The following is a 72,089-nucleotide window of genomic DNA, read 5'->3' on the forward strand; positions in this document are numbered from 1 at the left end:
TCCAGGGGCGATGCCCTAGTCATCACGGTGAACGAGGCCAAGTACCCGGACGTCTTGAAGGCGATGATGAGTGACGTCAAGCTCGGTGAACGTGCGTCGAATAAGACGTACCTGGATGGGCGAGATGATCCTCGAGCTGAAGCGGGGCGTTTCGCAAAAGGGCACCGCCTACAAGAAGTTGGCGGAGGAAGTCCTAGTCGAGACGGTCAAGGTGAGGGCACTCACGACGGAGGTGAATCTAAGGGTTAAAGACCTGGACGAGATCACCGAAGTCGAAGAGCTCGTCACGGCACTGCGGCGACAGTGTGAAGTGAAGACGCCCACCGCAGCCGTTCGGCTACGGAAAGGTCCGTCAGGGACGCAGGTAGCATTGTTTTGGCTATCTGCAGTGGATGCCTCCAAGGTAATCAAGTTAGGGAGCGTCAAGGTGGGATGGTCGGTGTGCCCTGTGGGCATATACGAGCAACCCGAAGTTTGCTTCATGTGCCTGGAACCGGGGCACAAGCAATGGGACTGCAAAGGCCCTGACAGAAGCAATCTCTGCCGACGTTGCGGATTGGGAGGGACATAAGGCACAATGCTGCACGAACCCCCTCAATTGTTTGATTTGTTCCAGCAAAGCTGTGAACAGCCAGCACCCATGGAGGGTTCGATGTTCCCGGCGCTTAAGCGTGCTGCAAAATCACAGTGCAGGTAACGCAGCTGGCTTGCACGACTTCGCCCGAGTGTTTGGTGTGCGCAGGTTTAAAGGAAACGGCGGAACACGTGTTGTTCGTGTGCTCACGTTTTCGCGCAATGCGTGACCACATGCTTGTCACATGTGGTCTGGACACTACCCCGGACAACCTAGTTCGGAGGATGTGTAAAGATGAAGTTGGCTGGAACGCCGTTTTATCGGCTATCGCCCAAATCGTCTCGGAGCTACACAGAAGGGATCGGAGTCGGCTTCATGGGTCATACCGGTGGTCATGCTCTGTGGTCGAACTCGATCCTTTTATCGAACAAGTGGCCACGCGAAGAACAACATGGTATCGTCGCTTTCGCGGCATCGGTCAACCGGGCGGGTTCCGAGCCCGAGGACGGAAAGGGGTCCTCGTCAAGGCTGGGGCAGGCGTAGGCACCGCGTCGGCAAGTCCCTCTGTGTGCTGGCGAATAGGCCCCATCGCAGAAAGGTCAATTTGGGGTGCACGCGGCATCATCATTCTTGATACCAGTCGTGCAGAGGGAAGCAGGCGCGAAGTCGACCCTTCCCACCTTCCGAGGACATAGGGCGTGGTAAGGCCACCTGGAAAGCCGGCAACGCGCTGGCACGATACCATGGTGTTCTTCTAAAAAAGTGAGTTACGATGTTCGGTGCTGCAAGGACACGCAGCTAACCTCGAGGGTGCCTTGAGCACTGGCCCCCCTTTGAAGCATTACTTCTGGTTGTACCGAAGGGACTATGGGCTTGGCGGCAATGGAAACGGTTTAGCGGGTCGGGGATGTAGTCCTGCCTCCCTCGTTTGCTGTTGGAGGTGATCCCTAACCCCGCACTTCCTGGACAACCCAGGATGTCTGTTGAGCAGATTCCCCCTCCATTTCTTAGGAAGAAGAAAAACATATACACACACACGGCGCCAATGAAAATCCACATAGTTGGCGTTTCCTTCGGGAGATGACCAGTTCACTGGTTCCAAGCCAGCCCAAGCGGAATCTTCCTAATGGATGTGGCGGAGGTTTGACAGTGGGCTCTGTTGAATCTCTACAAAAGTTCACAAGTGTATAAGCAGCTCTGTACAAGCGACCCGTGCCGTCATCCAAAGCGCTTTAGCCCATCAACAGGAGTGCCAACCGGTACATTAGGATCGATACCAGTAAGGTCCTAATTACGATATACATACTGGTCACGGCTTATGACAACGGACAGAACCTGGATAGTAGATTGGAAACGACGACATTGGACTAACGGTCGTGCTGTTCTACTCCCTGCGTAAGGAAGGGTGACACCGGCTTAAAATGGCGAGTGGGCTAACAGTACGGCCGCCTCCGTCCCGGTAAAAAAAACTAGCGGTCCACCAAATATGTTCAATATTCGTGCACCAATCTGATTGGTGAATACTAGGCTCGGTTGAGATTTTCCCGATTGCGCGATAGGTTCTGAACACGGCCATATTAGTGAGCCCGTGTCAACCCTACATGGACCTCACTGCTTGTAAAGACAATACATGGATCATAAGCGATTACGTACGATGGGTGGAGATAACAGTTTGGAGGGGGACCCTATAGAATGAGTAATTCGACATACCACGCAGGAGCAGCGAACCCGTTCTCCAATAGTGGGTTGGTGAGATCACCACTACCGGTGGCAGTAGTGCTACAGCAACAACAGCAGTAGAAGCAAGGCCAGATCAGAGTGTGTTAAACGAGCCCTCACAAAATCCGCAAAAAATAGCAGCGAAGAAATTGGTGGAGGAGCCACAAAATTTCATAGATGAGAAGAACAACGTCCATAAGGAGATTAAGGACATGGTTCACAAGATCCGGAACGCACTAATATCGGCTGCCAATGAATTCGATACAGAAGCACTGAGGGCCGATGAAGCGGTTACCGTAGTAACCCAGAATGAGAAAAGAAATAGACAGTCGAAGCGAATGAAGGCTAGAATAATGGAGCAGTACAAGAAAGAAAGGCCTCCGCTGCGTCAGAAGCCGCCTAAGAGAGAAGCCGTACTCGTCACGGCCAAAGACGCTACGACGTATGCAGCGCTCCTGAAGAAGGTTTGAGAGGATCCGGAGCTGAGGGACTTGGGCGAGAACGTAGTAAAGATCAGGCGACACAAACCGAAGAGATGCTCTTCAAGCTAAAGACGGACCCTACGGTTGACAGCTCGATTAAGCAAGAGCGCATTGCAAAATCGCTGGGCGCAAAGGCGGAGGTTAATTCCGGTAATAATATGCAGAGATCTAGACGAGATCACGTCGTAAGAGTAACTCAAGGATGCACTTAAGTCACAGTGTAATCTGGGTAAGGTGCAACTGACTATCCGAATAAGGAAAGCACACGGAGGCACATAAAGCGATGATTTGTCTGCCAGTAGCCGCTGCTAACAAAACTCTGGAGGTAGGCAAACTGACTGTTGGATGGTCAAAATGCCCATTGAAAGCCACCCCGCAAATTAATAAACAAACGGAGAGATGTTTCAAATGTTTGGGCTTCGGACACCGGGCAGGAGCTTGTAATGGTCCGGACAGATCCAACAAGTGTTGGAAATGTGGAGAAACAGGTCATTTTAGAAAAGACTGGTCGCAAAGACCCAAGTGCAAGCTTTGCACACCACAGGACGGGAATGACCATAAGACGGATGGCTACAAATGCCCTGCATATAAGAAGGCGATCGCAGGCCAGCACCCAAGCAGCATGCGCAACATCTTTCAAATAGGTGTTTGTTCCTAATAAATTGCATTGAAGACACTGGCAATACATCGAGTCACATTAAAGCCACTTCCCAGTTACAGAAAATCACAATGTTTCATTTCCGTTTAAGTGGCGTCGCAATATTCTACCCATCTGACTTCTGGGTGGTTTAAAATTCGATGTGTTTCATATCAGAAACAAAACATATAAGTTGCAGAATTAATAACACTTCGGTTCATTGCTGTTACGACAATGTTTCTGATATGTTGCAAAGCACTTTGAGCTCAGCTGAGCAGTATTTTATTTTTGACAGTCCCCTGCATGTTCCGTATAAGGTACAATGAAGTTACAAATGACTTTGTTGTTTATGTAGTGCGCTTGTAGCAGAATCTCCAAATAGAATTGTTGGTCTGATGGTTATAGCAGAAGGTTGCAAATCTCATGGTTCATGGTTCGATCCCCGGTTGGTTTTTGTGTTTTTATTTTCATTATAGCCGCAAGATGTTGCAAATAGGCTCCACCTCTTGCGCATTTTGTGTCACAAAGGAGTTCCAAATACGACGCGTTGTGCATAAGTCAGACCTTTAGTAAGTCACACCACAGTTGTTGTTACTCACTGAGAAACAAGAGGTGTTGCTTAAGCAGTAGTGGATATAATTCAGATTAATCTCTGCGAATCACTGCGATACCGCACAACAACTGTTATGGCAGTCAACAACAGAAACAATGTGTGACGTAGCGATAACCTGATAACGGCAACTAGGTGGCTGATAGAATGGAAATGGCTGCAATACAAGTTATATGCAGATTTCCTAACCAATAAGTGGTAGAGAGTTCATGTGAAGGCTTCGTGAGTGCCAAAATCAACGGCGTCTTTGTATGTAGCTGCTAAGCACCTCCACGATGGACCGTGAAACGGTTCAGCCATATAATGGATCAGTTAACTGACAAGCTGATCGGACGAAGGCCAGTAGTCATAGCAGGTGACTTTAATGCCTGAGCTGTGGGGCAGGGAGCTCTAGCGAAGTAGATGTACGATTGTGCAATGAAGGCACCGGAAAGTAAGTGAAGACTACACCCATAGCGACCATTCGGCGATAGGTTACCGTATCGACCAACGCAACGAAACAATGGTGAAACGCGGAGAAGGATGACCAGCGAGAGGAAGTGGAAGATTAAAGCCTTCAATAATGACCTTTTCGTCTACGCACTTGGATCAGACAATAGTACCGAGATCGTAAATGCAGTAGTCGAGCTAGCAAGGAGAATGGTAACGGCTTGTGATGCAGCAATGCCGCGTAAACTGGAGCCGAGGAGCAATCGGCGTCCAGCTTACTGATGGAACTAGGGACTCAGTACGCTTCGTGCTGCTTGTTTTAGAGCCAGGCGGCAAGCACAAAGAGCGAGGACGGACCCAGAGAGAGAGATGGTGTTCCGGGAAGCTAGGACCGCTTTAAAAAAGGCCATCAAAGTTAGTAAGTCAAACTGTTACAAGGTGTTGTATCGAGAAGCAGACGCCAACCCATGGGAGGATGCTTATAGAGTCGTGATGGCGAAGATGAAGGGTCCGTCGACGCCAGCCGAAAAGTGTCCGGCCACGTTGAAGGAGATCGTGGATGGTCTTTTCCCGAAAAACGACCCGAATACGTGACCACCAATACCGTACGGAGAAGCAGAAGAAACAAACACTGAGTATCAACAAGTATCCAATGAGGCAGTGCTGTGCACCATCACCATCAACACCTTTTAACACCCTGATATAGACACGCTTATTCTTCTGCATTCCACACTCTCCTCAACCATCATAGTAGCACAAAGCTGTTTATTGTGACATGCCTATTGAAATGATCGGATTTGCTTCTTCCTTCATTCTCCAAAATATAAAAGAGTAGCACGATACCGGACCATCATTTCACTTGCCATCGAAAAGATACTCAACACCATCAATTTGCAGTTGTATTGTCATTAGGCCGTGCACACATATAAAGCTAATCGTGTGAAAACTAATGCAAAGCATAGAACACAATATCTTGTGCAGCGGGGATACACATTTTCGCATGTTCTTCATCAGCACGAGCGTCGTTGCATTTGGTTGTCTTGGATGCTCTTTGTGCAATGATGGTTAGCCATATAGAAAAAGTATCATTGTAAGTTTTCTATGAATGTACAATCCTGACATTGCACAGCCCTGCAATGAGGAGCTTGCAGAAGCGGCGAAGCGAATGCAGGCGAGGAAAGCCCCCGGTCGGATGGAATACCGTCCCAAGTAACACACGCAACATCTTCCTAAAAGCACCTTGTTTCTATTCAGTTTCATTAAAGGCATTGAAAAAACATCAAAGCACGAAAAGGTTGCATCAAGATGCCAAAAATATTCGAATTGTGATCAATGTTTCATTAAAATTGCAATGCAGTACGTGTTTGACATTTGGAAACAAACAAACATAAAATACTGCACTTCATGTTGCAAACACGAAACAAAATCATTAAGTTGCATATTTTTTACCATGTAACTTCAATGCGTCTTTCAAAATTTAATTGTTTGTTTAAATTAAGTTGCAGATAAGTTGAATGTATCTTCATGTTTAATTTAGCATCGTTCAACGTTTTGACAACTCCCATTTTGTCTTGTGATGGTGCAATCAAGGAACAGGAAACCCTAGTACAAAACTTCATAATGGTATGGTTTTTATTGTGAGTCAACATGCAGTCCCTTCGAAGTGTTGAATGGTGCTGTGGTAGAGTGAAGGACTATCAATCACAAGATCCATAAATCGAATCCAGTTTTATATTTTTATTTTATTTTTTTCTTCTGCAGTATTTTGCAACATTATTGCAATTTTACTGCAATCGAAGGATGTTCCCGTAGGCTCCACCTCTTGCGCTTTTTAGATTGCAAGAGAGTTATATTTGATGGCACATACGCAAAGATTGTTTCTTTCCGAATAGTTGCAACACAGTGAAATGTTCAGTAGTGAAACAATTTGTGCTGCGTGGGGTGGAACGTGGCGCTGACAGCTGCGCTCGTGGCATGTCCGGATATGTCAGAACGCTGCTGCAAAAGTGCCTGGACGAAGGCAACTTCCCAGAAATGTGGAAAATCCAGAAGCTGTCGAAGCCAGGAAAGCCTCCGGGTAATCCGGCTTCTTATAGACCCATTTGTCTGTTGGACACACACGGGAAGCTCCTAGAGAGGATTATCCTGAATAGGCTTGCGAAATGTAGGGAGGGCAAGGGAGCGCAAACTGTCGAAGATGCAGTTTGGGTTCCGTAAAGGAGTATTGACGGTGGATGCAATTCGGACAGTGCTCGAGAGCGCTGAGAAGCGAAGAGGAAGATCGAAGAGGAGGATCGATATTGCGCAGTGGTAACAATAGACGTAAAAAGTGCGTTCAATAGTGCCAGCTTCGAAACCATCGTATCAGCGCTGCATAGAATGCGGGTCCTTGGTTACCTGTGCCATATCCTAAAGAGATACTTTCAGAGCAGAGTGTTTGTGTACGACATTAACGAAGGGCGTAAGTCGGTGCGGGTTACAGCGGGCGTTCCTCAAGGCTCCATTCTAGGTCCAACTCTTTGGAACGGGATGTACAATAGAGTCATGAGTCTGCGGTTGCCTAAAAAAGTTAAAATCGTGGGTTTTGCGGACGACGTGTCACTATCGGTGATGGGTGAGACACTTGAAGAAGTAGAGGTGTTGGCGACGGAGACGATAGCAATGATCGAGTGCTGGATGACCGGAGTGAAGCTACAAATAGCTCACCATAAGACGGAGGTGCTATTAGTCAGCAACAGTCAGGCGATTCAGCGGATGGAGATTGTCGTTGATGATCATGCGATTGCATCGAAGCGATTACTGAAACATCTGGGAGTGATGATCGAGGATCGGCTAAATTTCATTATGTCTCGTCATCGATACTGCGGTATGGAGTCCCTGCTTGGGGTAATGCGCTGGGAACCAAGCGAAACCGTAGAAGACTACAAAGTGCCTTCCGGCTGATGATCATACCAGTCGCGAACGCCTACAGAACGATATCGTCGGAGGCAGTATGCGTTATCGCCGGGATGGTCCCTATCTGCATCAGCCTGGCGGAAGATATTGAGTGCTATCAGCGGAAAGAGACGAGAAACGTGAGAAAAATGGAGAGTATTCGTTCAATGGAGAGGTGCCAGCATGAATGGGACAGTACGGACAATGAAAGGTGGACCCACCGACGCATTCCAAATCTGTCAACGTGGATGGACAGGAAGCAAGGCGAAGTAAACTTTCACCTGACACAGTTCCTGTCAGGCCACGGCTGCTTCAGGAAGTATTTACATTGGTTTGGGCATGCTGCCTCGCCATTTCGCCCGGAGTGTGAAAACGTCGAGGAGACGGTGGAGCACGTGACCTTTGAATGCCCCAGGTTTGAGGGAGTTCGAAGGGAAATACACGGTTTAAACCACGAGAACGTGATAGATAAAATGTGCCGAGAGGAAAGCACGTGGAATGCAGTCGACAGGGTAGCTAAAAGGATTTCATCCGAGTTGCAGAAGAAATGAGTCGAGCATCGGTATCTGGAGAACTTCCTTCGTCGGGGATCTCTTCGTCGGCGTAGGCTGGATCCACCGCCGGGGATTAGACCGAGTAGTTCGCAATGAAATACAACCAGTTACGGTCGTCAGGGCACCAGTGAACCGGACGGCCCTGCTCTCCCGGAATCGCTGGACCGACTTTGTCAATCGGCTTGTTGGCGTTGGTATCGGAAGAACCTGCAAGTAACCAAAAGTTCCTTTAAGAGTACGTTTTTCAGTTAAGCAGCTGTGTGAAGCTGATTAAGCGAAAAACATACTCTTAAAGGAACTTTTGGTTACTTGGGTCCTTCGCCGCGGCTCTGTAGGAGTGGGTTAGATTCACCGTTGGGATGAGACCGAGTAGATTGTGAAGAATGTGCTGCTAAAGTCGCCGAGACACCAGTCACTTCAAGGTGAAGGCTTGGGTACACCGGCGATAGCACAAAAGAGTGCTGCTGAACAGCACAACAGGCCGACTTCTCCGAAATAAAACATATTGGTAGTACCGGAGAAGTTTAGACAAAAACACGAAAGTTCGAATGGTAGAATCCATGAAGTAGACAGTTTACCTCGAGGGGAAGCAAGGTAATGAAAAAAGTATAGGAGGGTTCGTCACTCAGTCGAGGGATTTCCTCCCATCACGGTGGAAGCAAGTTCCATAGAAGCAAGCATTACCTAATTGTGGAAGGTAACTTAGCAACCTTATATAGCCTTCACATATACTGTAAAACCTCTTTTTACGCTCCCTCCTTTTACGCTCAAAATTCCAAATAACGCTCCCTTTTTTCACGCCCTATAGGAGCGTAAAACAAGTTTCAAGCGTTTATCTGATGCAAATTTGGATTAGTTTTTAGATGATGTAAGTACTGCGGATGTTCTAGAAACAGAATTTAGGCTTGCGAAGTGGTATTACCTGTTGTCATGATCTACGAACTCCACAGAGTCAAGGTCTGTAAATCAACCTCCGTAACGGAGGCAGTTATTGGAGAATAAACAAGTTGTGTGACCCCTTCTTGGTATATGTTTGTATTCCAAGTAGTTCTTGTTGTTCTCGTAGGCCCCAGGTAGTCTACGAACTTCATAGAATCAAGGTCTGTGGATCAACCTCCGTAATGGAGGCAGTTATTGAAGAATAAACAAGTTGTGTGACCCCTTCTAGGTATATGTTTGTATTCCTTGTAGTTCTTGATGTTGTTATTGATGCCAGGTAGTCTACGAACTCCATAGAGTCAAGGTCTGTTGATCAACCTTCGTAATGAAGACAGTTATTTGAGAATAAACAAGTTCCCGGGCAGAAGCCATAAACAGAATAACAAAACATGATATGGATTTGATTGATATAAGAGATAAAAGAACAGGCAACAATATCAAAAATTTGCACCGAAATATCATTTAAATATCAAGATATGCTATGTATAAGAACAAACTAATGGCACATGATATTGATTACTTCTTACAAATAGCATAACTTGATCTCCTCATGATATTTTAGTGCAAATTATTGATATTGTCGTCTGATCTTTTATCTCTTATATCAATCAAGTCCATATCACATTTTGCTATCTTATCAACATTTGATATTATTGAGCTATTTTCGTCTACTCGGGTTGTGAAACCACTTCTTGGTATATATTTGTATTCCAAGTAGTTCTTTTTGTTCTTGTGGGCTCCAGATAGTCTACGAACTCCATAAAGTCAAGGTCTGTGGATCAACCTTCGTAATGGAGGCAGTTATTGAAGAATAAACAAGTTGTGTGACCCCTTCTAGGTATATAAATATATTCCAAGTAGTTCAAGTTGTTGTCATTAGCTCTAGGCAGTTTTTGAAGAACAAACAAGGTGTGTAACCTCATTTTGACATATTTGCATTCCAAGTAGTTCTTGTTGTCATGGGTTCCAGTTTACAAACTTCATTCATATCACGTACGAAACTGTTTATTCCTGGGCCCAAATGTGAATAAATTGGAACGAGACAACTTCACGCCGGAAACGTACATACTTAGTTTTTATTTTTAAAGCTCTGCAAAAATCCGCACAGCCGTGCGCCAGCAAAATAATAAACTGATATTCCGGCAAACATGATGTTTGTTAGCTGATTTGCGGCAAATTATTTGGTGATTTCCAGCAATTTTGACATGAATCTCGGAAAAAAAAACATGTTTTCTGGAGCACGGCTGTGCGAATCTCGGTAAAAGTTGACCATTTTGCTGAGACCCGGTAAAAAAAATTAAGTGTGTAAGGAAAAAAACGGGCTAATATTGCAAAGACCATGTACCGTATTTATATCAGATTAAAGACCAACTAGTTATTGGTGTAAGCCTAGAAGTATTACTCCATAAATTTCTAGGATGGCCATTAGCATATGCCATGGACACATTTTATTCTATGGACCACAAAGGGGTTGTACCACTTTTGAAACAAGCCAAAAGAGCTCTGGTTACGCGTGTAGATCTTAAGGCCTTTACCAGAGTTTTCTTGGATGACCATGAATCTATGCAATGGACGCATTTAATTCCATGTACCACAAAGAGGTTGTACAACTTTTGAAACAAGCCGAAAGATTTTTGATTACGCTTGTAGATCTTAAGGCCCTTTATATACCACAAAGGGGTTGTACCACTATTGAAACAAGGCGTGGTACGCGTGTAGATCTCAAGGCCTATTCCAGGGTTTTCTAGGATAATCATGAACCTATGCATTGGACGCATTCTATTCTATGTACCACAAAGGGGTTGTACCACTTTGGAAACAAGGCGAAAGATTTCTGGTTACGCGTGTAGATCTTAAAGCCGATTCCAGGGTTCTCTTGGATGACCGTGAACCTATGCAATGGTTGCATTCTATTCAATGTATCACAAAACACAGGTCCAAGCTCCAGGAGGTTCTTGTAAAACTTTAAATACTTGAAAACGATGATGAACGTCTTACTGTGCGTTATCAAGGATCTTCACCACTTATCACTTGTTGATTTCTTTGCGTACCAAGAACATCTTAAGGCCTCAGCACTCAAACAATTGGACGACCAAGATAGCCGAAACAATTTGGACGACCTCAATACCAAATTTGGTAAAAGACACATCTTAAGACTAAAAGTAAGTTAAATATCAAACTTTGCTTTCCTAAAAGATTGCAAACCTTTTTTACGCTCAAAATTCCAAATAACGCTCCCTCTTGTTACGCTCTGATTCAATTTACGTTCACCCGTTTTGGGCGCAGAAAGAAGTTTTGCAGTACTTAGTATATAAGAAGGCAGAACCGCGTTTAATTATTTTTTTTAATCTGCGTAATAACCGTGGAAATCCCGAAAACTGTGCCAAAAAATTTCGCGAAAAATTCAAAATCCGAATGAAAAAACCACGTAAAAAGCGGACTAAGTATGTTACTAGTATTGGTTGGTACTTTGCGATACTGTGAAATGTTTCCAAGAGAAACAATTTTCTTATATTCCGCCAACGTAGTTCGGCTAAATGGTGTTTCTGGTGGTTATGCCGGATATCACACACCCTGCGATCTCAACTGTAGGTGGTACATATTTACTCTTCAGAGTTCCGTACCTGACTCGGCTCTAAACTAAATTTTTCATTCACTGGCTGTCGCTCCATTGTCTGTATTCTATAGCTTACATAGAACGATAGTTCCTCCCTACAATTGTATTTGAGTATTCATATTTCGGTACGTGATACTTTCAATAATCAAATACGCTAACAACTGACAGTGAAAATGAAAAAAAATCTATCTCACCATTCAAGTAATTAATTGACGTTCAATAGAACAGGAGTAACTATTTTGTAGAAGCAAAACCAATATTTATCAATCATGGTTCATTTTTCTGTTCCATTTATAATATTGGTTACGCAGCTTGTAACTGCAACTGATAGACACAAAATAGTCTACAAAAGCCTTCAAAGAGCATCCGACGAGTGTAAACAATATAACGTCCAAGAGGATTGTCTTGCTCGCTGCATAACACTTGTTACACGTGATTGGACAGATTCAGACGGATTATCACCGGTGTATGGTCGTTTCTTCCATCCGAATCCGAACGACACCTGTAGCGACAACCGCACCCAGAGATGCCTCCAGAGTAGCGATACGAAAGTTTCACGGTCATCTAAGTGCACCCGATCATCCGAATCGGTACAGTGCTATTTGGACCAGTACGGGACGGTCAACACAACTGTTCCACAGTCGATACGGTTTACCACCCTACATGATGCGCAGCTCGTTCTCGAGTGCGCTGCCATGTTGGGGTATGCGTCGTTTGAACAGCTGAATGAATTGCTGAACGATGACAATTTCGTCCGCCAGGAAACGCGATGTGTGATGCGCTGTTTCATGATCCGATCGGGGCTTTATAGCGATTCGGCAGGTCTCAACATGGCGCGGTATTACGTTCTGTGTGGAGGATATGAAGATAGTTTCTATGAGCAGGTTGCTGAGTGTTCAGCCCGATTGCGTCAAGAAGTTTCTTGTGACGATAAGTGCACGCTAGCTCAGCGGTTGGCTATCGAATGCATTGGAGTGGACTATGCCACCTCAACGATATTGCAACAGAAGGGCAACTCGTATGACATTATACAGGCATATCAGGGCAGTGAAGTGTATAGTAAGTATCATTGGTTACTCGTGTCAGTTTGTATTTTTGAACACTTTAATTAATATTTCATATTTCTACTTATCTGCTCGCAGATATCGACGCCCAGAATGCCAATTCGAACGTCGCCTTGTCAGCGGTCCAGCAAAACAAAGCCATTAACATCGACAATATTAACTCGGACTTCTATAAATTCGGTGATAAAATAAAATTTGATTGAATTGATTGATTGATTAAATTAGAATTATTGCTGATTTAACTTTCATTATAGTGAATGACCAGTGATGTCATACATCTGTTAACATTGCGTGCCACATTTGGGATATTTATTGTCATCTTGCTGCTTCGTATTGATAAAACACTACCAAACACTACAAGAATAGTTCATAGTGAGCTTTATTATTAATTTCATCATTTATACATCCACAATATATTTTGGATTTCATATGTTATATGACTAATAAGAATACTCTCATGACTAGTAAAGTAAAGCAAATTTCCCACTCGAAATGTGTCTACGGGGGCTGTGGAAACCCCCAGATGTAATCGTTATCATCGCTAACTGATACTGTTACTAATTGCACAGCTCTCTTTTCAACTGACTAATCATAATGATTTGCCTATGAAACGAACCGATTAGATAGAGAGAAGATCTGAATGTCCCCGGGTATTATTACTCAATCATATGCATATCAAATGACTTGGATTTCCATACTTACATCACAAGAATAATGTAAACAGGTATCTAGTTTCGATTGAAAAAGTTCACAATGTTAATGTTTGTCTTGATGAATTTAAATACGGGCGATAAAAATATTCAAAAAAAAATTTTTTTTGTCTCTAATTGATATTTTGAGGAGGCAAAACAAAATTCGGATAATGTGGCGAATTTTTAAACCATTTTTAAACAAATCCGAGGAGCTTTTTTATATGTTTCGGTTAAATTATTTAGATTGCATCTTTAACGAAAAATCGGAAGTTGGCTCTTAGGAATACATTTTTGAATTTATTTGGGAAATGATATACAATCTTGCTAACCAACGGTTTTCGTATACACGCCTCCTATGGAATCAGCTATCAAAATTATCAACAATTGTTTATCCACCTTTAACGAAGTAGTTATTGTTAATATCATTCCCAGCATAATTCTGTACAATCGAATCTGAAATATTTGCATGTAGATGAAAATCACTAAATGTCTGTAAATTCATGTAACATATTTATGCTACTTACATATAACAGTGGATCCATTGTTCGCCATGATATTGGTCGGCCCAGCGTCCAACTTTTGATTGTACCGTTCCCCGATACATTCCACTGCCAGCCGCTGAGCCAGCGTACACCGGTCTTCGCAAGGGGTTGAACTTCGCACCCGATTCGTACATTGCCTCACAGCACGGTAGAACTCATCTTCATACCCACCGCATGCGACGTAGAACCGTTCCATGTTGAGTCCGTCCGTGTCGGAATACATTCCGCTGCGAATCAAATAGCACCGAAAGAGACAGCGTGTTTCCTGCATGTCGAACTTGGAATCGGCAATTGAGCCGAGAATTTGATTGCCCGAATATCCAAGCATGGCGCCGCATTCCCAGATGATCAGCATCTGTTGCAAAGGCGTGGGCGGCACAAATCTGGCAGCCTCCAAATTCACCCGCCCATACTGGTCCATGTAGCACTGGACGGAACCGGCGGCGCGACGACATTTCTCCTGTGGAGCTATGCCAGCATCAATTTCTTGTAAACATCTGAGCGTCCGATTGGTGTTGCACCGATCGGTTGGATCCGGTTCGAAGAAACGGTCATAAACGAGACTCAGTCCAACGGTTTCGTTCCAGTCACGAGTCAGCAACGTGACGCATCGCTCAAGACAAAGGTCCGGTGGACTGTATAAACCACATTCTTCGTTGATCACACTGAGACTTTTTTGAACGATCTTATGATGGTAGCCATGCGAAATTCTTGCTGCGGCTAGTATTGCGGAAAGTATCGCGTAATGTGCCATGCTGTGTGTTTTCATTCAAAACTGAAGGATATCTAACGATTTTATTCATTCTGTTTCAAATGTGTTAAGGTAACGAAGCTTTCTTCGACTTTCGATAGCCATATCAAACAAAAGTCACGCTGTGGCATTGTTGATAATATTTAGGAATTGTATTTAGCGGGAAGTTTCAATAGTGTGTTGTAATCGTTTCCAATTATAATTATCAGGGCTCTTTGAAATGCATTATGGTCTTATTAGCGTCTTGTACATGACACATTTGGTGCGGTGGCGAATCTTTTTCGACCGCAGTTTCTTCTGGAGCCCGTAGTAGGCCCGACTTCCACAGATGATGCGCCTTCGTATTTCACGACTAACGTTGTTGTCAGCCGTTAGCAAGGATCCGAGGTAGACGAATTCCTCGACCACCTCGAAGGTATCCCCGTCTATCGTAACACTGCTTCCCAGGCGGGCCCTGTCGCGCTCGGTTCCGCCCACAAGCATGTACTTTGTCTTTGACGCATTCACCACCAGTCCAACTTTTGTTGCTTCACGTTTCAGGCGGGTGTACAGTTCTGCCACCTTTGCAAATGTTCGGCCGACAATGTCCATGTCATCCGCGAAGCAAATAAATTGACTGGATCTGTTGAAAATCGTACCCCGGCTGTTACACCCGGCTCTCCGCATGACACCTTCTAGCGCAATGTTGAACAACAGGCACGAAAGTCCATCACCTTGTCTTAGTCCCCGGTGCGATTCGAACGAACTGGAGTGTTCACCCGAAATCTTCACACAGTTTTGCACGCCATCCACCGTTGCTTTGATCAGTCTGGTAAGCTTCCCAGGAAAGCTGTTCTCGTCCATAATTTTCCATAGCTCTACGCGGTCTATACTGTCGTATGCCGCCTTGAAATCAACGAACAGCTCACTATGGGGCGGCTCCATACAAAGTGGTGGCCAAACATATTTTTTTGGTTTTTCCGCATTATTTTATAGTATTCTAGTAAGATTAGCATATAATTAATCATATTTATGCATTTTCATCGCATCCGGAAGGTGTAACTAGTATTTAACCCAGTAATGAGCTACGTATTCCTAAACAATAAACTTGAACTTGGTAGGATTTGGGTCACCGTGAACTTTTATATCGTTAATTTGTTGATATTTTTCGGTGAAAACTAAACACACACTTTGCATAATTTTGCATAACGTTTCGGCCTACTGCTTTTCAGCCATCATCAGATCTAAAATTTATTGAAACATAGTTAACAATTTTCATTTAAAAAATACAAAGTACAATTTTCTTCTACCCACTTGCAATTGATCAAACGTTCACCACCAGTGTGGTTTTCAAACTAAAACCCCCCCTAAATTTCTGTATCCCACACGATGCTCTGCGTGACGTCACCCATCTTCTCTTCGTGTTGTATGTGTTCTGAGTGATCGTATTTTGCACACTAGGCCATTGTATGCAGAATTAATTCTACCACATTCACGCTCCATGTTGACGGTTCTGTCGTCACCAATTAGCTTGATATGGAAAGCCTCTGCTATTAGTCTGCTCTCCTGGTTTTCAATCCTCTCTAGAATTTCGGTTTAGCTGAAGTTAAAGTTATGTCCTTCTTCCAGGAAATGTTGTGTTAGACCCGTTTTTGCCTCCTTTTTCTTCATGTTGTTCTGGTGTTCGTTGAGTCTTGTGTCCAGCATTCTGCCTGGCTGTCCCACATAGATTTTCCCATCATCGGTACCGCACGGAATGCCATACACAACATTTTTGGTTTTTCCTTTGGGGATAGGGTCCTTCAGACGGCAAAAAACGGTGTCTTTGATTTTGTTTCGTGGTTTGTGTGCTAGTGTTATGTTCTGTTTGTTGAGTATTTTTGCGAGTTTTTCACTCAAGCAGGCCGGTGGTTTTACTCGCGCCGCCGACGATTCTGAGTCGGCGCGCCGCCGATCATAATTTGGCCACGCCGGTGACTAATCGCAATAAAAAAAATCAATTAACTTAAGTCGAGTCGAGCCAAGCACGAGATTCAGTGTCTCGGCCTAAAAATTGAGATCGAAATACGTATCTGTGAAGAAATACAGCGTGGTAGAGTTAATTGGAATAGTACTAATGGTCTTATGTCTTCAAGTCAAAATTCAAGTCTTATGGAAGTCAAAATTCAATTTCAAATCTACCTCAAGCTATGGTGTCCCTAGGTCAGTGTAGTGACATACATTGTCTTGGATAATTAACAGGTTGGTTGATTAGTTTGAGAGTTTGAATGAGGATTTATCTAGTATAATAATACATAAATTGTTAAACTGATCTTTGGAATGCGTTAAGCCAAGGCCTCATTTAGTCGGGCACCTAAACTTGTAAGTGACTCGCAAAATGGCTTTGTTGTGGAGCCTGGATACATGCCCAAAGCGTCCCCATTCTTGAAGGATCTGGCATTGGTGCAGTTGAGGAATTTAAGTTGCACATTAGTTATTTTGACATTTTTGCCTTTCTCGTATACTAAGTATTCGTAAAGGCTATATGATCACACCAAAACCAAACTTTTGATAAAAGGCTCGGAGATCCATAGTGTTATATACCAATCGACTCAGCTCGACCAATTGAGGTGATGTCTGTTTGTGTGTACGTATGTATGTGTGTGTATGTGTGTATGTGTACAAAGTTTTTTAGACACACATTTTGGAACTCAGCATTACCTGATTTACTCGCAACAAGTTGCATTCGACGGGAATGCGGTCCCATTGTTTGCTATTGAAAATTGACCTAATCGGACATTGCATATCGGAATTATTGAAAAATCATTGTTTTTCCCAAGGGTCCCCCTTGGAAAATAAAATTTCAAAATCGAAAAAAAAATTTTTTTTTCAAGAATGGTGGAAATGCATAGTAATTAATGCAAAAACATGCAAAATGATAGAAAATATGCGATCTATCCCCTAAAGTGCTTTTTTGACCTTTCCTATGTGATTTTTTCACGAGAAAGGCATAATCGCCGCTAGGTGGATTAATCTGGGTTTTTTTTTATTTATTTAAATCAACTTATTTTGGAAAAAAAAATCAACTTATTTAATCAGTTTTCTTTGTTTTAAGATTTGTGCTATTATATATAGTTGGCTTATAAAGCAAACTGATTTAGCAAAATAATTAAATTCCAACTGTTAATGCTTTACCGATTTTTTTGTTCCGACTCCCGAGTAAGTAATTCATATTTTGAAATCAATTTCTGAACATAACTGACAAAACCACTTGCTCAGCATAAGCAAAGCAAATATTACGAGCATCAGTTAAAAACGCTACCCAGACGTAATCCAGCACTGGGGTGTTGTCGTCTCGCTGAATAGTAGTTAATCAAATTATTTAGTTAAAACGTCAGGTATTTCAAACATAACGAAAATTTAATTTAATTTTATTGTCTTGAAATTATTTAACACTGTATTATAAAAGCCTTATTGTGAAATTCCTGGAATTTCGGAGAATATTCGAAGAAGTATCGTTCAAACATTCATTTATGAATTCCTTCGAAAAATACTCCAGAAATTAGTTCGGAAATAAATCAAGAAATTTATTTGATAATTCCTTCAGATATTCCTCCGAAAAGTTCCTTTTAAAAAGAATTAAAAGATTATTTTAGGAATTCTTCCTATTTTGTTGGGTATTCCTTCGGAAATTCCTTACAAAATTTCTCCGAAAATTCCTCAAGAATTTTCATTACGGATTTCTTCAGAAAATCCTTTACGAATTTCTTTCGGAAATTGCTTAAGCAATGCTTCGGTTTTTTTCCACAAATTCCTACAATCTCCTTCGGAGACTCCTTGCGGAATTCCTTTGGATGTTTCCTTAGCAATTACTGTGAAAATTCCTTAAGGAATTCCTTAAAATATTTCATTAGATCTTTTAAGAATTTCTTCGAAAATTTTTTCCTTTGAAATTGTTTCGGCATTTAATTTATGAATCGCAGGAAAAAGTTTTTCTAGATATTCATAAGGAATTAATTCAAATTTTGCCTAAGGATTTTCTTCAGAACTTCTTCCAGCAACTTCTTTAAAAAAATCTTCGGGAATTCTTCCGGTACTTCCTGCAGGAATTTCTTCAAAAATGCCTTCATCTTGCCTAAAGTGTTTGTTGTTTATTTTTGGATTTTTTTTCGAAAATTCAATAAGTAACAACGTCGCAAACAATTTCATTTTCAATAAATTTGATAAAAAAAAATCTGGAGAAATCTCCGAAGGAAATCTTGGAGGTTTCACGAATAATCTTTTAAAGAAGTCCCTGGAGGAATATCCGAATGAATTCCGGGCGGTATTTTTTGTTACTTAATAAATAAAATTCTGGAGGAATTCACAAATAAGTTTTTGGAGGCGTTTTTAAAGAAATTTGTACTGGGTTTAGTGCAGCAATTTCCAAATAAACTTTTGAAGCGATTCCCAAAAGAGAACCTGAATGGATTTTCAAAAATAATTCCTAAAGGAACTTCTAAAAGATTTTTTGAAGGTAAAATACTTCCCTAAAGAATTCCTAAAGGAATTTCCAGAGGAATCGATAAAGGTTTTTTTGAAGGATTTTATGATGGAATTTCCGAAGGAATTCTCAAAGGAAATTACGGAGAAAATCCTAATAGAATTTCAGGGAAAATGCCTACTAGTTTATGTGATGTAATTCCTAGGTTTCTCCAAGAATTCCTTTGGAATTTTTCTCAGTAATTTATTCGCAATTTCCTCCAGAGATTCCTTTGAAGATTCGTCCAGGGATTCCTAAGGAAATGCCCTCAAAAAGTTCTACAAAAACTCCTCCGTAAACGAATTCCAGAAAGTTCTTCGGAAATTCTTTCGGATATTTCTTAAAATTTACTTCGGGATTACGTCAGAATTTCCTCCACGTATTCCTTTGTTTAAGAAAACCTTAGGAAATTCGTTAAGGTTCGTTCTTTTAGAAATTCCTTTGGAAATTTCTTAGGAAATTGCTTTAGGAATTGCTTCATAAAATCCTTAAGGAATTCTGTTGGATATACCTTCCGAAAATCATTCGCAAATTCCTTTTGAAATATCAACGGAAAATATTTTAGAGTTCCTCCAAAATTCCTCCAGGAATTCATTTACAGATTCCTTCGGAAATATGTTTAAATTGGGAAAGTTTTTTGATCACCGTACATGACTCAATCATTATTGATTTATTGGCATTTATCGGTGAGTACAACATCTAAAGCTCAAAGTAAGAGGGAGCGCAACAATGAAGAACAGTATGGATAGGTGTCACAAGCGAGCGACGAGTATGAAGCGAACAGAAATTGAAATTTTAGTAGAGGGCCAGTTGTGAGAACAGCATTGTTGAAATCGCTGTTATTCTGCCTAACGTCCACCCAGGAACGGCTTGGGTAGTAGCATGGTGACTACTCTTACCAAGACAGGCAAAATAACAGCGATTTCAACCTACTATTATGCTGTTCGGCGCATGAGAACAGTTCTAGCGATCGGTGGCTTGTTCGGAGATTCATACGAAAGTCGCGCTACTTTGCTTCACGCCTCATCCCGCAGCTCTTACTTTGCCCAAGATGATCTTATTCGAACCGCATTTCAATTTTGCCATTCCTTTTGCCAATTCTCACTTTCTTCGGAAATTGTTTTAGGAATTCTTTCGAAACTATTTATACTCTTTCGAAACTAATTTTCGAATGAAATCCTGAAATAATATTCTACGGCAGCGGTTCTCAACCTTTTTCTTGAGAGGTACCCCTTCGAACTTTTGCATTAATTGAGGCACCCCCTCTTGAAAGTAGGCTACCAAGTTTCTTAGAAGAATAATTCCGAGCATTTTTGAAGGAGGCTTCCAAGCCTACAAAAAAAGCTTCATAATTTCTTGAAAGTAGGCTTCCGCAGCTCTTGATAATAGGCTTCTAAGCCTCTTGTAGACACGCTTTCTAGTCGCTTAAAAAGATGATTCTTTTGCATCTTGAAAGGAGGCTTCTGAACCTCTTGGAAGAAGAACTACGAGCTTCTTGAAGGTAAGCTTTCGAGTATCTTAAAAAGAGCCGTCCGAGCTTTTTGAAAGAAGGCTTGTGACCTTCTTAAAAGGAGGATTCTTTTGCATCTTGAAAGGACGCTTCTGAGCTTCTTGAAAGTATGCTTCCAAGCTTCTTGAAAGAAGAATTCCGAACTTCTTGAAGGGAGGCTTCCGATTCACTTAAAATAGGCTTTCAGGCCTCTTAAAAGAGGCTTCTGAGCTTCTTGAAAGTAGGCTTCTAGCCCTCTTAAAAGGAGGCTTCCGAGCCTCTTGAAAGGAGCTTCTAAAAGTTTGTTTCCGCACCTCTTGATAAGAGGCTTCTGACTTCTGAGCCCCTTGTAAAGAGGCTTTCGAGCATCTTGAATGGTGGCTTTTGAGCTACTTAAAAGGAGGCTTCCTTTGCATGTTTAAAGGATGCTTTTGAACCTCTTGAAAGTATGCTTCCAACCGTCTTGGAAGAAGAATTCCGAGCTTCTTGAAGGGTTGCATCCGAGGCTCTTGAAAGTAGACTTCCTGACCGCTTGAAACGAGGCCTTCAGGACTCTTGAAAGGAGACTTCCGAGCCTTTTGAAAGAAGGTTTTCGAGCTTCTTGAGAGGAGGCTTTCAAGCCTCTTGAAAGAAGGCTTGCGAGCCACTTTTGAAAAGAACCTTCCGAGCCTCTTGAATGAAGGCTTCCAAGTTTTTTGAAAAAGGCTTCCGACCCTCTTGAAAGGATCCTTCAGAGATTTTTGCTTTTTGCTTCCGGATCTCTTAAAACGAGGCATCCGGGTCTCAAAATCATATATGATGCAGCATAAGATGCTAGAGTGGAGACGATATACGTACATGTTGTATGGGGAAGTACCTATATCGCCTCCACTTTAGCATCTTATTCGGCATTATATACAATCTTGTTGTGACTGGGAAGGCTTCTGAACATCTTGAAAGGAGGCAATCGAGCTGCTCTGAAGAAGGCTTCCGAGATGCGTAGAAGAATGCTTCTTATTCTCTTGCCACAAAGCAACCGAGCTTTTCTGTAAAAAAAGCCTTCATGCCTCTCAAACGGAGGCTTCCTAAACTTTAGATTCGAGATTTTGGTTCAAAACCATGTTTCTAACATATTTGTCAACATTTTGTTTAGATCAGGTAGATTGCAATAAATATTTTTTTAAATTTGCTTTTTGTCCGATTGTTTTTTTTTTTTTTTTTTTCATACGCTGTTCTGGTTTAGGAGGGCAGGGTTCAATTGGCTTTGATTTACTGATCGCCATGCATATTATGTACAATACAAAGATTTGAAATAAAATATACACAATTATTAAAACTTTTTCAATAAGCTCCGATTGGAATTGAAATACGTCCGCCATTATGCATTTTTGCTCCCTAGGGCCAGTGGAGGTACCTCCAGGGGTACATATACCCCAGGGTGAGAACCGCTGTTCTACGGTTTTACCTGTGGTTTTACTAAAGGAATTTCCCAACGAGAACCTTAACGGTTTTTGTAAAAATGCCTTCACGGAGTTTCCGCAGATTTTCTTATAGGGTTTTTCAAAGGAATTTCTAATGAAACTTAAAAAAAATTGTAGTTTCCTCCGGAAATTCCTGCAGGAACTCCACGAAGAACTTTTTTGACATATTTTACCAACTTTTAAGAAAAATATTCAATTTGGTTGGTCATCGTGCCCAAGTCTTATTCAGCCAGAGCTCATTCTAGTTATGTTGATCATACATTGAGATTTGGGCATACAAGGACGCGGGGTGGGGAGGAAACTGTGCAGTGGGGTTGTCAAAAGTGGTCTCTATCGTGAATGCCTGTCCAGGATCTAAGGGTCACAGCAGATGAACGAAGTGAAATTCTCTAAATGTACTAGATACGCAGCCGCTCAAACATTGCCAAAGAATAGTAGTTAGAGTTTTTCTGAAATTTAGATATATTGAGAAATAAATCGACTGGAGTTTATCAAAATCCTGAGTAGCAACCATTGATATGTACAGTCAGTCTAAGCTAAGCTAAGCTAAGCTAAGCTAGAGTTTATCAAAATCCTGAATTGGGAAAACTTTTGAAAAAAAAATATTAACAAATTAGTCCTATGACACCGAATTCTCAATACTGCTCAAGAGATACGAAAAGTGAAGCGAGATTCGTTGTTAAATTTTGATTCAACAAAATCAGAGAATGATAAAATAATTTTAATTTAAATAACATTTTGAGATCAGGTACCTGATATTATATAAGTATACTTATTAGTGTCGCTGGTAATTTACTATGGAATGTGCTGTTTGATGATCGACAAACATAGAATATTTCAATTTTAATCCACTGAAGTCGATTTTTATACGGCCGATTCGTACGGTGTGACGCAAAACCACGTGAATTCAAAAATCCGCGTTAAAATTGATTTTTTTTGCCATTGATTTTTTCATCCACGCCGGTTCACGCCGCCGCCGCCGCCGCCGATAAAAGCCAACGGCGCGCCGCCGTGACGCCGCCGCCGCCGCCGGGGCAAAAGTGACCACTACGCCGCCGCCGCCGATTATATGACCGGCGCACAGGTCTAAATGGCACATGAACAGAGAATTATAAACAAGGTTATCGTGAAACCATTGAAAACTTTTGTAGTCAGTTGGGTAGATCAAGTTTCTATATGGAATGTTAATTTTCGGTTTGTTTTTACCCATTTTCACAAAAATAATAATAAAGTGGGTAACATTTTTAAGACTAAATTTGACATTTAACAGTTCCACATTTAAACCAGTATTTGATTTGCACGATTTTTTTTTGTTTGTGCTCGATAATTGTTATTAACAAAAAAAAATCCATTTTTTTTCGACTTCGTGCCAAAATGACGCTCATTCGCAGCTATGCGCAGCAGGATTCTCGTTCCGCAGATAGTATAGACCCCAAACTAAACTGTGGTGGTGGTCTCTTGAGACTGCTCGGCCCTGCTTGTTAGATATAGTCCAACTTAGAAAAAAAAAATTTTTTAAATAATTACCCATTTTTGACTATTTTTTATCAACCGTGTAAGCTCAACAGCATACCCATTTTAAAGCTTAGACAATTATCTTTCCAACGGTGTATTACTTTCCAAATTTGGACCGTTATTCGCTGAGAAATTTGCATTGTTTGAGATGCATTTTTTTACAATTTTCACAATTTTCCTAAGTTTGATGTCTGTGGCACAATGAGTTTTCATCACAGAGGGCTGAAATTTTGGGAATCTAGGTTTGAATTCAAGATAAAATTTTCAAAACGACTTATCTGCTTTTGTAAACAAAGATTCAAACGACGATTTGATGAATCTGATAGCTCTCCCACGCAAACCAACACCACCATCAAGTAGCGGAAACCTTCACCTACCTATTGGTGGTGTTGGTTTGCGTGGGAGAGCTATCAGATTCGTCAAATCGTCGTTTGAATCTTTGTTTACAAAAGTAGATAAGTCGTTTTGAAAATTTTGTCTTGAATTATCCTTCTTTCAAATGGTATACAAGACACGTCATTCAAAGCAAGTCAATTTTTCGATTTTTGGCCACCACTTTCCCCATAATGGTGCGTTGGGACATGGTATTCACGGCATTTTTGAAGGATTTGCCGTAGAATAAAGATCTGGTCCGTTGTCGAGTGGCCGTCAACGAAGCCGGCTTGATAACTTCCCACGAACGCATTCACTAATGTTTACAGATGACGGAAGATGATTTGGGATATCACTTTGTAGGCGGCATTAAGGATGGTGATCGCTCGAAAGTTCTGACACTCTGTAGGGATTGAGACGGGTATGATAAAATAAATATAAACTGAACAAGAGGGCATATACATTGGACATGAGTGCCAGATGTGTGAGTGACAGATGAGCGGAGTTAGCTAGTAATAGTTAGTTAGTAATGCTTCCGAGATGCTGCGGATCGGGCAGCAGCTGGAGACGGCTGATTCGGATGAAGCCGTCTCCTCCGAAAACATTTTTTTTTTCTGATTTTGATGCAAGATTGATGCTCTGAGCCTGGTAAGTTCTATCCATGACTGCATTACGAGATCAGTGTTTGATTTGAGTTCAGTGTTAGAAAATTTAAACAAAGAGTAGGAAAAAGTAAGCAAAGAGTTGCATATAATGTTGTTAATGATTTTTTACTGATTTTGATGCAAGATTGATTTTCTAGAGCCTGGTAAGTTCTATCCATGACTACATTACGAGATCAGTGTTTGATTTGAGTTCAGTGTTAGAAAATTTAAACAAAAATGGGAAAAAGGAAGCAAAGAGTTGCGTAGAATGTTGCTAATGATTTTTAACTGATTTTGATGCAAGAATGATGTTCTAGAGCCTGGTAAGTTTTATCCATGACTGCTTTCGGAGATCAGTTTTTGTTGTATTACTGATGATTTGTTTCTGATTTAGATACAAGATTGATGATCCACAGCCTGGTAGGCTCTATCCATGACTGCATTCCGAGATCAGTGTTTGTCTTGAGTTCAGTGTTAGAAAATGTAAACAAAGAGTTGGAAAAAGTAAGCAAAGAGTTGGGTAGAATGTTGATATCAATTTTTTTCTGATTATGATGCAAGATTGATGTTCTAGATCCTGGTAAGTGCACCGGTTTTGGCCAACTTGGTGCCTAATTTGGCCAACCCTGAAAAATACATATTTTTCCAAAATAATCGATCAGTTGAAAGCAGCGTTGAAACGTGAGGAATATATCTCTTGTTGGAACTAATAAAACCCTTGCGAATTGTTTTATTTTTGACGTTATTCGCAAAATTGGCCAAATTAGGAACATGGCCAAAACCGGTACAGTTCTCCTATGACTGTATTCTGAGATCAGTGTTTGTCTTGAGCTCAGTGTTAGAAAATGTTAACAAAGAGTAAGTACAAGTAAGCGAAGGGTTGCGTAGAATGTTGTTAATGGTTTGGTTGGAGATTAAAATTACGTGTTTGTGTGTAAATTTTATTTGAAATTTTAAATCGCAGGTTAGTTTTGGAAGCATAATTTGAACACTTTATATAGAGATCGATTTGAAACTATGTAAAACTTATGTGGAATTAATGCACACTCATAGTTGAGCAGAAAAAAAACTCGATGAGTTTATTTGTAAATTTTTTTAATTTGTTGTGAATCTCATGAAGGTCACAGTTCTCCGTGACACTTTGAAGCTCACACTGGAAAAGAAAATCACTATAAAACAAAATAATGATAATAAAACTGTAAGAGAGTAGAACAGGCGGAAGATGTAGCGATTGAGACGGGTATGATAAAATAAATATAAACTGAACAAGAGGGCATATACATTGGACATGAGTGCCAGATGTGTGAGTGACAGATGAGCGGAGTTAGCCTTCAGTTTTGTGATGTATTTCGTGGGAAGAAGTAATGCTTCTGAGCTGCTGCGAATCGGGCAGCAGCTGGAGACGGCTGATTCGGATGAAGCCGCCTCCTCCGAACACGACATTGGCTTGTCGCCTTCCATGTAGATGAGGCATACCCCTTCTTTCCACTCCTCCGGTAGCTGTTCAGTTTCCCAAATTCTGACTCTCAGTTTGTGCAGGCAAGGGGCTAGCTTTTCCAGGCCTATCTTGATGAGATCAGCTCCGATACCATCCTTCCTAGCTGCGTTATTGATCTTTAGCTGTTGGATGTCATCCTTAACTTCACTCAAGGGGAGGTTGACATCCATCTTCCGCTGAATTGACGTAGTCATCTCCTCCGCTGCCTTGACTTTCACTGCCTGTACTCTCAGCGCCATTAAAATGTTCCTCGTAGTGCTGCTTCCACCTTTCGATCACCACACGTTCGTCCGTGAAGATCCTCTCATCCTTATCCCTGCACATTTCGGCTCGCGGCACGAAGCCTTTGCGGGATGCGTTGAGCTTCTGATAGAACTTGCGTGTTTCTTGAGAACGGCACAGCTGTTCCATCTCCTCGCACTCCGCTTCTTCCAGGCGGCGTTTCTTCTCCTGAAAAAGGCGGGTCTGCTGTCTCCGCTTCCGTCTATAACGTTCCACGTTCTGCCGGGTACCTTGCTGCAGCGCGACCGCCCGCGCTGCGTCCTTCTCTTCCAGAATCTGTCTGAACTCTTCGTCGAACCAATCGTTCCGTCGACTTCGTCTCACCTACCCGACGTTGTTCTCCGTTGCGACATTAATGGCTGCTTTGACTGTATTTCAGCAGTCCTCAAGAGGGGCCCCATCGAGCTCACCCTCTTCCGACAACCCTGTCTCGAAATGCTGCGCGTATGCAGTGCCGACATCAGGTTGCTTCAGTCGCTCTAGGTTGTACCGCGGCGATCGTCGGTACCGAACCATCACCAGATAGTGGTCAGAGTCGATGTTAGCGCCACGATATGTCCTGACGTCGATAATGTCGGAGAAGTGCCGTCCATAATCAGAGCGTGGCCGATTTGTGATTCAGTCTGCAGTGGTGATCTCTAGTTGTTCCGATACGGAAGGCTGTGTTGGATGTAGGTGCTGCGAATGGCCATATTCTTGGAGGCGGCGAAATCAATTAGTCGTAGGCCGTTTTCGTTCGTCAGCCGGTGAACGCTGAACTTCCCAATAGTCGGTCTAAACTCCTCCTTTTGGTCAACCTGACCGTTAAAAACTCCTATGATGATTTTGACGTCGTGGCTTGGGAAGCTGTCGTACTCACGTTCCAGCTGCGCGTAGAATGCGTCCTTATCATCATTAATGCTTCCGGAGTATGGGCTTTGGACGTTGATTATGCTGAAGTTGAAGAACCGGCCTTCGATCCTCAACAAGCACATTCTCTCATTGATCGGCCACCACTCAATCACGCGCCTTTGCATATCACCCATCACTATGAAAGCTGTTGTGTGTTGCCGCATCTGTGGTAGATGGTGTGATTACCTCGAAACGCTCACACAATTGAACCAACATTCCAACAAACCTGTAGCGCTACGATGCCGAATCCATTGTTCTTGAGCACGTTGGCAAGTATACGTGTGCTCCCGAAGAAGTTGAGAGATTTGCAGTTCCACGAACCGAGTTCGTGTCACTTTTCGCAGTGGTCATCGCCGGTAGTTCCGGTCCGTACTCTCTTGTTTATTATTCGTTACGTAAGTTTTATTTTAAAGGCTAGGTTGCAGGGCCTGACACCAAACCCCTAAATTTATGGAGGACCATTCCTCCTTATTTATAGTAGACCATGGTGCACAGTTTCACTTAGAATCCCTCGCTGGCACTCGGACGGTGATTAACCGCCCCTAACATGGAGAACAGACGCTCAGTATATTTGCCCCTCAGGAGAGGAGAACCCCCCCCCCCCCCCCTTCCATAGTTCCCACAGTGGTTGGTCACTCGATCTTTCCTAAGGTTATCCCGGTCAGCGCCACGAAGAGGTGGAGATAGAAGTTGCTGGGTAAGAGGCTAAGGACCCCGTGATGGTGTCTATTTTTTTGCTGTCTACTAGGGTGGCTCAAATCAGTATGAAAAGAACTTATTTAATTTTTTTTTGATGGACCGTCATTTTAATCCCCTCAATTTAACGCCCTAATGCTCTGAGTGAATTTTCAGTCACAACGGTCAATGTTTCGGCGGAGCTAAACATCGAAAAACAGTCATTTCAAGCTAGATGGCATCATTTACGATGACGAACTATGACACTCTTTCAGTTCTTGCTGAATTTGATACATAATGTTATGCTGAAAGCCGCGAGAAGATTAGAGTTCCCCCCACGAAGTTATTAGCATTTCTCTGAAGGTTATTGTTGTCTATATTTTTATAATCCTAATGTACTTATGTATACATATACGACCTATAGGTCGTAGAAACTATGAATCACTTTCGCCAGTTATTTCAAATTTAATAATAATTTTGCAAACGTGATTTAGCTTCAATGCTTTATCCACCAACATAGCGGAAGAAGCTAGTACGTGTTGCCACAGTAAAAATCGCCCTCGCATATGCAATAATCCATTCAACATTTTACCATTCATAGAATGGCATGACCTAGATGTAAACATAATCATAAGCTATATTGCGTTCAAACCAAACAGCAGTAGCTGACACAACCTATACCATAATGAATAAGTTAAGCGTAGCATTGGTAATCCTTACACTGCTCGCGTCAACAGCAAATTGTCACCAACACAAGATTGTCTTGAAAAGTCTCTCCGGAACAAATGTCGAGTGCCTACGGTATGGTCCACCGTGGGATTGCGTGGCGCGTTGCCAAACTTTGCTCACTCGCGATTGGGTTGATTCGACCGGAATGCGGTCTGCGTACGATCGGTTCTATCAGCCGGATCCGAACGATCAGTGCAACCTGAACCGCATGTGGCGGTGTTTGAACAGTTCGCTGTCCGCTGCATCACCGGACCAGGTGTGCCTCCGTACCGATAAAACAATTCAGTGCTACCTGGATCAATACGGAGAGGTAATTCAGAATCAATCGAGGTATGTGGCCCCTAGTCGATTGCAGGAGACTCAGATCTTCATGGAGTGTGGGGCGATGCTTGGGATCTCGCCCCAGCGAGTGTTGGAAGTATTGGACAAAGGGGAGTTTGAGCTGCCAGAAGTAAGTTGCCTGGTGCGGTGTTTCCTTGTAAGGTCTGGTCTGTACAACGACGAAAGTGGACTGGCGTTGGAGCGATTCTATGTGGCGTGCGGAGGCTATGACGACGAATTTTATCTCAATGTGAAACTGTGTATTGCGAATGTCCGGGCAGCTGGTGCTTGCGACAAGTGCACTATGGCACAACGGTTGGCCCTGAAGTGCATCGGTAATCAGTATCCCATTTTCGAACCTACCACTTACAGTAAGTGAATCGTGAGATTGAATACTTAGGCATTAAAATTACAAGTAATTCTTATTTTAATTTTCAGATATGTATTCTACTAATACTGCTGGGCGTGATGTCAACAATAATTACAATATTATTTTTGATTTCGGTGACACAGTTGGACAACTTACTGCAGGTACAGGAACCGGAAGTATTCCATAAATTTTGCTTTGCAGATTGCAGACTGGTACATCGATTGACTACTGTTTTGCTAAATAAACTCTCATAACAAACGAAATTAGTTTCATTATTAAAATATCTTAAATGGCATCGTAATTAAAAGAATAGTGTATGTTGCATTCAATTCAACGGAGACTCGATTATTCAGATGATTTATCCTCTATTTTAGTTTCAATTTTATATTATTTCCAAATTTTCCATTGGGGATCTAACACCTATTTCACAAAGACTTTATGAGATGAATGGGCTCAAAACAATAAAATGTTGTTTTATAAATGTTGTGTAAATGTTGTTTTATCATAATGTAATAATGGTTTAGGAATAGCACCGTATTTGCATTTAGAACCCAAAACCTTTGAACGATACTTCTTGCGACTTCTTACTATTTACTAAGTATATTAAAATTTAATTTAAAAAAAAAGCACATTTCAGCGCCGTCACTTCACACTCCTTTTAACATTCTTGCTGGTATAGAATGACCGCTTTACCACATCGATTTTCCACATCGATTTTCGCTCTACCACATCGATTTTCGAAATGCTGCTTCTGATCCTGCTTATGAGTTGCTTCGTGTCTTTGGCCTTACAATCACCTTTGTATATAATGGAGCTGAGAAGATCAAATAATGCTATGATAGTTTTCGAAAGATTTTCACGCTTAAAATGTTCGACCGTGTACTTTTCTCATGATCTCTGTTTGCTTGAAAAATTTACAAAGTTCGCCGCAGTATTTCCTGTTTCCACGGCATTTTGTAAGCAATGTTGGAGTGAAAGTGTATATGTGACAATTATAAGGATTCATTTATAGAGAGTTATTGAAGTCATTCCAATTTTTTTAGTTGCCACCCGTTAGGTATTATATTTTATGATTTGTAACTATCAATATTGAATGATTGTTTTTCTGCCAAACTTTATATCAAATACAGAATACGCATAGCTAAACTTGTCTCAAATTACAAATAACACTGCATAATGCAAAATTTAATTTGTTGTATTAATAGAATAATAGAATAATAGAAAAATGTTTCAGATACACCTACACGTAATGAGTGTTTGGAATATTAGGCTTTTTAGGATACGAAACAAAACGGTTACTTAAGTTCACTTTATTTCGTTTACTTTAAGTGTTTCAAATATAAAACACTAACCGTAGTGGACAAACAAAAAAGGGAATTTTGTTTCATTTTGACGTGGGTACACGCAAAAAAAGCGTTCATAAATTCGTGAACTAACGAGTTCACGTTGTATTTTTTCGGGAACAACAGTCACGGATTCGGAAATACAGTCACGTTTTCTGAAATGTTTTGGAAAGCGTGACTGGTGCTCCCGAATCCATGAATTAATTCACGATGTATTTTTGCTGGTTCACGAATTCTGGAACGCTTTTTTTTGCGTGTAAGCCAAGATCAACGAATAGCAAAGATGACCAATTTGTCCTTGATAAATATTTACAAAGCTCTCTAAACGACAAAAGGATTTTTACATATCGACCCCTTCGCGCTATTTTCTCTTTCTTATAGGGTATGGTACCCTGAAGGAGAACATGTCCTACTTTTTCAAAATAAAAATCGGATTTCCGCCTTCTGCTCCTTTTCACTCTTTTTCGACTAGCTCCGAAATATATACATATCTCAATGACAGTTAAATGATTTGGCTCAATGAAGTGAGGAAAAAGTAGCTCATTGAGTATCTTAGAGGCTTATTCCGAACGACGGAATTGATGATGGCGAAAAATTTTAAGATAATTTTTTGGATAAGGGCTGTACGAAATCAAATTGCATCACTTTCAAAGGTCGATAACATTTTGCTTCCTGAATTGATTATAATGAAATGTTGTGTACGACAGCTTCAGCATGTGTTTTTTATACTGCGTGAGTTTCATTGCGAAATTCTCAGAAGTTTAAACATTACAGTCGAAGGAACAGAAGGTGTGCGATATAATTTTGTGCACTCCCCTTAACAATCCATATCTTAAGATAAGATGCTAGTGATCTAATGTTGTGCCAATGGCCCCAAAATCAACGGAGTTGCGACCGGTCCAAAGATACAGGACTAGAATAAAAATAAAAGGTTTGAAGGCATTCATAATTTTGCATTATGTAAGATAAAATGCTGTATTGGTCTCGTGCGGTGACATTTTTTATTGGCTATAAATAATAACGTCAACATTTTCTACTTTTTGACTAATTTAAGATAAGCTTTCCAAAAACCCCACATGTTTTGTCGCTTTTTCAGTAAAAAACCAAAATTAAAAAAGTGTTGAAATATAATTTTGGACTGATATTCTCAAAATGTGGGGGGGGGGCATCCATCTCATTGTTCAGGCCGGTTCACAATGCAGCCCTTTTTTGATTTTTTGGTTTTGTTTTTTTTTTGTAATAGCTAGAGGCGTTAAACAATATGGATTCTTTGCCAAAGTTGACCCCAATTTAATCAAATATTCGAGTGCGACAATATAATGAGTTAATTTGTTCGTACACACTTCATTTTTTTTACCGGGATCTCAGCAAAATGTTGAACTTTTACCGAGTTTCGCACAGCCGTGCCCCAGCAAACATGTTTTTTGCCGAGATTTCTGTCAAAGTTGCTGAAAATCAGCAAATAATTTGCCGAAAATCAGCTAACAAACGTCATTTTTGCCGGGATATCAGTTCTTATTTTGCTGGGCAGCCGGCTGTGCGGATTTTTGCCGAGCTGCAGAATTCAAAACTGAGTGTGTAGGGAAAGATTTAAAGCAAAAAAAAAATCTGTTTAGGACTTGTACAACTTAAGAAATTATGAGTCCATTTAAGTTCATTTAGCATTTGAATCTATTAACGAAGTAAAGTGACTCGAGTCGAGTCAAGTACGAGACACTGAAGACGACCTTACTGTTGAGGTCGAAATACGTATCTGTCAAGGTACAATCAAGTGGTGGAATTAAATGGGATGGTACAAACTCGTTTTATGACAAGTGAAGATATTCCACTAAAAAGCTCAAAATAATTTTCTTAAGCTTAATAATTTTCATTCGCAATTCAAGCAGTCGAACAAATGTTAATCGATCAAAACGGTATACACTGAAGTCGCCTTTTATGCGGTATTAATATGAGGCTTCTTTTAATGTGGATTTTGAGTCTCACGCGTTTTACCCGTTTACGCAATATTTTGAGAAAGGGATTGGTGCCTTAATACCAGAAAAGATCCAAGTAAACCGTGCTTTAGTTCGGTTGTGTTATTTTTTATTTTGCGCTTCAATCTGTTGTTGCCTAACATTTACCCGAATTTCGATTCGGATATGACGCAAGTGGCTAGTGACCGCGATGCAACAAGAATGTTCTGTGTTCAAAGTATTTTTTTTTCCGGAAGTAAGTGGATTTTTGATGATATATAGGGAGTGAGTGCTAGTAATGGACCCCGTGCGTATAATGGACCCCCTGAACAAAAATCGAGAGTTTACGCTTGAATCTACAAATTCCTGCAAACTTCCATAGGATAAAGTTGCTTAACTTATCAGGGTAGTAGTTCCATACAATTGTTTTGCACTGTGAGACTGAAATATAGTTATATTCACTAATTTATGAATGTAAACGCGCTAAAGGGTCCATTACTAGCACAGAGGGGGGTCCATAATAGGCAACAGGAACATGTTGAAATGGAACATGTAAATCAAATGGGGGGACCATAATACGTATGTAAACAAACTCGAAGTTGCGTATTATGGACCCGGGGGTGGCCCTGGCTACATAATTTTAAAATACATATTTTAGTAGTAAAAATAAATGTTTTACCATATGTTATGTACGAAACGCGATGCTGATACCTGTTGCTTGTCATCTAGTGCTACAGAATGGCAATTTGTCATGAGTCTTACTCTAGCGAAGCGATTGAAGTAAGTTTCCGTCGTTAAGGGGTCCATTACTAGCACTCACTCCCTAATCAAAAATTCTGCCTTACGCACAATTTACCAACGAAAGATATTCTTCCTCAAGCGTGAAATGGACCGGATATGAACTAATTTGGTAGGATTGTTTCAAAATGTTTTGCCTTTCTCGTATACTAAGTATACGGTAAAGGCTATATGATCGCTCCAAAAACAAACTTTTTATAGAAGGCCCGGAGACCCATAGTGTCATATACCGATCGACTCAGCTCGACGAATTGAGGTGATGTCTGTGTGTATGTGTCTGTGTGTGTGTGTGTGTTTTTTTTTCTTCCTAAACAATGGAGGGGGAATCTGCTCAACAGACATCCTGGGTTGACCAGGAAGTGCGGGGTTAGGGATCACCGAGGGAGGCAGGACTACATTCCCGACCCGCTAAACCGTTTCCATTGGGGCAGCAGGGACAGCAGGGACAGCATGATGTCCAAGGGCTTGACGACCCCTCCCCAGCTGTCTGCGAGTCAGGGAGAACTGCCTAGGGCGTGGTGGGATTTAGCAGTGGGCTCTGCTAAAATCCCTCCCAAAAAACCACAAGTGCCCGTAAGCGGACTCTATCAAAGCGACTGTGTGCCGCTTCAAAAGCACAAGCCCAGGGAGGGAGTGCCAACTGGCATGTGGAGTGTCCCTACTTCGGTAGGGTAGTGCGTGAGTTGCTTCGGCAGGAGTGAGTGATCTGTTTGTGCTGAGGCAGGAGTGTCATAGCGAGTCGCCGCCGCTATGGCAGCCTCGAAGCGCAGCAGAAGTCTGAGTATGGACTGCACATGCTAAGGTAAGAGTGTCGTAGCGTTGCTACCGCTATCGACACCTCGAGGCATGGCAGTGGAGTGTTAGAATAAGTTGTGGAGTGTACCTACTTCGGTAGGGTAGCGCGTGAGCTGCTTCGGCAGGGAGTGAGTGATCTGGTTGTGCTGAGGCAGGAGTGTCATAGCGTGTCTCCGCCGCTATTGTCACCTCAAAGCGCAGCAGAAGTCTGAGTATGGACTGCACATGCTGAGGCAGGAGTCGAGGTATCCCATCGACACCTCGAGGCATTGCAGTGGAGTGTTAGAGTGAGCACCTGAAAAGGGTCACATGGAGCGAATGGTCTTTGGAGAAGCTGCTTCGGCGGCAGGGTAGCAGTGGGTTGTACCCACACACCTACAGTTGTGCACATGTGGTGCATGGGGAGTGTCCCTGCTTCGGCAGGGTAGCGTATGGTCTGCTTCGGCAGTGGTGTGATTGATCTGCTCGTGCTGAGGCAGAGTGTCGTAGCGCAATATCTGTAGGCCCAGGCAGTTACCGCTATTGACACCTCGAGGCATGGCAGCGGAGCGTCCGGGAGAGCATCCAAGTAAGACTCAAATGGAGTGAATGAGGTGCGAGCACCCAAGTCAGTCTCGCGTGGGACGAGTGCCTGTGTGAGCGATAATGAGTGAGTACGCTTAGTACTGCCGTCCCCCCAGAAGTAGTACTGCGAGGTAGTTCCTGGGGGAAACGATGGTGGAGCCCAAGGGAGTTTAGTCGGTATTACCGGTATGGTCGAGTCCGACACTCCAGTACACTTCCGTGTGGTAGTTTGGCAACTACAATGCACGTGTACTGGGTTAGTGTGTAAATGCATTCTCCCTTGTAAAAAAAAAAAAAAAAAAAAAAAAACCGTTTCCATTGCCGCCAAGCCCATAGTCCCTTCGGTACAACCAGAAAGTAATGCTTCAAAGGGGGGCCAGTGCACAACGCACCCTCGAGGTTAGCTGCGTGTCCTTGCAGCACCGAAGGTCGTAACTCGCTTTTTTAGAAGTGTGTGTGTGTGTGTGTGTGTGTGTGTGTGTGTGTGTGTGTGTGTGTGTGTGTGTGTGTCTGTGCGCACCCACCCAAAAAAAAAATGTCACTCATTTTTCAGGTACTTATCCTTAACCGATTTACTCGCAAGATACTCTACCATTGTTTCCTATTGAAGATTGGTCAGATCGGACTATGGGCTCGGAAGTTATGGCCAAAATACCACTTATTTATAGAAAAAAATAGTAAAAAATTTCAATTATTTTTCAGGCACTTATCCTTAACCGATTTACAGAATACTCTTCTATTGTTTCCTATTGAAAATTGGCCAGATCGGATTATGGGCTCATGAGAAATGACCAAAATACTATTTTTATAATGCACGAGAAAGGCACCATCACCGCTAGGTGGATTAATCAGGGTTTTTTAATATGTTTCTAATGAGTGATACTAAATACGCGCTGGACTGTAAAATACAGAAGTTTGCTTATGGACCTATTATCCAATTGATAATGGTACATAAATAGGCGGGCTTATTAAAAGTGCACTCCTCTTGCAACACACATATTGTAAATCGGTTTAGGATATTCTTATATGAGTTATTTCAACCAAATCAACGTGAATTGTGCCGCTAGGGTCGGACTGGTCATGAAATACCAGGTAGTCTAAAATTGGTCACTGGAGTTGCAATAGAGCTTTCACTTTCTAACCCTCGGATTAAATTTTACTGTAAAAGTTTGTTAAACAGACAGCTTTTTTCCATAACATCACTGGCAGCCAGTGGAGGTTAGTTTGTACGCACGCACACACACACGCACGAGCTTGGTGCATTTATGCCAGTATTTCTACCTTATAAAAAGGAGATCCAGGAGTCGCTCCCTTTCTCTTCCTTTTTCAGTTTAGATAATTTCGTCAATAATCTCTTTCTTTTTTTTTGTTGTTGTCTTTATTAAAGAGACTTTCAGCCCTAGGCTGGCTCATCTCCGGTACGTCAATAATCTCTTCGCAATCTAAATTCTAACTGCAAGCCAGATAAAAGACTAAAATAAAAACAACTTCTAAAAAAAAATTCAATTTTCCATGAAAAATTAGGAAATTGACAATAAATAAATCAGGGGATGAGCTATAAATGAATATAAAATTTCCACAAATAATGCAAAATATTCATAAACAATTAGGAAAGGAAATTTTGTATTTTTTTTTTCGTGGAAGATTTTGAATTCTTTATAGAAAAATCTTATTTGATAATTGCAGTTTTTGTGCTACTTTATTTTTGTTTTGTGAAAAATTATCGTTCTTATAGAAATTTAGCATTGTTTGTGAAAATTTTATATCCATTTATTGCTTATACCCTGATTTCTGTAATGGCAATTTCATGATTATCTATGCAAAATTTTTAATTCTTCATGGAAATTTTATTTTTCTGCTTTGTAGAATTACCTACAACAAGCTGCCTGTTACTTAGTAGCAGTAAATACGTACAAAAATGTATCTTCTATCTTCTTCTTCTATCTATCTTCTTTAAATATAAAACAAAGTTGGCATTTGCAGGACCACGCATCACTAAAAAAGAGAAAGCCAATTTTTTGCTAATGCTAAATGTTTTTCTTCTTCTATTTGCGAGAAAAAATTTAAAATGAAACTGAAATACTTTGAAAATCAAAACTCTTTTCGATGACATGTTTTTTCGTACAATTTGCATGGAAATTTTAAAAATTGTAAAATCGATTTGTTCACTTCATTAATGGGAAAAAGGTCATAATAAATCTGTAAAAAAAAGGAAAAATTATTCTGAAAACCCGATTTGATTACTAAATAAATTGAGTGCCGTCGACGGGACTGACAAGGTGTCAAATGGGGGTGAGCATGAATCGCTGTTTCCAGTACTTAGAATGTTTGTAGAAAAGATTGAATGTATTTGAGGGCAAGAAAACTTTTTAAAGAATTTTGTTATCCCATAAAGCCATTGTCATCCCCAATTTTTGGCGAGAAAAAGTTCGCCAGGTCAGCTAGTATAATATAATTTAGTTTGGCCTCAGTTACCTTCAATCTGTTCTACAAGCATTCTGAGCAGGGTTTTGACTTTTCGTTTCAATGAGACCAAAGCTAGCGTTTTTCAGGCCAAGAGAGAATCTTTTTTCGTTGTTTATATTAAGGATCATCTTTCACCCATTAATCTTTTCTCTAGAATTAGCCTTGGCCTTGGAAGATAAACGAAAATCTTGCCTATTAGATGAAAACCCTTTTTCGTTTCATCACATTTACCACTCACTGATTTTTCGCGAGAATTATCGCAAAACAATTACAAAATTGTATGACCGCGCCGGGATTCGAACCCAGAATAGTAACAATAATAGCCGTAGGGATGCGCTCACTCTAGCCACACCACCACGCTTTCTGTATGAAAGTATTAAGTTATGTGTTCCACATAAGCTCCCACAATTAGGATTGGTTATGCCACGAAAAGACTCGAATATGAAAGAAAAAGAGCAAACCAACGTTAAGGCGCCAATCGAAGTGAGCGAAAAATTGTTATCACTCAAGAGGCTGTTTTTCTTTCCCGAAAAGTGATTTCTCACCGAAAATTTTTGTGAGGAGCATCCTGTGCTCCTGAGATTGAGTTAGCATTACAAACCCTGATTCTGAGTAGTGCATACCCCCATTTAACCCATTGTCGGCCGGGCAACGATAATCCGTTGAAGTGAACACTTCAAGACAAAATTTTCAAAACGACTTATCTGCTTTTGTAAACAAAGATTCAAACGACGATTTGACGAATCTGATAGCTCTCCCACGCAAACCAACACCATCAACAGGTAGCGGAATCCTTCACCTACCTATTGATGGTGTTGGTTTGCGTGGGAGAGCTATCAGATTCGTCAAATCGTCGTTTGAATCTTTGTTTACAAAAGCAGATAAGTCGTTTTGAAAATTTTGTATTGACTTCTCATATGAATTCAGATAGTCAATAAGTCATGTCTGATGTTATCATAAGTCACTATATAAATCAAATAGTGATCCAACGGGTACAAGAAAGCGAAATGCGCTACGATCAAAATTGATCGATCAGGTTGAAGACTATTTGCGAAGGCTACATATTTCGCTAAGTACTGCCGACGACCGAGATGAATATAGAGGGGCCATGCCAAGCAATGCTTACTCAATCTTAGAAGCACAGGATGCTCCCTCAAATTTTTACAACGGAAGCGATATTCGGTAAAGAAAAACGTGAACTATTCTATTGTTTTGGAAACAAAAGTAACGGAAATCTACATTCAGACACCTAGGTAAACCGTATTCAAGGGAGTGTGAATTTGGGTCAACCACACTCGACACCCGACTAAAACCAACCCCCTGGGTCTCAATTAAGCAATATTTCAGGGAGCGACAGTCGCACTGCAAGTGACAGTGTTTTTGGAAGACTATTTGAAGCTCGTATCCTGCGGTGTTTGCTGCAGATCGACACTCATCAAGTCTCCATGCACTACTTGTGCACAATTGACACTTTGATGTTGCATGAAGAAGAAGAAAAAGAAGCAGAAAGATGATATTCGGAAAAATCTCCACGGGAAAGCATACGAAGAATTTTTTAAAACTCTTCTCAAAAAATCTAAAAGGAATTTAATTAAAAACGGTAAGCAGTACGGGTTGGACTTTTCTTCTACTGTATAATAAACACAATGCACGAAATTTTATTTTGTGATATCACACTTAATACACAGTATAAGAAAAGTCCAACCCCGTACTGCCTACCGTGTTTATTAAATTGCTTTTAGAATTATTGAGAAGAGGTTTAAAAATTTCTTCGTATGCTTTCCCGTGGAGTTTTTTCGATTATCATCTTCCTGCTTCTTCTTTTTCATGCAACATCAAAGCGCCAATAACAAGCAGCTACAGTGCTATCAGCTATCTCATGGGAGCTTTACAGAAAGCTCTCCACTTCTGACGCTCCGTCATCACAAACAGAACACTCAAGACCCTTACTGTTCTGTAACAGAAGGCAATCTCATTACTGATACTCTACTACCGAAGCAGACTAACCGTTGCGTGGGAGACATTATTAATAATATACTCAACTCTCTAGCATATCGTTGTCGAATCAGGTGCTTCCTCCGATCACCACTACAGTTTATTTGGATGTAATTTATACCAAGCTTTCAAACATGCTGGAATTGAAAGGCTGATAAAACATCATTCAAATCACTACTCGCGATTGTTACTTCAGGAGACTGGTAAAGCCAATGGTACAATGCTAGTCGCGAGAAATATTTAAACAATGAGATTCCTCGAAACAAAATTGTTGGATAACATACATAAAGGAATGCAAAAATACGCCTTACCACGAATTGTATTAGAGAACAACCTATTAAGGTGGGCCTCGTTAGTTTTCTGAATGATACCGAATGATGCAGAACGAGCGTAACGATTCGGTAGCTAAAATCATAACGCATAACGAAAATCGGATGTGCTAAACACTAGCTATAGAACCTTCCAGGGTTTGTATACTCTTGGATCACTCATGTAGTAATTCAAAATTCTGTGAAAAATCACTGAAAACGCCATAACTTACTAATATTCAACATTTTAAAACATTTTTAAATTAGTTGAACTAGTTTAACAGTATTCTCATCATAAAGATGTGCTTGATTAAAACTATGTTGCAAGTCGGCAATGTTCCAGTTGAAGATATAATGTCAATAAAGAAGGATTAAAAGATCACATTATTTTACTAGCATTTTTTCCAATATACCTATTTTAGTTTGCAAAACTCTAATCTATACAATATCAAATGAAAGATCGATCAATGTAATGTCAAACACAGTAAGATTTGTGTTCGGTATCCTTCTTTTTCACAGCGAAAAAAGTGCTTCTTTAGTCCTTTTTCGATCCTTTAGTTCTTCTGATAAAATTTTTCCCTTTTTAAAAAATTTCATATATTTACCCTACTTTCGTATCACGATTGGGTTGTAGCAACTCACTCATGAAAGCAAACTACTGCCGCAATAGAAACACCGTCCAATTATCGGATCGTTGACTCTATAGTTCATTCGAATAATGGATTCTACGCTAAATATGCATATAACTAGGTGTAGCATGGCTCACGCACAAATATCGAAATAATGAAATGGAAATATCCATTGTCTTGTTCCAGTTAACCATCGCATCGGAGAGTTGTTTTCGAAGCGCCATCGCCATTCGTAATTACCATTCGCCAACGGAGGGTCGGTCGTTGAACCTATTTCCTGCGCAGTCATTCCCATCCATCCCGTGGCCAGAAGGTATTTCAGTCTCCGTAGGAATATTTTTTTTGCAGAAAAGTTGCTTCTTCGAATTGGGTTGAAGTCAGTGTAGTCTATAACAGATAAAGGTAATCTCTTTAGCAGTCGATGAAATGTGATACTCTTGAACGAAGTAACGACAGTAAGGATTGGAGCTCCATATCTTTTAGTCGTAAAACAGAAAACATTTCCCAATCAATTGCATGCCGTTGTTATCGTTTCTTGTTTTGAACGCGAGATGTGTATATACTTAGAGCTACTTACAACTCATTGAGATATAAAAATACTCTCGGTTCTACAACAAACATCCAAATTCCATCGTCTGGGTGTGTAGAATTTCTTTTGCTCGAATGGTCCTTTCGAAAAAATGTATCTTTGATTTAAAACGGAATATAAGGTACTACTACTACTACTACTACTACTACTACTACTACTACTACTACTACTACTACTACTACTACTACTACTACTACTACTACTACTACTACTACTACTACTACTACTACTACTACTACTACTACTACTACTACTACTACTACTACTACTACTATTACTACTACTACTACTACTACTACTACTACTACTACTACCACCACCACCACTACTACACCAACTACCACCACCACCACCACCACCACCACCACCACCACCACCACCACCACCACCACCACCACCACCACCACCACCACCACCACCACCACCACCACCACCACCACCACCACCACCACCACCACCACCACCACCACCACCACCACCACCACCACCACCACCACCACCACCACCACCACCACCACCACCACCACCACCACCACCACCACCACCACCACCACCACCACCACCACCACCACCACCACCACCACCACCACCACCACCACCACCACCACCACCACCACCACCACCACCACCACCACCACCACCACCACCACCACCACCACCACCACCACCACCACCACCACCACCACCACCACCACCACCACCACCACCACCACCACCACCACCACCACCACCACCACCACCACCACCACCACACCACCACTACCACCACCACCACTCACCACCACCACTACTACCACCACTACACCACTACTACTACTACCACCACCACCACCTACTACTACTACTACCACCTACTACTACTACACCACTACTACTACTACTACTACTACTACTACTACTACTACTACTACTACTACTACTACTACTACTACTACTACTACTACTACTACTACTACTACTACTACTACTACTACTACTACTACCAAATTAGTTTGTTTGTCTATTCGAATACTGGTTGGGATTCGCCATCAAATATTGATCCATAACAGCGTCGGCCAAGTCCTTACAGTCAGTTGGGACAGGTGAGGGACTTCAGTGTGTAGTTATTGTTCCTACTAGATACCGAGAATACCTCTGCATCTCCACAATTACCACGGGAAGGAAGTTGTGTTAGTTGGGTGGGGTAATCAGAGACATAGATCGGATTTCACCATGGAAAGGGATGTGATCTATGCAACGTTTATTTTACTAATAGGTACTGATATTTTTGTATGCAACAGTAGTATTAGAATTTCTTTATCTGATCTTTTAGAAATTTCGAAACTCCACTTTTATTTTTTAATATTATCTGTCATCTATTTGATATTGTATTGTACGGCGAATTTCAAAACACATGATCCACTATCATCAGTAAGATCATGTGTTGGCATCGGCAAACTAAAAAAAATAAGTGACGTTTTGTCAAACAGTTATCTACATTCACTGGGTGAAAAATGTTGTATGACGGGACTATATGATCAACACCATACGAAAAGTAATGTTCAGAGCATAAGAAACACTTGCAAACACAGGGGTCACTTTTTATGCATTTAGATTACATCAATGTCCATAACTTTAATATTGAGTTAAATGAGCGTTGTGCATTGACGACCATGTCAAAGCATGTCAATAATTCGGTTCCAAAAAAGGTAATTCGAAAAAGGAATAATTAATCATATTGGCAATTGAATCGAACAAGTTGACTGAATATTTCATAGTAATCTGGAATGCGATTGATGTAACAGAACGATGACCACACGCAGAGATACATATTGCACGGTACGTAATGTGCTTGGTACCACAGAGATACTTACCCGTGGCTCGCACCGTCAAGCATTTGGTCGACGTCGTCATCATCGGAGCTAAAAATAGACTCAATTTTATCACATTTTTATTTCGCCAACATACTCCGCAATAACGGCGTCAACTGCGCACGTAGTACGTGGGTTGATGAAATGTTACAACATTTGACGGATGCGTGTAAATGCGGTTAAAGTTAATAAATGCAAAAGACTATGCGGCAATTCAAATCTGCTACCGCAATTCAATTAAAATAGCCATCGGAATTGTCTGCATTGCCAAACATCCATTCGGTTGAAAATCAAATTAGTGCATGGAAAATGGTGTAAAGGATATAGGGGAACGGTTCGACACTCCATCCCATAGCTCCTCTTTCCATCCCATCAAAAACAAAGCAATGAAAAGGAATTTGATTTGTTTCTCATTTTTGTGATTTTTTTCACCAGTGAGCACGCGTGTTAGCAAAAATCAGAAGTAAAACTGTTACACAATACCGTGGGGGACCGAAATCCGAACAGCACCAAAATTTGTCCACCTTATGAGATATCATTAAATTAAAAGGGATTGAAGGTAATTACAAATATATTACAAAAAAATTATCTTATCCTGTTCATACACTTGACAGTAAGCTTTTAGGCCATTGAGATGGAATTGTTTGCGTGTAGAACATAATTGCACCAAAAGTAACTGTGTTTTAATTGCAAATTGCGATTAATAAAGTAAGCTAAGCAGAATACAAATCAAAGGGATCGCTTCTCAAAGTGCATATCAAAATATTTACAGTGGTAGTTTAGTAAATCAATATCTTCTTTAAAAAAATGCTCTTTGGATTTTGATTCTATGATTCGAAATCCGTTCACGGTGGACGTATTTCGATTAAAGAGGTGTTGATTTAATTCGTTATTTTATCATTTTCTAGTAGTTTCTAGAGTTTAAATGCGTAATACTTCAAAAGTAGAAGCCTTCAATATCCTGTATCAATGATAAACATTTCATTTGCATTCGATTCCTATTTTCTAGATACTTTTTTATATACTGAGGTACTTAAGTGTACAGATAATCTATCCGGTTTTGAACTGCGATGTGCAAACCGGATAGATTATCGATGGGTGGTATGCCCCCGAAAACGCGAGCACTTTTAAACTTGGATTCCGTCAGGAGTGACTTTAAGACAACATCATTCTATACAAAAGAAACTTTTCAAACAGGTAGCATAATGAAAAGAGTAAACTGTTATGATGATAACTAGATGCCTCTGCCTTAAATCTTTAACGGGCTTCTAAATTGGAACAATTTCCATTTATCCATTCATGCACCGAAGCGGCGATTGTTAGACTTTCTAATGTTCGGCAGCACTGGATGAACGTAATATTTTTTTATTTCTTTTTTTTTTATTTTCTTCCTTCCTTGAAATCGATCTCACATTCCCGAAGAAGGAGAGGAGTGAACAACAGAACTCACATCACCCAGTGCGCCACGAATATGAAATTCACTAAACCCTCTCACACTCACGACGGCAGCGATGAGATTGACCAGAAAATATGCTGAGATCCATGTTTTTCACTAAAAGATATTTACTAAAGATAACTAAAATATCTTTTTATCACTGCATTGACTTTGATATATTTCAACCCTGCTTTCAAACTGTATTCTGTATGCGACCCTTATAAAGCCTGTATAAGAACTGAGTATGAGCGAAAATGCTAGATTCTTATACAAATATTGTATGAGATCTGGGGCCCAGCTTAGCCTAGCGGTAAGATGCGCGTCTATAAAGCAAGACCATTCTGAGGAAAGCTGGGTTCGGTTTTCTTTACTGGTCTAGTCAATTTTCGGTTTGGAAATTAAAAACTATAATGTACCTACGCATAATCCTAGAAAGTGGAACTACGCCTAAATGGAGTATTTTTAGTTCACTCATTTATGAGCATATTGCCCATACGTCAAAATAGGCATACTTTTTACTTTTTTTCGCAAAGTGAAACTCCGACAAAAAATAAAAATGCACACTTTTTACTTCTTAAGTTAAATATTAGTTATATGTATGAATTTTACTGTTTTTTTGATTTCGAGATTTTTTTTATATTTGCCGAATTGAATAATTACATCACATAGCTTGTTTTTGTCCTGTCACTTTAAAACTAAAATGGTACACTTAATTAATCGGATAATTAAATAATAGTTTACATTAAAAATAAATAATCATTAAATAGAATCCATGCTGTTATTCAAATTCATCCTACGCCTTGACGATCTAGAACATAAAAAGCAAGAACTGAATATTTATTTATCATCAGACTAAGGCCGGAGTGGCCTGTGCTGCACATAAAAGACTTCTCCATTCAGCTCGGTCCATGGCTGCACTTCGCCAACCACGCAGTCTGCGGAGGGTCCGCAAGTCGTCCTCCACCTGATCGATCCACCTTGCCCGCTGTGCACCTCGCCTTCTTGTTCCCGTCGGATCGTTGCACAGTGATGCCAAGGCGGAAAAAAGTGAAAAAAAAATAAGTTCAGCGTACAGCTTCGAAAGTATTTTTATAATTTTTCATAATGTTTGAAATGTCTTTCCTCAAAATTTCACGAAGATTGGATGAAAATTGCACGGGTTGCATCATGTCGATCCATTGGCAAAAAAAAATTTTTTTTAATTTGCTTGTAACATGTATGGCGAAGACATGATGTTGTTCAACCTGGTTTTTAACTATGAGCACGCAATCGCACGCATGCCGAACTGGGCTTATTTCAAAGCTTATTTATTAAGCATTTCGGGGATATGTTGATTGTTTTGCGCAAATCTGCGCAAATAGCATTTTTCTTCATAACATTCTTGAAGTAAGCATAAGCACACGCCGAATACAGTTATCAGAAAATCATGGGAATAAATTTTCAAACAGCTGTATCTCAAGCGTCTTTTGATCGATTTTCACAATTATTTTACGGATTTCTTACCTAGCTCATCTAGTTTCACCATACTTGTGTGAACTTCCTGAAGAATTCCTGGAGGAACTTCCGGAAGAATTCCTGGAGGAACTTCCGGAGGAATTCCTGGATGAACTTCCGGACGAATATCTGGAGGAACTTCCGGAGGAATTCCTGGAGGATTTTCCTGAGAAATTTCGGAAGAACTTCCGAAGAAATTTCGAAGAACTTCCGAAGAAATTTCGGAGGAACTTTCGGAGGAATATCCGGAGCAATATCCGAAGGAATTCCTGGAGGAATATTCTGAGGAATTCCGAGTGGAATATTGGGAGGAATTATTGTAGGAATGGAGCAATTCCTGGGGAAACGTTGGAAGGAATTTCTTGAGGAATATACGGAGAAATTACTAAAGAAATTTCCGGAGAAATCCCTGGAACAATTCCTGGAGCAACACCGGAGAAATTTCTGGAGCCGCTCTTCCAAAGTCCCAAAACGGTCATTTTTGTATGGAATTTGGACAACTTGACTGAAGTAGAAAGACATTCCTGCAAAATTTCATGCATTACATATAGGAAAAGACGGCTTTGGCAGGTTCTGTTCTATTATTGGCAGGGGGTTTTTGTCGACCGAATTTTATGAAATTTGGCCATAATATTCTTTGATATGCATGATATGATAGGCCAAATTTGAGCATAATCAGTCATAAAAAAAAACCCTGACAATAATAGAACAAAACCTGCCATAGCCGTCATTCCCCCTACTTATTATCACATCACAGTAATCGCGTCTAAATTCAATGATTATTTTATTGAAAGCGTTTCAACCATTAACCGATCTATCGAGTTAGTGGATGAACCTGAAGAAATAAAACAGCCAATTAACAGTAACTTGAGATTCGAAGGTTTTCACCCATTACATTTCAAGAACTTGAAACGATTTGTTTTAATCTAGGAAAAACGGCTGATATTGATAAGGTCAATGCTAGGATTACACAAGATTGCCCTCATGTCATCGGACACAACCTGCTGGACCTGATAAATGAATCATTGCAAACTGGGCACGTGCCGCAAGTTTGGAAGGAATCATAGTTATTCCAATTCAAAAGTTGCTGGGAGTATTAAATCCGAAGAGTTTCGTCCCGTCAAAATGTTGCACACAGTAGAGAAAATTTTATTCATTGTTGTTGAAAAAAAAGCTGCTTATGTATTTAAATAGTTATAACTTGTTAATACCGGAACAATCAGGATACCGGGAGGTCACTCCTGCGAAACCGCTTTGAACTTGGTATTAGCTAAATGGAAAGAAAGCATAGAGCATAAAGATACGATTGTTGCTGTGTTCTTGGATCTTAAACGCGCTTTTGAGACAATTTCTAGGCCCTTATTGTTGAAAACTTTGGAGCGCTTTGGAATTTCAGGTTCTGCATACAATTGGTTTAAAAGCTATTTGTCTGACAGAACTCAACGGACTGCTTTTAATGATTCTGTATCTCGTCCCATGGAGAACACCCTAGGAGTGCCACAGGGAAGTGTATTGTTTTGTTTATTATGTATATAAATGACATGCGACGGGTTTTACGTTTTTGTGATATAAACTTATTCGCAGATGATACTGTGTTATTCATTGCAGCTAGAGACTTAGAAGATGCGATTGAACGCTTGAATGAAGATTTGCATTCTTTAAGTAGATGGTTGAAGTACAAACAGTTGAAATTGAATATTAGTAAAACAAAGTACATGATTATTTCGCGAAATCGTTCAATTGATAATGTCTCGGTGAAAATTGATGAAGAGACACTTGATCGCGTATCGAAAATTAAATATCTTGAGGTGATTATTGATGATAAATTGAAATTTGACCAACATATTGACAATGCCATCAAGAAAATAGCCAAGAAGTATGGAATCCTCTGTCGACTGAAAAACGAATTAAATATTGCTAGTAAAATACAGTAGTACAAATCAATCATCTCTCCTCACTTGGACTTTTGTCCTTCCATTTTGTTTTTAGCAAATCAGACACAAATATCGAGATTGCAGCGTTTGCAGAATAAGATTATGCGTTTGATTTTGAGATGTAACAGATTCACTTCCTCAACTTTTTTGTTGGATGCTTTGCAGTGGCTCTCGGTGAAGCAAAGAATTGTGTATTTGACAATGGTGTTCGAACGAACGAACGAACACCATGAGAGTCATCCCATATACATCGAACCATTCGTACCAACATAAAATGGCAGCATTTCATCACATGATCCACAGGATGCAGACGATACCCCTGAGCGAAGAAGGAAAAACGAAGGAACTACAATACATCTTGGAAACAGCGAAGATCAACGGATACCAGGAGAGGACTATACGAGCGATCATAAACAAGAAGGAAAGGACCCTACGACGAAATGGACATACAACGCTGACACCGATAGAGGAGCCGCTGAAAAGAGTTTCGGTCCCATATGATAAACACATCACCAACCAGCTACGCCCTCGACTAAGGAAATTCGGCATCGATCTAGTATTCTCCAGTAGAAGCAACCAACTCAAGTCTCTATTGGGTTCAACGAAGGATAAAGTAGAAATGTTGAATAAGGCAGGCGTTTATAAGATAAGTTGTTCCCAATGTGAAAAAATCTATGTAGGCCAAACAAAAGATCATTAGATATAAGGTTCAAGGAACATATGGCGGAAGTGAGTAAGGCGAAAAGAGAAAACGATAAGGGATTACATTACGAATTTAGATCTAAGGTAGCAGAGCATGTGTATAAGGAAAATCACCCAATTACGGCATCAAATATTAAAATCTTAAGAAATGTCTCTTCCCCATGGAAACTCGATGTAGCTGAGAGTTTGGAAATCCACCGACAGGTACAAACAGCGCTGTTGAATGAGGATCAGGGAAATGGCAGCTCTTGGCTCTTCAAGTTTCTACCTAAACAATAAAGTAATTTACTGTATAGGTAAATAAAGTAGGCAAATAAGATTAGATTAGGTACCTAGCGTAGTATAAATAGTGTAAGTTGCGATTGTTTTCTTCAAGTCGAGTCGAGTACAAGACACTGAAGACGACCACACAGTTGTGGTCGAAATACGTATCTGCAAAGATAACGAAAATTAACTAGTGGAATTAAATGGACAGTACTTAATTCGTCTTAGACGGTTTAATACATTCCACTAAAAGAGCTTAATATATTTTTCTGAATGGTGTTCATTTTTAAAGTAATTAACGGATTGCTGCCTCGATATTTGTGTGATCGAATTGATAGAGGAAGTGACATTCATAGATATAACACTAGAAACGCGGAAGATATAAGAACACCATACTTTTTGCATGGAGCTTCACAAAATTCTTTGTTTTTTAAAGGTATCAATTATTTCAATTCGATGCCTACACATATCAAACGTGCAACGACATTATCACAGTTTAAGAGACTTTGTGTTTCACACGTAAAAGCTGCCTTTTAAGCAGCTACTTGGTTGACTTTTTATAATTCAATAAATTTTGTATCTTGACGAAGTTTGACCTACGGATTGTTTGTTTGGACAATTGTATTTTTATTTATTGAGGCCATGATAAACTGTTTTGTTCGCCTCGATGATGATGATGGATTTTATATATATTGACGTAATTGTAATCTGACCTTTTTGTGTAGTCTACAAAGTTTGAGTCTCGCGCGCGCAAAGCAGATATGGATGATTTTTAAAATTTATGTACAGACTTGCGCATTTTCAACTGTTCGAATGATTCTTTGGATTAGTAATGGGCTATCTGGTAGAGTTTTGTTCCCGTGGTTGATACCGAAACTTTTGATATCGACGGAGCAGTAACACAAGTTTTAGTTTTGTTGACGACTTAGATTATTAATTTTATTGATGCTTACGAGTGATAAACGTGGCCTTGTATAAACATGAAACGCGATTCTTGGTGGAACTTTTGAAATCTATGCGAGAGGTATCACAAGTTTTGCATTTTAGTATAAACTCAGTATCACTACCGATGCTTATGAGAATCTGTAGATGAAAACAACAGTTTTTTTTAATTTACATTTTGCTGGATAGTAATGAAAAGTTATGTAATTCATATCTGTGATGGTAATCAGATCGTTTTTTTGCAAATCTGATTAAATTGTTATTATATCATTCAATTAATTATCTTAAAGATAAATCGTCTAGCTCAAACCTTTGTAGGGTATGTGGCGGGACCATCATCATCATCATCATCATCATCATCATCATCATCAAAATGATCATTGAAAAATTTAGAAACTTTTGTCAGTTGGGTTTTGCAAAATTCGGTTCTTTTATATTTCAAATCAATCATTGGAGAGAGGTGTTGAGAAGCGAAAATTTTAGTTGTGCAATAGTTCAGTATTGAGACATTCATTCAAATTTGGGGAAAAGTAGGTTCACGAAATTCCTTGATAAACTTGAAAGAGATTATCAGCTGGGATAAGCAAAATCCATGCCCAATTTCGAGTTATACACGTTTAAGTTCGAAAAAAGCGCTCTGCTGCGAGGGAGCTTACCTCAGTTCTTAGTACATACAAAGCTTCCACAAATACCATATAATTGAATCAAATTGAATCATATTGAATAACTCTTAATTTATTTCAGGGTCATAAAATCGTCATATGTATATGACAAGTTTTATATATCACTGTCTTAGAAAAGCTACGTATCAATCTCGAGCACAAAAACCCTAATTAATCAACCTAGCGGTGATGGTGCCTTTCTCGATCGTTCAAAAGGGTTGAGAAATATATAAGAAAAGTTTAAAATACCACAAATATCTGGATAGGTCTTATTTTTCAAATTTGTTTATATGCAAATGCATTGTACAATTCCTCGCCGAACGCAACTTGTTGCAAGCAAATCGGATGGACATAAGTGCCAAAAAAATGATTTTGTGTTGTAATAATGAAATTAGTATTTTGGGCATAACTTCTGATCCCTTCTGATCCCATTGTCCAATCTGGCCAATTTTCAATAAGAAACAATGAAACAGGATTTTGTTTTGAAACAGATTGTTGCGAGCGAGTCGGTTGAGGATAAGTCCAAAAAAATGAGTGTTGCATTTTTTTGCATGAAAAAAAATGTATTTTGGCCATTGCTCATGAGCCCTATCCGGCCAAATTTCAATAGCAAAGCAATGGGATAATGTTCCGCATCGAATGCAACCTGTTGCGAGATAATCGGTTGACAAAAAGTGATTGAAAAGACTTTTTTCCGTGTTTTGTATGGAGTGGCATCACTGTGCGTTGTCGAGAACCATTTTCACCGGATTACTGTCCGACATTCTGGCTACGTGCCCGGCCCACCGCAGTCTTCCGATTTTCGCGGTGTGAACGATGGATGGTTCTCCCAACAGCTGATGCAACTCGTGGTGCATTCGCCTCCTCCACGTACCGTCCGCCATCTGCACCCCACCATAGATGGTACGCAACACTTTCCTTTCGTAAACTCCCAGTGCGCGTTGGTCCTCCACGAGCATCGTCCAGGTCTCGTGTCCGTAGAGAACTACCGGTCTTATAAGCGTTTTGTAGATAGTCAGTTTGGTACGGCGGCGAACTCTATTCGATCGGAGCGTCTTGCGGAGTCCAAAGTACGTACGATTTCCAGCCACTATGCGTCTCCGAATTTCTCTGCTGGTATCGTTATCGGCGGTCACCAGTGAGCCCAAGTACACGAATTCTTCAACCACCTCGATTTCGTCACCACCGATAGAAACTCGTGGTGGGTGGCTCACATTGACCTCTCTTGAGACTCTTCCTATCATGTACTTCGTCTTCGACGTGTTGATGACTAGTCCAATCCGTTTAGCTTCGCTTTTCAGTCCGATGTAGGCTTCCTCCATCCTCTCAAAGTTACGTGCCATGATATCAATGTCGTCGGCGAAACCAAATAACTGGACGGACTTCGTGAAAATCGTACCACTCGTGTCAATCCCTGCCCTTCGTATTACTCCCTCCAAAGCGATGTTGAATAGCAGACACGAAAGACCATCACCTTGCCGTAACTCTCTACGCGTTTCGAAGGGACTCGAGAATGCCCCTGAAACTCGAACTACGCACATCACCCGATCCATCGTCGCTTCGATCAACCGTGTCAGTTTATCCGGAAATCCGTGTTCGTGCATTAGCTGCCATAGCTGGTCCCGATCGATTGTATCATATGCGGCTTTGAAGTCGATAAATAGATGATGTGTGGGCACGTTGTATTCGCGGCATTTCTGCAATACCTGACGTATGGCGAACACCTGGTCTGTGGTGGTAGAGCGTGCAACCATAAATTCCGTATGGTACTGCCTCACGAACACTCATGCAATTGGTGTTAGTCGGCGACATACAATTAGGGAGAATTCCTTGTAGGCGAAGTTCTGCAGTGTGAATGCGCGGTAGTTGCTACAATTCAGCTTATCGCCCTTTTTGTACATGGGACACACGACACCTTCCATCCACTCCTGCGGTAGAACCTCATCCTCCCAAACCTTGGTAATCACCCAGTGCAGCGCTCTAGCCAGTGCCTCACCACCGTGTTTAAACAGCTCTCCTGGAAGTTGGTCAACTCTAGGGGCTTTGTTGTTCTTCAACCGGCCGATCTCCTCCTGGATTTCCTGGAGATTCGGAGCCGGAAGTCGCATGTCCTGCGCGCGTGCTCCTAGGTTAATTATCATACCGCCACCGTTGTCTGCCATATCGCCATTCAGGTGCTCTTCGTAGTGCTGCCGCCACCTTTGAATAACCTCACGCTCGTTTGTAAGAAGGTTCCCGTTTATGTCCTTACACATATCGGGCTGTGGCACGTGGCCCTTACGTGAACGGTTCAACTTCTCATAGAACTTTCGTGCGTTATTAGCGCGGTACAGTTCCTCCGTCTCCTCACGGTCTCGATCTTCATGCTGGCGCTTTTTCCTCCGGAAAATCGAGTTTTGTCTGTTCCGCGCCCGTTTGTATCGTGCCTCGTTTGCCCTCGTGCGGTGTTGCAGCAATCTCGCCCATGCTGCATTCTTCTCCTCAACTAACTGCTCACATTCGCCGTCATACCAGTCGTTTCTCTGATCCGGGGCCACCGTGCCTAGTGCAGCGGTTTGCGGTGCTTCCAATGGCGGATCGAATATCTCTCCAGCCATCTTCAAGAGATGCTGTGCCTAGCTGCTCTTTCGTTGGGAGTGCCACTTCCAGCTGCTGCGCGTAGTCTTGGGCTAGTCCACCGTCTTGTAGCCGCCCAATGTTTAGCCGCGGCGGACGACTCCGACGCGTGTTGATCACCGTCGAGAGTTTTGAGCGCAGACATACTGCGACGAGGTAGGTAAGTGCGTACGTTCGTGATGTCGGAGAAGAATTTACCGTCGATTAGAACGTGGTCGATTTGGTTTTCCGTTACTTGATTAGGTGATTTCCATGTGGCCTTGTGGATAACCTTGCGGGGGAAGAAAGTGCTTCGGACTACCATTCCGCGGGAGGCTGCAAAGTTTGTGCATCGTTGGCCGTTGTCGTTCGATACGGTATGCAGACTATCCGGTCCGATGACCGGTCTATACATTTCCTCCTTCCTACCTGAGCGTTCATGTCACCGATGACGATTTAGACGTCCCGCAGTGGGCATACATCGTATGTCTGCTCCAGCTGCGCATAGAACGCTTCTTTCTCGTCGTCGGATCTCCCTTCGTGTGGGCAGTGCACGTTGATGATGCTATAGTTGAAGAAACGGCCTTTTATCCTCAGCTTGCACATCCTTGCGTTGATTGGCTGCCACCCAGAAACGCGTTGGCGCATCTTTCCCAGCACTATGAAGCCGGTTCCCAGCTCGTTGGTGGTACCACAGCTCTAGTAGAAGGTAGCCGCTCGATGCCCGCTTTTCCACACTTTCTGTCCTGTCCAGCAGATTTCCTGCAACGCTACGACATCGAAGTTGCGGGGATGTAATTCATCGTAGATTATCCTGTCGCAACCTGCGAAGCCTAGAGACTTGCAGTTCCATGTTCCAAGCTTCCAATCGTGATCGTTTATTCGTCGCCTGGGTCGTTGCCGATTGTATCGAGTCGTATTATCTTCTATGTCGTTCGTTATGGTTGTTTTCAAAGGCGGCTTATTGGGCCTGAGCAAACCTCCAGTCTCGTCGGAGAGCCATCGTGTCAGGGCTGTTTAGCGTCCCACCTAACACCAGGACTTGGGCTTGTGCACTTTGAGCGGCACACGGTCGCTTTGGCGGAGCCTACTTGCGGATACATGCAGCTTTTTGTAGAGGTTTAACAGGGCCCACTGTCAAACCCCACCACATCCTAGGCAGGCTCCACAACTCGCAGATGGCCTGGATAGGGATCGTTAAGCCCTTGGACATAGTCCCTGCTGCCCCCAAATCTCATCATATAGCTCAAAAAGTGGGATAATGAGTGTCATGTTTTGCCTAACAATTCTAGGATCAGTAACATCATCAATAATCACGGCGTTGAATTCAACGTCATATTTAGGAATTGTAATGTCTCTGGCTTCGACAATTTAATTTGACAAAGATATGTGAGGAGTGCATTGTCAATATGACACTTGATAGGGTAAGGGAGGTATTTTGGACCACCAGTTCAGTGGCACATATTTTGGACCACTTAGTGCAAATTACTCTTGGTGGTTCAAAATAAGAGCCCCCGTAAGAGTGGTCCAAAATACATCCTTTACCCTATTCAGAGGAAAATCACCATCAAGATTGCTATTCATAATGTGAGATTTAAATAAGGCAATCTCCCTTCTTAAGGCAAGGCCTAGAAATTAAAAAGTATTGAGTAAAAGTATTGACGTGGTCGTTAGATACGTTTGATTTATTCAATATATTGTTACACACTCATGATTAAAAATAAACTTCAACAACCTTCGAACATTGTACTTGGAAAAAGTTTCTTTCAATAACTACTATCACATCATTCGAGAGCAGTTGTCAAACTTTAAGTTGTTCTCGTTCATGATTGGGTCTGATTTTTTTGTGCATTGCTTGTGATGCAATAACTATAGGCGTAGATCAAACCAACAAATCAAATGTAACTAACAACTGCGTCAAGTCAACAACAACATGACATAGCCCATCGACTATACGGAAAAGAAATCTACCGTGTTACTGATTATTATTGTGCATCGTCAGAACCGATAAGCAAATTGAATAAAGTAAATTTATATTGAATAGCCACGGAGCGTGGAAAATTAGAATATGAAAAATTCACCAGTAAATGGAAATTTTCATAAACAAATAAAAAATTTACAAAAACCTAAAAGATACAAAAAAATTTAATGTGAAATTCAACTTAGTATGTATTCTATTAGCGCTTCCTCAGTTATTATTTGAAAATTTTTCGTTGCTCGCCACTGCATGGTTATGTATCTTGTGTGGCAGGTTCAATCAATATGTACACTATGCCCAGGGTGTATCCAATCCGTAAACATCCTGGGCCGGACCGAACCGAACTCATCATTTCCGGATTGGCATTCCTACGCCTTTGCTCGCAAAGCTAACTGAGGACCCACTATGAAATGAAATAAAAAAATAAGTTAAATTTGTATTGTTCAAAACCATCTCCTAAAACCGTGAAGCTAAAAGTAGTAAACGTTAGATAAACTATATTGTTGTATGTGGACAGATTTCCATATCATTTCTACCATAAATCATCTTATGTATATCGTCAGCTTCTTCGTAAATAGTTGAGACGAATTGTGAAAAATAAAAATGATCTAGCTGTAAACACTAAATCGTCATGGGTTCTTTTTTTTTTAATTTCTTTATTATCGTCATGAGTTCGATACTACCTACTTGAGGTGTGAATGTAAACACCATAGTAAATACGAAAAACATATTTCATGTGAATTGGATTTTAATCTACCCAGTAATTTCGAAATCCATCCAAAGGCCCCATACCAGTTATATACTGTCTCCGCACCGCACACTGATGACCGAACTGTCTGTGTCCCCAAAGAAGAAAGTAGGGTAGCAGCTCCATCAATCGTCCGATCTCATCTATTGATCCTAAGAAATCTCCCCAATGAAGCATAACAAGAATACTCTCGCTGTTGAATTATGATTCCAATCCTTCATAATAATGAATGAAAATCAAGCATGCAATAATCGGTAGGTACTGGCACCCTACATAAAACCGTAATGTACTCAGCACAGCGAACGTGAACTAAATGAGACTTTCATATTGCTGCTATATGTTCTGTCTGCGCTGCCGTATGGTGGTTTCGAAGCTACCACGTCCGTCAGCGAGATTTGGCCTTCCTGTCCCGCAATGCCACCCTCATCACTGCTCGCGTTTACCTTGCTTCAAATTTCTTCACATATGACGATGAAAAAAAGAAGTGTCACATTATGTCGTGGCAAGGTATCACACCCTCTAGCGAAGGTTGTTTTCTTGGCAAATTCCCATAATAGGGAAGATACAAAATCGACAATCAATTCGATCATGATCGTCACATCTGCTAAAATAATATGTATTACATATGTATACCAAAAGCGTAATTTCGCTTATATTCATGTTATTAAACTAATGATAACGGGACAACATAAGTATTCACTTGTTTTCCATGTTGTGATAGATAATCATTAGGAATCATTAATGTTCGGTGCTACTATGCTTTGCAAACTAGCAAAACATCTTCAAATTGCACAATACTGTAATATTATCTTAGCAATTCTTCAATTCAACTGGCTATAGCGCAGAACAATTCAACTTCTTCAACTGGCTAGTGCGCTGCACTGGGTCATTACCAAGATTTGGGAGGAGGAAGTTTTGCCGCAGGTGTGGATGGAAGGTGTCGTGTGTCCCATCTACAAAAGAGCGATAAGCTGGATTGTAGCAACTACCGCGCAATCACATTGCTGAAGGCCGCCTACAAGGTACCATATTTTATGCCGTCGACTAGCACCAATCGCAAGGGAGTTCGTGGGGCAGTACCAAGCGGGTTTGATGGGCGAACGCTCCACCACGGACCAGATGTTTGCCATTCGCCAAATACTGCAGAAATGCCGCGAATACAACGTACTCACACATCATCTATTCATCGACTTCAAAGCTGCATATGATACAATCGATTGAGATCAGCTATGGCAGCTGATTTCCGGATAAACTGACACGGATAATCAAAGCGACGATGGATCGGGTGATGTGCTTAGTTCGAGTTTCAGGGGCATTCTCGAGTCCCTTCGAAACTGAAGGATGCAAATTTTGTTTGCTCCCTTACTTCCGTCAATTTTTCCATCGGATTTAAAAAAAATTGATTTGAAAAGCTTGTAAAGTGAAAGAGTGTAAAGTAATGTAAAGGTGGCTTTCGGCGCAGTTTCAGGAAGGAGGAAGTTACCACCGTCAATCCGAAGAATAAAGGAAGGATTTTTCGTGAAGTCTTTCTCGAAGTCTCAAAGGAGTATGCAAAGTTTGATGTCCCATTAGCCCCGATAGCAGAGCAACGTTCAAGCATATAGAAGCATGATGGCGTTGCTAGGTGTGGCTAGGCGGTGACACAGAGGACCAACATACAGATGGATCCAAGGATCGTGGGTATCCAATGACGTGGGTTGGCGTGTCCTCGGATATCAGATTTGAGAACCATACATGGGAGCTGACGGTAGGTCAATTCATGTCAGTGTGAGGTAAGTAGTTTTGGGGAACACGGAAATGGTGAGCACACATTCTGTCTTACCATTTATGCAGTGCAGCATATGCCAATTCAAACAAAATCTCACAAAATCGGGTGAGGATATTTCTGCGTTTATATATTTACATTGATGTTCACATCTTAGGTATAAGCCATAATAACTTTGTTTCGGTAGTAGTGTATGGTTCCGTTAATGCAAATAGCGCACCCGAAGTAGGTGATTCATAAAATGTAAACTTGTATACCTTCTCTCAAATTGATATAGCTCAATTTTTACCAATTATGTTTTAATGTTTTTAAGTACGATAGAAAAATCTCATATTTTATAAATTTGTTTATGCATCATATGAAAATGTGACAGCATCATACACTTTGCGTTAGTTTTTATGTGTAAGAATGTAAATATACTCTTTTTACTGTGTTTTTATTTTTTTTGTTACACATATATTTTTTATTTTTTACTTTTTTGCTTTTACAACAATTGTAAGGGAGGTCGGATTTTTTCTTTTTTGGAAGGGATGTTGGTTTTGATGCACATAGTTGGGTTTGCCATTGGAGGGTGTTTTTTATGAGGTGTGCGAGGGAGAGTTCGGCTGCCGGTGGGACTTGAACCCGCACTATTCCATTAAGAACACGGACGTATTACCAATTATACAACAGCTGCCCTTGCGAGAAAGCTGTCCCATAACCAGCTAATAACGGTGGCATATGAGTCAATTCCCCGTATCCATCGAATCCTACTTTAGCAATATTTCACATCTTTTCTCTCTACCCAACTATGTGTATCGAAATTGAACAACAGTCGATCGCGTTTGAATCACAAACATGTGTTTCTGCCTGTCGTATTGAGGCGGGTTTGCTTCTGCTACGACAATAGAGGCTTGTTTGCAGCCGTTTGATCATTTATCCATCCACTTAGAGTTCATTTGTTGATCAAAATTATTATCATATCAGGGGGGAAGGGGAATTTAATTTCTTTTTGCTCTTTTTTCGTTTCAGAGAGCGAGCAAAGGCGCTTAAACCTAGGCTATTAGCCAGGGCAAGGCTAATACCTTCGCCCCATCCGAGGAAAATCATCGGCAAGGATAATGGAGGACATAAATTTCTTAGCAAAGTCACTCCCAACGTATTTCCACAAATCTTCTATTATTTGCTTATAATGATACTCCTAAACCACATACCCTACCCACCATCCAATTCCTTGACATCTATGAGGGCGTCGGTGAGTCGCTGGCCTCTCGTTAAGTAGATGTCGTATCATCATTTCCTTCCCTTTCCTAGTAACGGAGAAGATGGGCGTGGCCGGCAATGATAGCTTTCATGTTTTATCATTTTGGACCCCCAATTGGATTTCCATTGAATCCCAAATGGAAATCCATAAGCAATTGGGGTAAGAAAGGTAAAGAATATACATGACAACTATCAGTATGCAATCTACGAAATACTCCGTTACAACGCAACGCAACGCAACGCAACGCATTCTCGAGTCCCTTCGAAACCCGCAGAGGGTTACGGCAAGGTGATGGTCTTTCGTGTCTGCTATTCAACATCGCTTTGGAAGGGGTAATACGAAGAGCAAGGATTAACACGAGTGGTACAATTTTCAATAAGTTCGTCCAGCTATTTGGCTTCGCCGACGACATAGATATTATGGTACTTAGCTTTGAGAAGATGGAGGAAGCCTACATCAGACTGAAGAGGGAACCTAAGCGGATCGGACTAGTCATTAACACGTCGAAGACGAAGTACATGATAGGGAAGAGGTTCAAGAGAAGACAATGTACCACCCACCGCGAGTTTGCATCGATGGTGATGAAATCGAGGTAGTAGAAGAATTTGTGTACTTAGGCTCACTGGTGACTGCCGAAAATGACACTAGCAGAGAAATTCGGAGAATCATGGCAGGAAATCGTACGTACTTCCGGACTCCGCAAGACGCTCCCGATCGAATAGAATTCGCAGCCGTACCAAACTGACAATCTATAAAACGCTCATTAGAACGGTAGTCCTCTACGGACACGAGACCTGGACGATGCTCGTTGAGGACCAACGCGCACTTGGAGTTTTCGAAAGGAAAGTGCTGCGTACCATCTATGGTGGGTGCAGATGGCGGACGGTACGTGGAGGAGGCGAATGAACCACGAGTTGCATGAGCTGCTGGGAGAACCATCCATCGTTCACACTGCGAAAATCGGACGACTGCGGTGGGCCGGGCAAGTAGCCAGAATGTCGGACAGTAACCCGGTGAAAATGGTTCTCGACAACGATCCGACGGGCACAAGAAGGCGAGGTGCGCAGCGGGCAAGGTGGATCGATCAGGTGGAAGATGACTTGCGGACCCTCCGTAGACTGCGTGGTTGGCGACGTGTAGCCATGGACCGAGTCGAATGGAGAAGATCGCACAGGCTACTTCGGCCTTAGTCTGAATAAATAATAATAATATAAAATAAGGGGGTCCCGTAGCGTAGTTGGCTACACGTTCACATTACAAGCGGATGGTCATGGGTTCGATTCCCAGCCCCTCCATCAAAACCTCGTCAGTCGCCGGATCCGCAGCCATATGGGTGGCGTTTTAGGATACGCGCCTTACCGTCACGGCTGCCTGATGACGACTGACAACTTGTTCTTCCGGAGGCATTCCTCCAACGTTACCCGGATAAATGGCAACCGTACAATCAAATATACTATTAACAATATAGTTCACTCTGGCTGATTCCAACTGACAACACAGTAGCGACGCGGTGTCACAAAGGGCAAGCAATGTAATAAAGAGACCTTCCGAGGGTGTTTAAAAGTAGAATGCAATATGCAGTATAACATGTCGAAATAATATGCTAGAAATTATCCTTGGACCCCATTTTGATACCTTAGTTAGAAAATAAAATTTTAAAAATATTTAATTCAAATAGTTAAACATTGTAAATTAAATTGTAATTTTTTGCAATTATGGCACCCCTTGGCTATCGTTTTCAGGCGTTAGTTACCCTTTGTGACGCAAGATGCTGTGATTATGCTGTCCGTTGCCTAATATATGGAGATTTATGAAGTGAGCTATATTGTTAATATATTATATTTAGTACAATGCAACGATCATTGGATACACGACATGGACAAACAGACACAATGAACTCACGATGAAGATGGACTGGCAACGACAACAACGATTTATGTAAATCTAAAAATAGATTATGTGCGGGTTCTGTAGAGCAGGATATCACAGTAGCGGTTAAGTAACACAGAGTGCCTAACAAATAAATCAAGGAATAAAAAACATAATATATAAAAAAATAGTACAGTTGAAGAATTCTTTCCCAAAATGATTCACTTTTAGGTTGGATTTTGAAAAACATATTATTTATGTTTTTTTGATCACAAAAGAATGTATATGCGAAATTTCAGGGTAATTTAAAAATACAAAACTGAAATCTCAAAAAATCATGATTTCACAGAGAATTGCTCATATTTAATTTCTTCGCTCATTATGTACATCAGAACAAATGTTTAAAGTGATGTTCTGTTTATGATGCACTGCGTGTCAAGTCACAGAGTTGGTTTTCATTTATTACAACAATATGTTCTTATATGATTATGACTTTATAATTTGAATATAATCAAACAAATAGGGGGAAGGGGCATTTAATATCTTTAACTTTCTTTTTCGTTTCAGAGAGCGAACAATGGCGCTTAAACCTAGGCTCCCTGAACTATGGAAAACGGCCGCCATCACTCCGATATTTAAATCGGGTGACAAACACGAAGTCGAAAACTACCGAGGTATATCTATTTTATGTTGCTTGGAAAAGAAGAAGAACTTGTCCATAACGTATTGTACGCCGCATCCCAGCCACTGCTATCCGATTTTCAACACGGTTTTGTGAAGAAGCGATCGACCACATCGAACCTAATGTCGTATGAGAATTATATTTCGAAAGAGATCGAGGCTCGACATCAAGTAGATGCAATATATTTCGACTTCTCTAAGGCCTTCGACAAAGTTCCCCACGAGCTCACTATCCAGAAATTCAAATATCTGGGTTTTCCCGACTGGATAACGCAATGGCTGCACTCATATTTAAGTGGAAGAAAGGCCTTCGTCAGATTGAATAGCTCTCGCTCACGCGCGTTTACCATTACGTCCGGTGTCCCGCAAGGAAGTGTACTTGGACCTTAAATCTTTGTACTGTTTAAAAACGACCTATGTAGTCGGCTAAAATCAGACCAGTTACTGTATGCTGACGACCTAAAAATATTTAAAGTAATCTCATCGCATCTCGATTGTTGTGCGCTTCAAGCCGATATAGACGAACTCCAACTGTGGTGATCGGAAAATGGAATGGCTCTCAACATAAGCAAATGCAAAACAATATTGTTTTCTCGCCGAAATACACGTATCGAAAATGGGTATACGATAGGTTCCACTCAATTAGAACGTGTAGATTTGATCCGCGATTTGGGGGTTACCATTGATACCAAGCTTCGTTTTAATGAGCACATCAGCCTGACTACCGCGAAAGCATTTGCTGCATTGGGTTTCATCTCGTCGAAATACAAAAGGACTTCACGGACATCTATGCACTCAAAGCACTGTACTGTTCAACGGTGCGATGTATCTTGGAGGTATGCAGTATGTGTATGGTCCCCATACCACGTGACACAATCTATCAGGATTGAAAAGGTTCAACGATGTTTCATCAGATACGCCCTCCGTCGGCTTAATACCTTGAATGATCCTGTAAACTCCCGGACTATTCCAGTCGCTGCAAACTTATAGGCCTGGAGACACTTGCGCTTCGTCGGACTAATCTGCAAAGGCTGTTTGTTTTTTATATTAAAAAAAAAACGCCGTGCGGTGTCCATATTTATTGCAAAACGTTACGTTTTACGCTCCTTCTTGGCATCTGCGTGAACGCGATCTTATTATGATTCAGCGTCACAGGACGTCATATGGTTTAACAACCCTTTGGAAAACTGTTTTCGGTCGTTTAATAGTGCAAGTGCTGTTTTTGATTTTAATGTGTCTAAACTAGTTTTTAAGAATAGAATAAGAAATATCAGATAAGAAGCAGTCTGAGGAGTTTTATAATTCAAGACGAAGAAATAAATAAATAAATAAATAAATAGTTAGCCAGGGCAAGTTTAATAGCTTCCTTACCCCAGCAAAATCATCAATGGAGTGACACAAATTTCTTAGCATTGTCACTCCCCAACGTACATATATTCAAACTTGTTATACTATTTGCTTATGATGGTACTCTTAAACTATGTGCCCTACCAACCATCCAACTCCTTGACATCTATGAGGGCGTCGGTGAGTCGCTGGCATCTCTTTAAGTAGATGTCATATCATCATTTCCTTCCCTTCCCTAGTAACGGAGAAGATGGGCATGACCAGCAATGGTAGCTTTCATGCTTTATCATTTTGGACCTCCAACAAATCATCAAACGCATCCCCCGTGTAAAAAAAGAATCGGGTGTACTCTTCAAAAAATTCAGACCTTCCGTATTTGCGAAAAGCTTTGAAGGCATCAAATTTCTCAGAAAACAACTTAGTACATTCATCGCTTCAAATTTTTGACCCAGTGTCATGTATTTATATATGAAGTTAAAAATAAATGAATGCCTACACAGAAAAAAAACCGTGGTAAAACTACTATTTTGTAGACTACGCTCTGCATTTAAAACTACCATGAAATTTCAGTTAATTTTACCATGGATGGCTTCAGAGAAATTCACCACTGTTTCCAGTTCATGTGATAATATTCCGCATAGGCCACAGTTGATTTTTACTGCGCGCATGGTAAAATCAAACGGGTTTATTTTCTGCTAAAAATCGTCGGTGCATATTCTTAAAAATAACCTCGGAATGGTAGTTTCGACTGTAATATTTTGTTGCGTGTACATAAGTAGTTGGTTCAATAGTTGACTCAATTATTGATACATGTTTTATTTATTTGTGAGCAAAACACTATTTTTCGAACTATTTTACGCAGGGCTCCCGGATAAAACAGTACCATAAGCTCAATAGTGTAAACAATTGGATTACCATATGCTCTACGGTATACAATAGGATATATTGTTTTTTGATGGTTGCACATATTGTATCAACAACGTGAATATAATACGTCAACATAGTTCTCTAATGTAACAGTACTTGCAATTGTTTTTGGAACATTTTAGTACATAAGTTTTAATCATTGATAACTTATGAAAACTTTGTTCAAAATGCTAAACAATATTTACCCCATTGCGTTAAATATGCATTATTTTTCTCTAAATTTCATTGTTGAACGTTAAAGCCGTCATAATCAAGAAATCCAATATCGTATTGTTTTACTATAAAAGTACAATTAAATCTAAGATAACACGATCGGTTTTCTTCGGATATTTCAACAATATATTTACGATACACTCTATTGTTTGACAAAAAAAGTGTATGAAAAAATCTCAGATTTTGTATAGTTACGATACTCAACAACCCGTACGTTCTAATGCGAAAACTTCATTTACAATTAATTGAATGGTTCATAACAATAAATTGTAATGTATTTCTATTATATTGTCTACACGGATAAAATTAAAGGAAACTCATTAATGGGTAGAATTTCACTCATTTAATAGAATAAGTGGATTTACTCATTAAATGAGTAAAACATGATTTTACTCATTAATGAGTAAACATTATATACGTCAAAAATGTGGAAAATTTACTCACTTTTGAGAACGAATGGATTGTTAAAATGGGTAATAAACCCCATTTTGGGAATACAAATTTTATGCCGAACAAAATAATTATCTGAAAAGAGAAAACATCTAAACAAGTAATACAAAATCAAATAGTACATTTATTGATATCTCAATTACAAATGAATTTTTTGTACAATTTTTCTTCGAAATATTATAATATTATATAATCTCATTGCGGATATGGCGGTCGATTACATGATAGCTCAACGCAGCTGATAACAGATGATTCATCCAAAAATAAAGGAAATATTTTGATCTGCATTGGTACAGCCTTTCCGTTGAGTTATAACTTCGAATAAACCCGTATACTCCTTCTCATAATTGGTTGATTTAACTTCGGTTAGAATTACACAGATGCTATTCTGGAATGAAATATGTTTTTGTTGTGTTTTATTCAAAGACTGGAATAATGAACAAATCAAATTTCTACTTACCAAACTCTTCCATTGCTTTAAGCACTGCAACAACACTCGATTATATGCCTAGTATTTATTATTTTCATTAATTTAATAAACGAAGACATTTTTGGATACGATCTTGTATTGAAAATAAAACGAAAGTCTTTTTCACCCATTTATGAGTAATTGATACCACTTTTCAATCGATAGCATCATTGTGGGAATGGGTGAATTTTCACTCATTCTAAGTTGTCAGAATTCCCCCACTTTTTGACAGTTACATACAATAACTTAAAATGAGTACTTTTTTACTCATTAATGAGTTTCCGAGTTTATCCGTGTACAGTATAATCTAAGGTCAATTTATTGTTTTTATAGTAATGTTACAATAAATTGTATTGTTTTTCTATAATATTTTTATTCGGGCTGCTACGATTTTATATTCCGTCTCTTAAATCATTACCCTTATTAAAAGTGTTCTTGCTTTGACTCTTTCCAAGAGTTAGGCTAGACGCGTCCCAAGGATGATAAAATTATTTTTGATCACACGGAATTTATATGCAAAGTATCAAAAGTACAAAAAATTACCTTTGAATTAACAGAGATTTGCTCATAATAGGGTTTCTTATCCCATTCCCATTCTTATCCTGCATTACTTAATTGATATTTACGACAAGGAGCAACTTTTCCAGAATTTTGTGGGCCGTGCAATACTGCAATGTGGTTCACCTCTGTTTAAAAAATAGCTATTCTTGCTACACATTGTTCAAAAAGCTTTATTTGATTTAAAATTAACAAGGTGTAGGACTCATTTCAGTCACAGCGATGGCTTTTCCGGCATACCCCAAGGCATACGCAATATTTTACTCAATCTCTCAACAACTTACTTGCATTCTCTCTCTCTCGGGACGGTAGAAAATGCGAAGACTTCCTAGACTTAGTAAAAAAAAATATGCACGTTCCACGACACCGCACAGCTGGCACAGCAAGCCAAAAACGTGCGTTTTTATTATTTGCGTGCAAACAGTTTTTGAGAGCAGATTCCATTTCGATCAGCCTCAAAGCTGTAACATAATTTATTTATTATTCATTTACATTATAAACTCATAGTTTTAATCTTACATTCTAGTATTATTAACTAGCGGACCTTTTTCCTAAAATACGAGTTACTTTAAATTTCTTCAACTGTTTAAATATATTTTCCAACACATTAAAAAAAGAATTTTTGTCCTGTCAAACGTTTATCAATTTGGATCCAAATATGTACAGAGCATCGAGCGAAATAATTAAAATGATTAAACGATAGGATGGTCCATGAATATATTAAAAATGACTTTTATACTAATATGAGTCACCTTAATGTTTGTCAAATCAATATTTCCTCCGAATATTTTCTATTAAAATAGAGTGCATTTGATAGTTGGATGTCTATACTTTCATATGGTTGGTGTTTAACCTGCCACTATTTGCCTCAATTAAAGATATGGACATAGTAAAATTGCAAGTTTCGACCATATTGATTCATAGGGTAAAAATTGATTTTATAATATCTTGAAAACTACAACTCTTAGTGCACAAGTATATTCCGCAAACTTTTTGTATTGGTAAATACGCGTTTTTGCTGAATAAGTCATCAGTTCACAACCTATAGAATTCAAGATATTTAAAAATAAATTTTTGCCGAAAAATTCATGTTGGTATTACCGCAATAATTTTTTACCCTATGAATCGATATGGTCGAAAACTCAAATAATAACAAAATTAAAGATACATCTGAGCTCTGGTCAAATTTTCAGTAAAAATAGGTTCACTAACGCAATCAGATTTAGATCGAGAAAAGCGGCGAGTGGGCTTTTATTATGCCGGTCACTGTACCTGTTCACTTTGTAGAACATGTCCATGTAGAAAAAACAATAAGAAAAATAGTTTTCTTGAAGATTTCTGGTTTTAGATACGATTTTTGAAATTTCATCATAACTCGCTACCAAGTTAAAAGATAGAAAGTTGGTATATTATACGAAGTTGTTTGTATTTTCAAGCTCTATCACTTTTGAAGCGGCTCAAATTTTTAAACGAAAATGAAAAAAAATGTTTTGGATCACCTAACAGGCGAATTTTTAGGTCACCCCAATCTTCCAAAAGATAGCTTGTTTTTTGGTAAAATTTTCTTCCGAGGACACCACCTGTGTAAAACCAACCGTTTGTACGCATATAAAAAACGCACGTTTTGGCTTGTTGCGCCCACTGTGCAACGTGATGCCAGACGGTATTATTCATAATAATTTTTATTTGTTTGAGTAGATTTATTCATTTACCCAATTTCTTCCGAAAACTCAAAAAAATTTTTTCCTTTTGAAATCGAGATAATTATAAATAACATGATAGCGGCAAAGTATTGAACAGTTTTCCTATGAACAATGAAGGATTATTTCCATACTTAAAAGACTTTTGGCCTTTTGGCAGCACGATACGGCTAAAACTTCTTGGGCCGGAGGTAATTTTTGTTCGGTTTGAGGATACCAAATGTATTCTAATTTGTTTTATCAGTTCTAGTTTCACAAACAATTAGAAATATTGAAGTGCGTGAGTTTAGAATTATTGTGTAGTGATTAACAGCTTCAAGCAATGATTCTGTCGAGCACTGTGACGATTTTCAGGTAGGTGTTTATTTGATGATACTGTTTTGTAAAAGTGGAAAAAACCACTCCTGCTAAGTGGTGTTGCAACGAAGAGCGCAAGTTTGAAATCTAAAATTTTTATTGTCCATAATTGGATCAATTTGGAGTAAAATAAATGGTTAAAGAATATAGAGTATTGTGCGAGATGAATAGGAGACTTTTTAAAAATTATCAATCATAATCCTATGGAAACAGTAATAAAAACAGTATAAATCATTTGTTTTCTGTGCAGAGAGCCGAATCGGGTATATAGGCCCAAGTAGTGATTTACCCTACATGCTCATCAGCGCCCCTTGAAAACATGTCTAAAAATCATGAATTATCGATATTTATTATTTATGTACTGAGGTTTGTATTTTTCGAATATGTCTCCTTAAACCTGTGATGTACGACTAACTTTTTACGATAAAATGGACTGTGGCCTCAAATCGTCGAGCTGAATTTATTAATGTATTACACTAGGTATGGTACCGGGGTATTTTTTTTTAATTTTCGGTTTTGGTGTTGGAGTGATCAATTAGACTTTGCGCTCACTTGATGTACGAGAAAGGCAAAACATTTAATTCAATTTGATATCTGATGAGAAGGACTGACAGCTCATGTTGAGACCATGGAATACCATCCACAGTTTCCACTCGCTTTTGACCATTCTAACGCATTCAAAGCGGTGAGTGCGATTTAAATTTTAATAAAACAGGAAGTGTCGCCTTTTTGGGTTGTCATTTCAATGACTGCTATAGCACAAATATATATAATGATGAGCTTCCCTGCCACTGCTGAACAAAGTCTACGAGCCGAGCGAAGTTCATCATCGAAGTCGCTTGTTACCTGCTCTATGCACCTTTCTACGACGTAGAAGGGCATTTAAATATTTATGTAAGCTCTTATATTTAGAATGACATTCGGACGGGTTTAAGCACATCCGGTTCAGTTCTATCGTTGCGTGCGAACATTGGCATGAAAGGGTGAGCAATGTATTACATTAATTTTGTTTCGGTAATTATTTTGTACAAAATTCAAATGATAGGAAATCATTATTTTGACAAACATTTGTTTTATTTTGGAGCTATGGAAGAAATACTAAAAATATGTATTTTTGGTAATAGTGGTATGAGTGAAAGGTTCAAACTGTTTAATTTATAACAATTGATAGGAACATATTTCCTGTGATGTAAATATATTGGCAGAAAGCTGTTCTTTTCTACTTTTCAGGAAAAATATTGTTCATACTTCAAAATATGGTTTTCTTTTCAAAATCGCTTTCTCCATTAAGTGGTACATGGTCAGGTAATAGTAGTACTAGCTAGCTTCTGTTCCTATAATAGTGAATCCCATTGGTTTCTTATGGAATTCACTATTATAAGAACTTATATCAATATTATTGGTGCAAGGAGCCAAAAGTTAAGGAAAATTATGTTTTTCGTTGTTTTCTCCGGAAAATTTGTAAACTTTTCGCACACATTCACCTTTTTTAAGCAAGCGCTATGCCATGAGGTAATTTGCAAAAATTAAAATGAACTAAACCCACCTAAAATCGATTTTCCACTATTACTGGTACACCACTACAACTGGCACAGCCACCTGAAGTGTGTATTGGGAGTAGGGCTTAGCCCTCCCTAAAAAAAATAGCGCCCCTATGTTAGCAATGATAGTATAAGGAAGTTTTATATGAATAACAAAGTGAGACCCACCAAAATTTCAATCAAAGCAATCGTGGTACTTAGCCAGCAGTCAAAGACCATCACGGACTGGAGTGACAGTTTATCAACAAACTTGCCTTAGCAGCATGATAATCTCTACAATTCCATCAGCATTCGAGAAGGATTCTCATCAGAATCCGAAAAGAATTCCTAACATAATTTGGAGAAGAATTCTCATTGGAATCTCTAAAAGAACATCAAAGCTTTATTAGTTAAGAGGCAATTAATAAATAAAACCGACTATAAATCCCTAGTTTTTATGGTGAAGATATTTTGAGAAATCGAGCTAGAAAAAAATATCTTTATTTTTACATTAACAGGTTAAATGGATTGATCTGATTTTTTGCCGCTTTTCCGGTCACTGAAAGTCCTTCGGAACCATAATGTTTTACAAGTTTTGGAGTTTCGACTGGATATTATTTAAAACGTATAACGCTTAGCATTCTTATTATTGTATCAAACGAATTATAATGTTCTTGTTTCGACGTCTCGGTCCAAATCCTGATCCGAATAAACTGATTTGGGATTTTCTTGATCCGACTAGGTCCTATCGTTATTTCGATCATTGAGCAACTCATTCCAAATGGTATTAAAAGCCCAGTAGTTCCGACCAAAGAGTTGGCTTTTCTTCATCCGAGCAGGTCTGATAACGATTCCGAAGATCATCCAATTCTCTCCAAAGTATATAAACCCAACGACCGACATATTTCAGACTTCATATTTATTGGCCTAACTAGATCCAGTAGTGAGTGGATTCACACCAAGAAAAATCGGAAAAATTTCTTGTCGCGAACCCTCGGATAGAACCTATTTTTTCAGAATCTTTCCAAAATTCGTTCCAATTTTAAGGGTTTTCAATAATTTGTATAACTATTTAATAATCCTTGTTTACTGCTTCTAAAGTTATTCGAACATTTGCTATAGAAGTTAAACGAGTTAAACGAGTTCACAAAGTACATCACGCAAAAATTATTAAATTTGACCTTCTGCAGCTTATATTTTATTTTGCCCCTTATTTTAAAATTTAGTAAGAAAGATGCGCCCAAAAATATCCATAATCCATGGAGGATTTGCTTCAGAATCTCTCGTCGATTTTCTTCGGAATTCCCCCGGAGTCGTTTGAAGATTTGTTTCGAAATCTTTCGAAGATTTGCCTTCCTTGACAATTTGTTTTAGAATACTTCGACTATTTGATTCGTAATCTCTTGAATATTTAATTCGGAGTCTCTCGACGTTATGTTTCGGAATTCCGCATTGATTTGCTTCGGAATAGTTCGACTATTCGGTTCAGAATACATCGACAGTTTGCATCGGAACGCCTTGAAGATTTACTTCGGACTCCCTCGACGATTTACTTCGGAATCCCTCAACGAATTGCTCCGTAATCATTCAACGATTTGCTTCTGAAATCCTTCGATGATTTCCTTCAGGAATCCTCGAAGATTTATTTCAACATCCCTGGGAGGATTCTCTTCAGGAATCTCTGAAGGAATTCTTTACGGACACCCTCTGGCGGATTAATTGAGAGTCCGCTCGACGATTTGCTGCAGGATCCTTGACAAATGTCTTCGGAACATTCGACGATTTGCGTCTACATCCCTGGAAGATTCCCGACGGAATCTCTGGAACATTCCCCTTGGAGCTCACTGGAAATACTTCCTTCGACTCTCTGGAACATTTCCCGTTCGAATCTCTGGAACATTCCCGTCGGAATCTCAGGAACGTTTCCGTCAGAATCGCTTGAATATTCCCGTTGGAATTCACTGAAACATTCCCCGTCAGGATCCCTGGAGGATTTCCGTCGACATCCCAGGAGTGATTTGGAATCCCTGGAACAGTCGCTTTCGGAATCCTCAAACATTCCTGTTGGAATCCCCTGGTGGAGTTGGATTGATTCATTTGAGATAGGTAGGATTTTTTTTTCGGAAAAGATGTTTAATTTTGATACATAGTTAAGTTTGCCATCTTTAGGGTGTTTTTATGAGATATTGCGAAAAAGATTCCGGCTGCCGGTGGGACTTGAACCCACACTATTCCATTTAGCATAATAACTGACGTATTACCAATTATACAACAGCTGCCCTTGCGAGAATGGTGGTGTTCCAGCCACCAGCTAATAATCGATGGGATATACAATTCAAATTCTCGTACCAACTTGCCGCCTCCATCATAATATCTTTTTTCGCAATATCTCATAAAAAACACCCTAAAATATGAAACTTAATTCTATGTGTATCAAAATTAAACATCTTTGCAAAAAAAAAGAAAATCCCAACTTCCCTCACAAGTTATTAATCAAAAGAAAAAGATAGGTAGAATATTTATAGAAATATCCAAAAAAAGCTGCACGATGGGCACCTGACGGCGATCCATCACATATATTGTCCTTTTGAGTGTGCGCAACAAAATAGCGCTTCTTTACACTATAGACGCAATAGCCACTTCTCTATCAATTTGAATCATTCATACAATGTTGTGTAAAATTCTGTACTATAGACGTATATTGTGTATAGTCATATAGAAACCTGATGTAAATATTCACTTTATTGAAAATATATCTATATATACTACAGAGACAAGCATTGAGTAACCATTGGAACATGTTTTTCTCGTTTTACTGCGTCAGTTTGAATGGGTGATTCATCTGTTCATTAATTTTTATTCGTTGATTCTGACATAGAAAAGATTTAGAGAAAGACAATGAGCTTCCTTTCAACCGAAAAAGTTGAAAATTCGAAACGTACAGAATGAGCAAATCAAGTTGAATAAGTACTGAAATGAGTTACGCGCGTGAAATGTTTTATGTCATACGTCTTTGATGCTGAAGCAAACTCAGTTACACAGATTCCTACACATAAATGTCAACAGCAGTCCATTAAACCTATTTTTTAAATTGCAGAAAGATTAACTGTTTATGTCTTAAACGCCACGTTGATGTGTATAGTATGAGGAGGAGCAGATGAAAGACGAGAGATTTTAGAATGACCATCAACCACGAGCTGTTCTCAATCGAAGTCGATTAGGACTGTTTCATTTTTAAACACTTTGGTCCTTCCATTGAAAACGCTTATGGTGGATTAAATCCTATATACTAGACATCGTCCATCGTAGGGTTGAAGATTGCGCAGTGAACCCTTAAAACCTTATCGCGCACCCCATTTATACACCCGCAGAAAAAAACGAAATCAGTCGTATGGAACTAAAACAAGTAAACGCAGTCCTCTAATCACAGACATTGTTCTCAACCTCAAAAATGACATAACGATATAAAAAAACAGCCCACATGAATGACGCAGGCAGATTAACATACAATTCGAGCACGAATAAATACGATACAGTTCTACTACCTTCAACAAGGATAACAACAATAACACTAATGAAGGTGGAAATAATTAAATTACAATTACATAGAAAATGTTTTGGTGGAAAGCAAACTGAAACTATATCATCAAATGAAACAGTAAACCTAAACAAAATAT

At 40.2% G+C, this 72,089-nt stretch overlaps 3 protein-coding genes across 3 annotated transcripts; 2 read left to right on the forward strand and 1 right to left on the reverse strand.

Annotated features, from left to right (window-relative positions):
- Positions 1-11,764: 11,764 nt before the first annotated feature.
- Positions 11,765-12,762, forward strand: LOC134222931 (general odorant-binding protein 45-like). Its single transcript, XM_062702077.1, has 2 exons — positions 11,765-12,554; positions 12,638-12,762. The coding sequence occupies exons 1-2, from the start codon at positions 11,765-11,767 to the stop codon at positions 12,760-12,762; spliced, it is 915 nt and encodes a 304-aa protein (XP_062558061.1).
- Positions 12,763-13,639: 877 nt separating this feature from the next.
- Positions 13,640-26,196, reverse strand: LOC134222932 (general odorant-binding protein 45-like). Its single transcript, XM_062702078.1, has 3 exons — positions 25,786-26,196; positions 13,776-14,478; positions 13,640-13,704 (listed from the first exon to the last, which is right to left on the reverse strand). Exons 1-3 carry the CDS (start codon positions 26,194-26,196, stop codon positions 13,640-13,642), a joined length of 1,179 nt encoding a protein of 392 aa, XP_062558062.1.
- Positions 26,197-28,535: 2,339 nt separating this feature from the next.
- LOC134222933 (general odorant-binding protein 45-like) lies at positions 28,536-29,457 on the forward strand. Its single transcript, XM_062702079.1, has 2 exons — positions 28,536-29,271; positions 29,336-29,457. Exons 1-2 carry the CDS (start codon positions 28,536-28,538, stop codon positions 29,455-29,457), a joined length of 858 nt encoding a protein of 285 aa, XP_062558063.1.
- The last annotated feature ends 42,632 nt before the right edge of the window (positions 29,458-72,089 follow it).

This window comes from Armigeres subalbatus, chromosome 3, assembly GCF_024139115.2.
Source record: "Armigeres subalbatus isolate Guangzhou_Male chromosome 3, GZ_Asu_2, whole genome shotgun sequence".
In the NCBI taxonomy this organism is placed as follows: Eukaryota; Metazoa; Arthropoda; class Insecta; order Diptera; family Culicidae; genus Armigeres; species Armigeres subalbatus.

Excerpts from the sequence above, each read along its gene's own strand:
- LOC134222931 (XM_062702077.1), top strand. The coding sequence starts at position 11,765 with ATGGTTCATTTTTCTGTTCCATTTATAATATTGGTTACGCAGCTTGTA. Across the intron at positions 12,555-12,637 it reads TCAGGGCAGTGAAGTGTATA|ATATCGACGCCCAGAATGCC; the intron begins GTAAGTATCATT and ends ATCTGCTCGCAG.
- LOC134222932 (XM_062702078.1), bottom strand. The coding sequence starts at position 26,196 with ATGACTACGTCAATTCAGCGGAAGATGGATGTCAACCTCCCCTTGAGT. Across the intron at positions 14,479-25,785 it reads ATCTGGCACTCATGTCCAAT|ATCGTTCAAAAAAGTCTCAG; the intron begins GTATATGCCCTC and ends TACCATCATAAG. Across the intron at positions 13,705-13,775 it reads CAATGGATCCACTGTTATAT|ATTCGATTGTACAGAATTAT; the intron begins GTAAGTAGCATA and ends CAAATATTTCAG.
- LOC134222933 (XM_062702079.1), top strand. The coding sequence starts at position 28,536 with ATGAATAAGTTAAGCGTAGCATTGGTAATCCTTACACTGCTCGCGTCA. Across the intron at positions 29,272-29,335 it reads TTTCGAACCTACCACTTACA|CAGATATGTATTCTACTAAT; the intron begins GTAAGTGAATCG and ends TATTTTAATTTT.